Genomic DNA, 71060 nt, shown 5'->3' on the forward strand with positions numbered 1-71060 from the left:
TGTGCTGAACTAGCTTCCTGGAAGTGCAAAAGTAGCACAACTGAGCCAATAGGGAATGGAGATTTCCTATTTAGTGTTGTTGGACGAGACAGCAGCTGGTAGGTGATCTGGCATGGGGTACGGTTTTCTTAAAAAATGAAATGATAAGCTAGACTCTCAAACTCTGGATGACTCTATTTCTGAGCTTTGTTTCTGAGCTGTTGTATGAGATCTGAAACCCTGAGCCTATAATGAGCCCAAACTGAAGGTAGTCTTCACCTTTCGTTCTAATAGCTAGGCCTGCACAGTGGCACTTTTCAGTATAACGCCTGTGTATTGCTTTCCTTAGTCTTGTCTGAGTTTAGGTCAAATATATGGTTAAAATATATGGTTGATCTTATGTTCAACCAGTCAGGAATCTCTGTTAAAGGAAAACTGAGATAATTTTAAATTCCTACTGGATTATGCCCCCAACACACACACACACACACACACAGGATAGATGTTTGGGATAGATGACCTAAGATTCCTTTCAACCCTGTCTGATTCTAGGGACATATCCTCCTTCTCATACCCTTGCCTGCCTTCTCACAATGCCCTTCACCCCTAATTTCCTCTCTGTCCGCTTTAAGTTTTCAATTCCTCATAATGAAGCAAAAATACAGGAATCCTGCAACACATGAGGCAGCACATACTGGGTGGGGTGACAGCACTCGGCGTATGCTCAGGCTCACCGTTCCAGCTGCTAATAGGACTTGGCTTTGAGGCTGGGCAGGGAGTAACATTAAGCTTCGCATCCCTTGCAACACTATCAGCCTGCCGATTGACTTCAGGAACTGAGTTACCAGAGATGGCAGTCCACGCTTCATTCAGAGGGACTCATCAGAAAGTTTTTTTTTTTTTGGGGGGGGGGGGGAGCATGGTAAAATCATTTCCCCGTTAAAATGGCAAGTGAACTGGTTTGCTTAATAAGGGAGCAATCCTATGCATGTGTAGACAGGGAAAAGGGCCTGCATTTCCCTGCCTGCAGCACTCACACCGGCGAGGACAGGCAGAGAGTTGTAGGCAACTTCTCTGCCTAGACATGCGTAGAATCGTGTCTTAATCATGTTTTAAGGGGCAGATAAGGAATGCGAATTTTCACTGTAGCCGATTAAAAAATAACTGGCTGGACATTGTCTGAGCGTGAGTATTTAAGGGCTGTATTTGCTGCTCAAGCCTGCAAAGGCATGAAATGCTAAGACGACTGATCAGGTGCAGAAAGTTGTCTGCCAATACTGGATGACCAGCAGAAAGCGAGGAAAGAAAGAAGAAAGGGACACTTCTACCTTCTGTAAGAAAAAGGGGCTCCAATCCAGGAGTCTTTTGTCTAATTTTTGCAAGATTCCCTCCCCTCCTGCCCCACAGCAGGGTCCTCTGGCTCTCTGTGTAGCTTGGAAGCTTTAGGGGCATTTCAATCAGCATGGCTGATGCAGTGTACATCTAGGTGCAACCCTGAGTCAGAATCTGAACTAGAGGATGGTGTGGTTCCTTTATTTAAATTTTATATCCGCTTTATCCTGCTGCTCAAGGCTGATTATGAAAGAAAATATTTTGCAAATGAGCTGACTGAATTCCCCACCACGATCCACATGTTAGAAACTGCTCAGTGTACTGAGGGGGGCATCTAGTGTCCATTCGTTGCCATTGCTTTGCAACCATGGCAGAATAACACAGGCAGAAATGCAGGATGCACCATGGGTCTGTCCTTCTCTACATGTCTGAAGCCAGCCTGAAAACTAAAGAACAAATCAAAGCCAACCGTACACGACCATTTCTGTGACTTATTTTCATCCAGCGTGTACCTCTTGCTCCAGCTGTAAATTCCAGCCATAAGGGACCTGCAACTGATCTCACGCAAAGTTCATCTTGCCTTTGTGTATATTTAGAGAGAAACTAGAGCTACTACCCTCAGATACTGACTGGGCAAGGATATGTATAAAAGGTGCCACTTGACTGTCAGCGAGGGCTTTATGCCCAAGTCCCCATGACTAAACTATGCAGCTGCTCATTAGAGCAGCCATTTAAAAATCTGCTGTCTGAAGGTCTCAAGCAAAAGAGTGATGCAAGAAGTCAGCTGCAATCAGCACTGGAATAAGAACTGCTCTTCATAAGATGATTTAAAGTGTGTGGGGGGGTACGGGGGGAGGCAGAAGGTAGATTGGTATCTACTGGTAGATCCTTGGTTGCTTTGCCATATTTTTAAGACTTTCTGACTCCCAGTTACCAGACGATAAAAGATACCTGCTACCCTCAACCTGAATTAAGCCTTTGAAATTAACAACTACTACTACTTGGGGTTAGCCAGGAAGAGATCTTTGTTTTGGGCTGTGCATATGCTCAGAAGCAGCCTGGCCTCAGCTCTAAGTCCATGAAGGCATTTCGAACTGTGAAGGCATTTTGAACTGAACTCTACTTGATGGATCTCATGAGTTCCAGAGTTAAAAAGTAGATCCCACAAGCCTAACATCTGGCCACAATCTAAAGCCCTTGCTTCTAAGACTGAATGCCGCACTTGCTTTCAGCACTACTGCTTTTAGCTCAGGAATATGACATCTAGATTTTAAACTTCCTGGGAGCAGGGAACTATGTAGCCTGTCTGTCTCTTTATGGTGCTGTTTACACTGAGGACATAACATAAAAATTAATGTTAATACAAAAGTGTAGGAATCCTGCAATAGAGGAGGAAAGCAGAAAGCATTCCACATGCTGAATTCACTATTTTATAAATCCCTGGTAATCAGAATAAGCTGGAACAGGCTCCGAAAGGACAGACCCTGGCCAGTGCCCAGAACAGGCACCTTCCACAACAGGGTTGAAGAAGCCCAGAGCTGGGGCCAAGTCCGCCCATCCCACAGCCCCATTCCAGTCGCTGGTTTCCCAGACAGCCATGCCTCCTTCCCTGGCCTCCACGTCAGTTGTCTGGTAGCTTCCCAGCTGTTGTTCGATTCTTCCTCCATGCTAAAAAGTTGAACAGCCCTTCCTGGCAGCAAGCAATTGAAGCTGCAACACGTCCGTATTTTGGCCTCAGCCCTTTGCCTTGGCCCACCCTGGGATGTAGCCTTCAAGAGTCGCTCTGAAATGCAATTCAGTCTTTGGGATGAAAGAGATTCCCCACATCTGGTCTACGTTAACAGAGCAGCCTTTCTCACTCCAGTGCCCTTCAGATGTGTTGGACTGCAACTCCCATCATTCCCAGGCAGCATCCTGACAAGCAGTGATGGTAGCTGCCATGTGACACAGCTGGAGAACCCCAGGTTGAGGAAGGCTGTAATGGAGTATCTTGGGTCTCTGAACCTATACCTGGGGCAGCATCTGGCAATGCAAGATCCCAGGTTGCCTTGCTGATCCACTGCGGGGAGCTGGGACGTGACTAATACAGCAACACTACACAACCCATGCTTGCTTCCAGGCATCTCACAGCAACCTTTCCCTCACCCATCCATGCCATCCCGCTAATTTGTAGCCAGTTGGGTTCCATCAAACACTGGCCAACATTTGGAAGGGAACAAAATGACAAGCACCAGAAAAAACCCACACACGCGCGCGCATCAACAGACTTAGAAGTGTTTATTTCCTTTTTGTAAAATCCTCCCACCCAGACAAAACGATTTAGGAAAGTTACAGCAAAGCGGGAATACTTGCTGATGAGAGAAAGAATGCAGGGGGCACCCTGTTTTGAAAGCTTCTGGTTCCAGAACAGCTGTAACTTTTAAGGGTCAGTTCAGTTCCCACATGTCCCCACGGAAGGGTGTGAAAACCCCACTGTATCCATGCTGAGCACAGAGCTGGGCTTTTGAGGGGCTTACCTGAGCATACTGCCATGTTTCTTGCCAGCCTCTGCCTCAGCAGAAGTCAGCCCTGTACCTTAGTGCGTGCACAGAAATCCTACCAGAAGTTGCATTCAGACAAGTCTTTTCTCACAGGTGCCCTGACACAGCAGCCTCCCAGCACAGTCTGCCTTGAAATACCATCGGATGGTAACTACCGAAGTGGGACAAGGCAGCGTACAAGCCCGCGTGCACACAGACAATTGCATCCAGCTTGTGCACAGGCAGCAGGGAACCCAGCTGGGCCCTGGGGCAGGAGGCGCAACAGCAGGTGTGTGTCAAGCCCACCCCTGGCCATGCTGTGTGCTCCTAGCATAGGAGCCCACCCACCAGTGGAGAGCGTTCTGCCCCGCAAAATGCCAAACTTTACTAAGCCGAGGATGCTTAGTTCTTTTCAGCCGGGGGAAAAACCAGGAACTTCAGAAGAAAATGCTGTGCCTGCCCCAATGACCGAGCCATGGATATAATCTGGGCTCAGCGATCAGGAGACATGAGGCAAGCACGGTTTGGCAAATAGGTAAGAACTCCATGGCTACACAGAAGCAACGAGGATACGCAAGCTTAGACAGAAGCAAGGCCTCCAACTCCAGCAGGACCGTAACCGCATGCAGGCAGTTGTGGCTCTAGTTTCTGCCTAAGCTTAGACAGGATCCCAGCTTACGTTAGACTACTTTGCAAGAGAAGACTCCTCTCCTTACCTTAGCTCAATGATTCATGCCAGAGATGGAAAGAAATACCCTAAAGCCTATTTCACTGCTGCTTTATTCTCAGAGGGCTGTCATTACAGAGCTCTCTCAGCTGTATCAGCAAACTGTTCCTCTAAGCTTCCATACCCACTCCAGAGAGAACATTCTACCCACAGCTCACACCTACCTGGAAGAATATGAAATCACTTCACAAAGCATTAGGGGAAGCCAGCCCATGCATGAATACAACAGCGGAACCAGCTGCCTGGAGAGGTGGTGGGCTCTCCCACACTAGACAGTCAAAAAGAAACTGGACAGCCATCTGGGTGGGATGGTGTAACGGGGTGTCCTGCAAGAGCAGGGGGTTGGACTCGATGGCCTTCATGGCCCCTTCCAACTCAACTATTCTATGATTCTATGAACCATGGGGTTCATGACAGCTTCTTGGGAGAATTTTCAAAAGCCCAGGCTGGCTTGTTATAAAAGACTGCATGATCTATGCCCATCTCCACCATCTAGATACTTCTGAACGTAGAACAAGCAAGAATCAAAACATTTGGCTACCCAAGCAAGGGGTGGGGTTCAGTCCCAGAGCTTTGCAAAGTGGTAACATAACCAGCTTTGTCTGTCATGTAATGTTTAAGCTACTATATGACAAAAACCTAGAGTCTTCATCAATGCAAACAACTGCCTCGAGTATTAGCCTCTTGGGTGGCGAAGGCATAGAAGGGCGAATGTCCACCACAAAGAACATAGGTGTGATTCTGGATTTTGAAGAAACCTTCTAGTTCATTTAGCTGCCACTGGGAAGCAACAAAGCATTTTTAAGATAACCATAAAAACAAAAAATAAATTAAGTGATTCTTTCAAAAATCCCGAGTTCCTTCTCTGCTGTTCCCCTCTTCCCACTCCCCAAAAACCATGCTCCGAAGTCCTGCAGTTCCTCATCCATCAGTGGCCAAAATTATGGCAGCTCCAAAGATTCCAACATTCTGCCCAATCAGTTTCATCTGGTTCCAGAATTCGACTCGACGTGAATCATGCCAGTAACTCAAGTTGCCATCGATGAAGAGAACCACCAGAGGAAGAATGACTGACAGGATCTGGGCAGCTATGGTGATGTAGTAGCCAGACAGGAAGGAGAGGGCAAGGACACCATAGAGAACGAAGAGGAGCTGCAAAGCAATTTCCCCACCCGGAATGCCACTGAGGTGGGCCAGTCGGTCTTCCTTGCTGTGCTGAAGCGAATAGGCCTGAAAAAGAAGGGAGGTAAAGTAAAAGGTGAAAAAAGTTGAGCTTGTTGCTTACATGGCAACTACATTATTCCAGCCTCCCTTATCTCTGTCCCAGTCCTCCTCATCTCCCTCCAAACACCATGTTGGCCAGTTTTGGGAACTCTGAACAAAACCCACGTAAAAGGATTTTCCCTTTTATTTTTATTCCATGTGGATCTTTGGCCATTCATAATGAAATCCAAGTGGACAAAAATATCTCCTTCCATGGTTTGCATCCAATCATTCCCTGGGTCAGACCTGTTACATCAGTCTTCTGCAACCTGGTTCCCTGCAGTTATGCCGGACTGCAACTCCCAGCATGCCCCAGCTGGAAAAGGACCATACGGGATTCTTCTGTATACATACCACACAAATGAGGTAGATGCCAATGAAAACCTGCCCAGTGGACTGTAGTGACCTGTTCCGTGGTTTCTGGCGGTAGATCTCCCCAGCACCACTTGCCAAGATCAAGAGGCCACCAATGATGGCTATTGTCCGTGAATACATCCTAACCTGCATGGGTGCCACAAGATGGACAAACAGGCTGATGAAAAGGAAACAAAACATGCAAATGCAACTACCACCAGGAATGCTGGTTTACTGCCTCAAATGCACTGTAAACATTTGGCTTTCAGCACAGCATCTTGGACACCCAGGTTTTTAAATAGCTAAAGTTACATTAGCACAAAGACAGAGCATCGTATAATCTTTTGTTGGTGGTTTTCTCAAAAATGAACACTATCAGTTTGGCTCAACACACAAATCTTAGCTTAATAGGCAAAGATATGCATAAGTCTTGTTTAGTTCCACCTCTCCCCACAACTGAAATTAATCAAAGAAGCCTTCCATTGACCAGGGCTTCCCATTTCATTTAAACCACTAAACTATGGATACCAGGTTGGAACATATTGGGAAACTCTGGTTAATCTAAGTCTTGGTGCATGGAAGAACAAAGGGCATGTGTGAGGATGAAGCAGGTGGGTGCATGGTTTCTGCATAACGCCTAATTTATTAAAACAGATTAGGCCTGAGCTTGATCAATGTCAGAAAGGAGCCAAGGAAAAAGAAGCCAAACTAGAGAGGCAAACTAGTAGATTGATTGTTTGCTGTGATCCCTGATCAATAAACACAGAAGTGGAAGAAACTCTGTGAAGCAGGGATGGAGGACTTCAGGCCCTCCAGGTATTCTTGGACTACAAATCCCATCAACCCTCAATGCTGGCAGGGACTGATGGTAGTTGAAGTCCAGTGGCATTTGGAGAGTCCCAAATGCACCCCCTTAAGAGTAATGTCAGCAACAAATATTTTAATTCTACGGTTAGCAGCACTTCAGAAGGTAACTTGTTCCCACCCCTGGACTGTGTCCACAAGCAGAAGCCCTTCCTATTGCTCACCTGTGTAAGACCCCCCACATATGAGCAAACCTCGGGATGTGACCAGAGGAGCCAAATTCAGTACAGGCACATCTTTAGCCAGCACACAGTTGTCAGTTTGTGAACCACACTGAGCTCACAAATGAACTGTGCATCCGTCTGATGCTTTCAGCTATGTCCTTCCAAATGCTAAAAGGAGCCTTCCTGAAGGATTTCCTTTTCTGCTGAGAAAAAATAGCGCTCACAGGGCATTTTGTGTGCATCCATTCCTGGCATCAGAATGCCTGACAATAAAAGCAACTTTTTCCCATCTTCAGTTGATGACTGAGTGATCCAGTTTCTAACCACTGAGGTCAAAGAAGACTGGCGCATGCTCAGACTTTATGCCCACCTTCTCTTCCTTTTAACGTTTTATCGCAATGTTCTGTTGACCACTTCCCCCACATACCAGAAATAGGATCTTTTAGCTACTGTGGTACAAACTAAAGCCCATGCCATGTCCATAGCAGCTTTCCCCAACCTGGCACTGTACTGATGAATTAAGAGTGCAATTCTATTCCGGTTTAACTACTGCTGGCTGGAGAATGTTGGGAGTTATAGGGTCTTTTTTGTCCTGACATACATAGGATTGTACCCTAAACTATGACGTTAAACATTTTTAGCCAGCATAACCATTGCTAGCCATTGATGGTTGGGGGAAGAGGGGGCAGTGGGTTGGAGAAGGCTAGTCCATAGTACCAACCCATACATGTCCTAAGGAGATCATTTCCCACAGAAGGGCTTAGTTACACAGTGCAGGTTTGGGAGGTGGTGGCTGAGAGGGAGCTGGGATGGGACAGAAAGTCAAAGAGACTCATTACTGCTTGACACACCAGACCTGGAGAATTAAAGAAACGCCTGGGATGTGACTCAGGGCAGACAAAATAGAAAAACACACAAATAACCTATGCAATGCATTGCCAGAGGAGGCTAGACTAGCCACTAGCTTCAATACTTTGAAAATTACAGGTGCAGCAACTATGGTCCTCCAGATAGTGCTCATCTGCAACTCCTTACCATTGTCCATTAGGACTAAGGCTGATGGGAGCTGGAGTCCAACGACTTCTCAAGGGTCAAATGTTTCTCCCCCCTGGTATAAATGAATTATGCATCACACAGAGCAGCTCTATCAAAACTAGCTCTCCACCAGGAAAAGCTAGAAAGGGACTCTCCATATGCCTGTGCTCACTCAGTTTTGGAACAGACAAACAATGGGGTTCTGTGCTCCCTTTCTGCACTACAGCAATTATAGCAGAGCAATCCAGCCAGAAACAGACTTTTGATTTGATTCAGCAAGAGCATTTTTACAGTCAAGGGTAAAACAGAGAGAGATTTTGCTCCTCATCTAAGCTTAGTACTTTTGTACACAAGGCTGTTAATCCACTGCATCTGCTTTTGGTTTCATCGGAGAATTGTGATCCAAGCACTATGCTAGGATCACTTCCTTTACTGCTTTTCCACTGCATAACCTCTAGGTACCATTGTTGTACATTGAAATTCTGCAAAAACAAAAGAAAATATGCTCCCTTTTGCTTTTACAATTAAGTGCCACATACAGAAGCTGCAAACAAGCACTGGTAGAGCATAATGAGCAGACAAGAAAGATCCCATGTAGAAAAAACCCCAGAGGCAAGAAGAAATCAGAATAGGGTGGGAACAAAGGTTATACAGGACATAATGCTGAGACATGGCAAGAAGAAAGGTTTGGGGAATTGATTTTTGACTCTGAAAATGACTTTTGGCATTGAACATTAATGCAGACTTTTGGCACACTGACTTCTAGTGTACGTAAGAAAGTCCAGAGGAAGGTTAGGCATGTGGTCTAAGGGCATGGAAAGGTCAAACTATTTACCCATCTACCCCAGGGCTGTCTATCCTGACTAGCAGCTGCTCTCCCATTATACAAGCAGATGCCATTTCCATCATCTACAATCTGTTTCTCTTTAAATGAAGAGGCCGAGCATGGAAATGTAGGCCTTCAGCATACAAATGGGAAAAAAAGTGAGTCAGAAGGGGACTTCTGGGCCATCTAGTCTGACCCCCGGCTCTAGCCAGCTCGGCTCATGTAATCTCCAACATGTGGTTGTCCATTCTTTCCTTGAAACCCCTCACTGATGGGGCCTCCACCACCTCCCTTGGCAGTCCATTCCATATCCTAGGGATCCTAACCATCAGGAAGTACTTCCTGGCATCCAACCTGAAGCCTTGTTCCTTGAGCTTTGCCCCACTGGAACGCATCCTGCCCTCCACTGCCAGAAAGAACAGGTCATGGCCCTCCTCCCCTATAAGTCACCAGGTAGCAGGCTACAGTGTGGTAGAGCCAGTGTGGTGTAGTGGTTAAGAGCGTGGGACTGGGGCTCAGGCGACCTGGGTTCTAGTCCCCGCTCAGCCATGAAGCCAACTAGGTGACTCTGGGCCAGTCAGACTCTCAGCCCAACCTACCTCACAGGGTTGTTGTTAAGATGGAGGAGGAGATGTAAGCTGCCTTGAGCCCTTTGTAGGAAAAAGACAAGATATAAATCCCAAAAATAAATAAATTAAATAAATAAAAATACAGTGCCTTCCCTTCCTTGTACCAAAGCCCCTGAGAATCCGTAAGCCAAGGACGTGCTCACCTTCAGCCAGTCTCCATAGTGCACGTGGCCTCCAACATATGCTGCATATGTGCTGATCGCCAACTGCAGGGCTGCCCCTAGGGCAAACCACCGGCGCTTCACCCCAAAGGACATGAAACTGGCACACAGCACTGCTGCACCCATATCGAAGTAGAGATATGGGACGGGGATGTCAGGTTTTCTGGGCAAGGAAATAAATTCAGAAAATCAAACCAAAAGGTCCTTCAAAGAAATGAATGCAGTAGAGCAGGGAGGGGGCAGAGAGTGAGCACTGTGTCTTTTATTCACAATTATTCTCCCTCAATACTAAGCCAATCAAAGTTTCTCCTTAACGACAGATGAAAAGCTACATCATTTTGAGTCCTAAATACAACATTATAAATCCATTGGAAATTCGATATCAAGTTATAGATGCTGTAGAATTCACTGCCACAAGATGCTATCTTGAGCAGCTCTAAACTTAGAGACTTTAAGAAGAAATGACATCAGTAATGCTCAGTGTCCCTGGACCTCCACCCCAAATGTTGCTACGTATGATACCTCACCTGTTTTCCTAAGAGTTCTATCACCACCTCTCTCCTCAACATACTAATTAAATTCAGTGGTACACTGTAGGAATGACAAGAAATGCACAGATTGACCAATTCAGAAACCTATTTGATCCTTTGATTATACTTCATGCTGGCTGGCAGCTTAGAGAATAATCTTATGGCCCCTAGAAAGTATCAAGTGCAATAGGATACTCTGGACTCCTGAGTCGGAAAGTGGGGACAGAGCTCCAAACTCAGAGTTGGGAATCCATGCCGTGATCCCCTTCCCCTTGTGGCTAGCAGAAAGAACCGTGCTGGCTGCCTCTCTACGGTCAGGAACGTGACCATGGAGAGGAGCAAAGGGAGCATTTGGGGCAGCGGGGGGGGGGGGCAGTGCAGAGGCAAGCATGCAACGCACCCTACATTCCCTGCTACTTCTTCCCCATTCCCAAAGTGCTCCAGCGAGATGGCAAAAAAACAGCAGTGGAAACTCTCCACTGCTCCTAGTCCCTTTGAATTCAGAGGCTTGAGGGCATCACAACTTGACTCCATCCTTACAAACCTGCTTGTAAACTTGCCTGTGGCAACTAAAAACCATCTCTAGGCAACCTGGTGTGAAAGTTTTGGAAAATGGAATCGAGTCTGTTTTTCCTTCCAGTTAACCCATGAGAATTAGCTAACAAAAAAACAAGAGTATCATAAAACCAAACGGATACAATAAAAATAACAAAGGAAGCAGCAAGAAAGTTCCAGAAACAAAACAATCATAAAACAGTAGCTAATTCTCCAAAGCATTGGAAGGAGGGGCATTTATCCTAATAAAAGACCATATGACATTGCAAGTCTGGGAGAACAGGTTGGATGGATTTTACCTGACAGATAAAAGATATTAATGGCAAAGTCAGATAAACATGCTTAGGGAAAACATTTCACACTTTTGGGGCCACTACAGAAAAGGCTCACAAATTTAAATTTTGAAGATCTTGACTAAAAGGAAAGTCATATGGGGCAACAGGTTCCTTCAGACACACTAAACTAGGGATAGGGAGTGGTGGCCTCCAGATGTTGTTGGATTGTTAGTCCCATCATTTTTCATCATTATACTGGTCATAGCTGGCAACCTAATCACATCTGGAGAACTAAACATTCTCCTTCACTGCCCTAGACTAAAAGTGTTGGGGAAATCGGCAATGGCCTCAAATATGTTAGAATTTCTAAGAATCCAGTCCTCAGATTCCACAGCAAATTGTACAGACCATTTTCTTTTACTTTCCCTAGTCTTACACAAGTGTATTTGTTGAAAATAAGAAAATAATTAACTAATGAGCAAAATGCAATTGCCTACAGTTCCCCATAGGCTAAAGCAGGAAAAATCTGAATTTGGGGGTATTTGCATATTTGCATTTGCGCAAAATCTACTTCCTCCAGAACAAGATAAGGCCCAGCAATCTGCAAGATGCAGAAAGAATGGATTTATCAACATGGACAGTCCCCAACTCTACACTCAGCACTAGTCCTCTCCTACTTCTGCACTCCAACAGAACTACTGCTCTCCCAGTGCCATACAGCCCCCTACCGGGCATCCCCAACGTCCCCACTTCACTATCTTCTCTAGTCAAACCTCTTTCCTCGTGGCCTTCCAGTCTCCTTAATACCCCAGTTCCGCCATCTCTCACCTTCAGAAGCACCCAAGACATTTTGTCATCGCATGCCACACTATCTCTGTTCCTCCCAATTTGGGCTCCCCATCCATTACTTTCTCTTCCCATACAGACCATCGCTTCAAGCCGAGGCGCCACCTCACTCCTCCATGTTGCAACCCCAGGGACGCACTGCCACCTGGCACCCATCCCTTCCCCAAAACTCCGAGGTGCGGGGGCTGAGCAGCAAGGCAGCTCTCGGTGCACCATGAGAAGCGCCCTCCACCTCTCACCAGCGTGCCGGTTGCGAGACGCCCCCACTCACCGGCGGGCCTCGGCGCGCTCGGCGTTGAGCAGGAGTCCGCTGAGGCAGTGCCAGAAAGGGAAACGCGTGAGCAGCACGGAGCCGAGCCGCATCAGCAGCCGCAGCACCCCACGCCGCCGCCGCTCGGAACCCCAGCTGCCAACTACCATCTTGCTGCAGGGCGGAACTTCTGGCGTTCCCGCGGCCGACAGCAGGCCCGCCCTTGGTCCGTCAGAGCGTCACTCCCCGTGCGGCTCGCTCCGAAAGTTCTCCGGGCGGGAGCTGTTCCAGTAGCGCGAACAGTTCCTGCTTTCTCTGTATTCTTGACTGAAATCAGTATACTTCTGCATTCAAGGCGCTACCTTTTATTTCCCCCCAAAATGTGAGTTTGCTGCCGCCTCATATTTGATTTTTCATCCCTTCCAGATGAAAGGGACGCGATTTACAGTTGAGGGCAGGCAGGAATTCAATAGATGAAGCTTGCTCCTCGCCCCAGCCTTGCATGCCTGAGCAGAGATGGCACCAGTCCAATCTGAACCACTCACGCAACTGCGGAAAGCATAAGCCTTTTATTGGTTCTTATTATTATCAAGACGGCCTTCGAGGTGCTTAAATCGAAAATCTGACACGGGTAGTGTTTTTACCCCATCCTCGGCCTAGGGCAAAGCATTCAGTGAGAGCAGGTGTAGCATCAGGGTTAAACAAGGGCAGCCTTCCCCAACTTGGGCCCTCCAAATGTTTTGGATGTCAACTCCTCTTAACCCCTATGGTCAGAAATGCTGTAGTCCAGAACATTTGGAGAGCATCAGGTCATGGAAGAATATGAAAGGGTGGCTGCAACAGTTTGGATTTGGGAAACGGAGACAAGCCGAGAAGGAAATGACTGAAATCATCCCAAGGAAGCTAGAAGGAAATGACAGAAAGGTTTGAGAGAGCAAAGGACCCTTGGGTGCCAGAATGTGCAGGAGTGAATGCTATTAGCAGGACCAAATTAGGCTGTGACAGCGGAGAGATGGGGGGTTTCAGAGCCCTTCGTCCGTGTAGCCCAAATCACGGCAGAGAAATAATACTACCACTGCCTGTGCCAAAAAGGGGAAAACTCTTATGGACTGTTTGCATGTTGATGCTGTTTTTACTAAGATTCTCATTCATGTCAGTATGCATACATTTCCACTTAGAATTAAGAGCAAGCTTTCAGCATAAAAATCAGGTGTTTTAACTGCAGGCCAGTACTATGTTTTTATTTTAGTTTAGAACAGAGATAGAGGGAACAGGAAGAGAAAATCTGTGCCTTTCAGAAGTTGTTTAGTTCCAACCCCCATAGCCTGGCAAAATCCAGAGGGCACCAGTTTCCCTACCCTTGTTCAAGAGGCTATTTTAGGTATAGTTCTATGCATGTTGGCTGGGGAATGCTTGGTGTTGTGCGACTTTATGTATAAATATGCATATGATTGCATTCTTAAATGTCTTAATAAATCAAACTAAATTACTGAATATCTTGCCCTATGCCTAGGTTGCAGTGCACACTTAAAACTTGAATCCGTTGAAATCCAATCACTGGGAATAGACAGAATATAGATATAGATACAAAGTAGCACAGAATTAAAATGGCTTCTAAATGACAATAATCAAAATAACTGGAAGAAAGATACCATGGTTCCCCACATTTCTTCTAAAGGCCACATTTTAATTACCCCATTCCTCTCAGTTCTTAGCCTCTTATGCTTTCATTAATTTGGTTTCAGTAGTTCATCTAAATTTATTTGACATGGCATTGTCTCAGTGAGGGTAAAAGCTAGAATAGTCTTTGATCTTAAAATACAAATGAATAGTATGATGTTCATTTGGAGTATATGTGTGTGTGTATAACTATTACAATTGACATTTTATTAACCCATTTCCTGTCAGAACCCATTTTAAATGAATAAAAATCTTGACATATCCAAGGCATCTAAAAACACCCAAATGTTCATGCACAAGATAGGAGGACCAGATGCAAATGATGTGATGAGCTGTCAATGCTTCCAACAGTTCATTGTCTGAGCAGTAAATGTTTTAATGGAAAATCAGCCTGGAATGGCAGACCCAGAAGAACAAAATTAAGGCACCCCATAGCATCAGCTGGGAGTGATGCAGTAAACCATAACATCTGCAGAACACAGTCCTGAAAAGCATCCAATTCTGAGACATTCTACGCAATTAAAACATCCCACGAGATACACATAATGCAATGCTGAGTGCAGATTCTGAACATCCCAGCTTCCAGATAAGGCTTCTATTGTGCAGTTGTCCAGCCTCATTCACCGAATTGTACAGGGGAAAGGAAGTTCAGGCAAGGCATGAATCTTTCTTCCATGTGATACTGCAGCCACACGAAGGCTTTGTAGGTCTGGATCTGTTTAGTTCCTGCATGGAAGATTACCTGGGAGTCCTATTTGCACTGCTTTGAATTCCATTATAGAAGAAAGGGAGGATACAAAATGCAATGATCAAAACATACATAGGATCCTGATAGCAGAGGTCAAATCAGGAGGCAGGATTAAGCAGCAGGCCAGAGATCAAGCCTAATCAGGCTCACAGAATTCAAGTATTCCGGAAGTCATGACCAAAGAGCATGTCATGACTAAGAAACAGAGGCAGGGATAGAAGAATAGACCACAGCTCAGAAAGATACTGGTGCTCAAGCAAAGGAAAACCCCAACAGGAAGTCCTTTTACACTCTCTCCTGGCCAATGGCCAGCCTGGGGTGGTAAGATCAGGCCATGACCTTCGGGCATTTCACTGAGAAGCTGCCCCTACAGATCTGCATCTCACCTTCTGGAGGGCCCAGATCCCAACAGTGCCTGACACCTGGCTGGTTGTATGCTAAGAAATGCGCACAAGGAATTCTGGGGGATCTAGACTGGATTTCCTTTCTGGAAAAAGGACACGCCAGGTCTTGAACCGTGTGTAAACAGCACAGATGTAAGGAGTATTCTCTTGAATAGCTCTCTACAGAAATCTCCAGCACTGTACTTACTCAGATGAGTATAAATAATATGATTAAGTGAGGAGAATGTTTTTTCCAGGCATGGGGCAGGGGATAAAGGAGAGATGAACTGGGGAAAAAATCAGATTCTAACTAAAATTTATTTTTAGACTCTCCAACCTTTATTATAGATGCTATTTCACTGAAAACTGAATAGTGTAATATGTTTAGCATGTTAATGCCTGTTGAATATTAAGGTGTAGATTTTTTAGAAAGCCACTGAAGCCAAATTTTCAATGTTAAGTTTGAGCACTTTTAAAAATCCAAATTTCTGACATTTTGCTGCACAGTGAATTAGCAGAACAGGTTCATATCCATTCCACTGTAGAATCTTGGAGCGAGAACATTAAATATTGAGTTAAGGTAGGGATTAAGAACCTCAAACCCAGCATCCACACCTGCACTACCTGGGGTCCAACGCTAGCCCATGGGGTTTGCCACATGGCCGTGCCTCCTTCCCTGGCCCCCAGCTCCTTTTCCTTAACCAGTGATGATTCGGCTCATTTTCTGAATGGTTGAAATGCCTCTTCTGAGGCTCAGTTCTTGGTAATAAATGCTTTAACATATGTTAGCATTCTCTGTATATTGGACATGCCCCTTTGCCTTTGGCCCCACCCACTGTTGGGACCCGGCCCTTGAGAGTGGCTCAGTTTGAATTCAATGCCAAGGCTCCACACAGCTCAACACCCCTGCTGGGGAGCAGCCTTCCTTCTGCCTCAGACACACTGTTTCATTGCCTGACCCAAGGGGTTTGTCCGCACAAGGCCGCTTATCCTGCCCTCACTTTTCCTCATTCCTGGAAATTCACAAGGCTCCAGATCACATTCACTTCCATTTGTAATCTTCATCTGTCTTCTCTTCCTGCCATTATTTCCATATTCCCTCTTCCCTCCATTTTGTACCTGCAAAAGAACCATTAAGGAGGAGAAGATAGAATAGATGCCCAATGCTTTTGATTGGTAGTACTAGGAGCTCTCCATCTTCAAGGCACTGTAGATGAGGATACAGTGTATTGTGGAGGCCCATTCCCAGGTACCCCAAACAAGCACATTGGAGCACCTGATCAGGCGACATAGGAATAGTTCAGTAAGCCACTGACCTCCAGAGAATCCAGCCGTTAAGCAATTGGCAACCTCATGCCCCAGTGAGCAACTTGTAGCCCTCCAGATGGTTTTGCCTACAAGACCCTTCAGCTCCAGCTACCACAGCCAGAGGTGAGGGGATTCGTAGGGCAAAATACGTAGAGAAACTCAAGTAGCTCACCGCTGGTATATAGGACTGCAGCCTTATTCTTAAAAAACATGAAAGAGAGAAGCCCAGAACTCTTAGTTCCAAGATATCCTCTCCAAACCAGGATGCAAATAATGCATTGGAACATCAGACCCCCAAGAATCTGACTTCTTTTGCCTGTTCTGACAGTACATAATGTCGAGAACAAGGCCCAAAGAAATGTTTTTTAAAGAGCCATCTGTCTGGAAGGACCCACGGGGAATATGGGCTCTGTAACAGTGGAGATCCATAAATCTAACGGCATCTCAAGGCCTTGCCGCTGAGTGCTTCAACATGTCAACAGGTAAGTCTGCCCTGTTTTTAAAGCTTCCCCTCCTCCCTCCAAATGAGCCTGTAATCCAGGCGCAGACATCCACCCAGCTACAACGAAGCTGTTTTGAATTTCTGCAGTTCCCACAGCAGTAACCTGGCAGGAGAGCCTTCATAAAGAGATCTTGCTTCCCTCCCTGTTTCAAGCTTCGCACCATTCTTGTTGAATTGCCAAGGGAGCACTTTTTAAAAACAAATGTACAAAGCGCTTTGCAATCTTTATCTGATCCGTCCTCACAACAACCCTGTGAGGTAGGCTACTACTCATCGGGGAAGGGAAAGGACAAGCAACTTGCCCAAAAGTCCACCCAGCAGGTCCATGGCTAAGGTGAGACTGGAACCCAGATCAGAGCCCTGCTCTTCAGGTACCGGACCACATTGCTCCCTCTTCAAAAGGCAGTCCCACTGTACATTCTGCTTCAGCCCCAGGAGAAACAAGGCCATCCTCTGCTTGGGTGATTCCTGACAAACATCCTCATATATACAACTCTCACCCATTTCTGATCTGTCTCTTCTGTGGCCAGTTAGTAGGTGTAGCCTTTCCCATAAGGCTGCCCCCCCAGATCTTGCAAGTAGGCGACACCTTCATCCAGGTGGGAGAGAGGCACCGTGTCTTCCTCACTGACGTGCCACTCGAATTCGGCCTTCAGGGACGGGCGCTGATTGTCAGGGAAGGCAAGGGAGAAGAGTGCTTCAGGCTCACAGACAAATTTGTACACATAACGCTCGCCAGCCACCTATCGCGGGGAGTGGAAAGAGAGAAAAACACAAGCTCTGCAGCAGATTCTTCTCAGCAAACCCCAAACCAAAGACCCAAAGTTACATGCATTCTAGTTGCCACACTATGTGGGTATGAGAGCTGTGTGGAAAACAGGTTTCTGGCTCTGTGTGGGCATGATGTGTGCACTGAGCAGGATTACTAGTGGGATCAATCCAAGATATTTAGTTGCCTGGGCAGAACATGAAAGGTTTCCCATTCCAACAGGGCCAATGCATTTGTTGTTCCACTCAGACCCAAATCCCTGCCCTTATCGCACAAACACACCACTCCCACGTGGTGCTGTCCTGAAGCAGCTGACTTCACTGCATGGTAATTCCTGCAGTCAGGAGGCAAGGCTGCGGGATTCGGCACAGCTCTTGGCCCCTTCCTGCGTCTCAAAGCAGCAGAACGTATTATGCAGAAGACTGAGCCCAACACAGCTGCAGGTTGCAGCATCTGGCCTTTTGGAGCACTGAATTGCAGCCCTGCCAATCACGGGTCCCCGTTTCCGGCAGTTTGGAGCAATCCCCTTCCTAGGGTCTCCAAACTGATATGACAACAGAGGATGCTAGGGCCCGGACATGGTGTGCCAAGGGTTCGAATCTATCCTTTTGGGGTTTCCCAGAGGACCACACCCACTTTCCCTCCCCCTGATCATTTGCTGATTATGCCATGCATTTGCTGCTCGTTTGCTGGCTTTGGTGCAGATTTCCCCCATCACTCCTAAAGGTCAAAGTGAATGCATTATACTAATGCAGTGAGTTCATTAATATAGTGGGAGCATTCATCTAAGATGTGCTGACAATGTTAGCCTCTGCTCTTGGCCCCACCCATCACTGGAAAGCAGGCTGCTAGAAGTTCTCCAAATAAGAATTCGGCCCACAGAATGAAAAAGATTTCACACCCCTGATCTAGCTGCATGTAAAGTCTTGGTTCTGTCAGAGAGTTATGGGCATGCTGGTTGTTCCATAACACGTAAACCTTCACTGCCCCATCGCCCATTCTTGGCAAGCTTAAATGGTGCAGGGCTAGCAAGCCGGTTCTAAAACCCACTTCCAGGTGGCAAAACCAACCTTTTGCATGATGCCTTTTTCATAGTAGTAACGAAGAGAGCGGCTCAGCTTGTCATAGTTCATGGCTGGGCGATTCTTCTGGATGCCCCAGAGTCGTGCCACCTGCAGGACCAAGCCAGAGTAGAAAGAGGAGGAGGAAAGAAACAATTCAGTGTTTAAAATGCAAGGCAGCCCCATCAAGGCCTTGGAGCCTAACCGAAACCAAAAAGGAACGCTCAGACATCATGGACCTGAGCAGGGTGCCTTCTTCAGAGCTTGCAAGTTAGAGACAGCCTCCGAATAAGTGCATGGAGCCATTTCCCTTTTAGCAACGGATGGCTGCAAATGTTCACAGTTCTGGCATTGACCTGGGGAAGTCGATTCTATTTAATGACTGCTATTCAAAATCCATGAAAGGTCATATACAATATTACAGTTCAAGAAGGGGAAACCTCACCTCTTCTGGTTCGATGAGCTTGAACTCCATGCCTCGACCTGTCCAGGCAATAAAATGGGCATTGCTAGGGTCATCCAGTAAAGCCACCAGGAACTGCCAAAGCTGCAGAGACCCCCGCCGCTGGTAAGGGGGGCCTTCGCGGAACCCACCACCTTCTTGCTTGATGTCCCCTGTCAAGTACAGAGAGCACAATGCAAAGAGAACGACACCACTGTTTCTCATTTTACGCCTTTTAATCATTCTTCCCAGTGCTTAATTTGTGAGACGAGAGATGCTTGTCCTTGCATCACATCCAGGAAACCAAAACCTAATTGCTAGGCCTGGCTTCCACATTCATAATTGGAGGAAAGGCCCTCTAAACAGGCTTACATATGCATTAGTATCATTGCACCCTCTAATGGCATCATCGGGGTGAGTGCCGACAGCTGTGGAGCTGAAAGGGGGCCAGGGAGAAACACGAGGGAGATTTTGCAGTCCTCCGTATCGTTGCACCAGTGCAAGGTAAGCTTTGCACCAGAACGTCCACACCAGAGACCCACATCACTGTGGAAAACTCCATGCACACTTGCGGGAAATTGAGGTGCACTGACAGCCAAAGGAATGAGGCGTTGATGTCCTGCTTGCGCACTTGCTGAAAGTGGCTGCTCAGCTGCAGTGGGAAAAGGCACCCTGAACTGCAACAGGTGGAGAATATGTGGCTTTCCAAGAGCCGCTGGACTACAGCTGCCATCATCCATGCTGACTGGCCATGTTGGCTAGGGCTGATAAGAGTCAAATATCAGGCGGAGGAACCCAGGTTTCTTAGGTCTAGACTAAGTGCTCCCTTGATCTATGTCGGCCTTCCCCAAATTGGCACCTTCCAGAAGTGTTGGATGACAATTCCCAGAATCCTCAAGCCAGGTGAAAACCAGGCTGGGGAAACACACACACACACAATTACAAACCAAGCTATCACAATCTGGATGTTAGATGTAGCATCTAAATGTTGAGATGCTGGACAAGGAAGATTTCAGGCTCGGGTGAGATGGAGTCGACAGGCTTTGATGAGGAGACTTGATTTCCTTTCCAGCAAAAGCCATTATTCAGGCATTGTATTGCCCTCTACTCTTAAATACCATGTATTTCCTGGGGATACATTTGGGTAATATGTTGGACTGTTCTTCATAGGGTGGGAAGCAACTATGTTCTGTGATTGCTATTTAGACCTCCTGGTTCACATTCAGTTTGGGGCTTCTTTTTAACAGAACTGAATTTATGCAAAATGCATTCTTAGCTCAAACATTCAACTTGTGGACAAGCCAGGATGGTCACAGAAGCAGCTTAAAGCCCAGCACGATTTCGTCTCTGACCTTCAAACTTCTCAGGGACAACACAAACGTCGTCAGTGAATGGCCGCATCTGCTTCTCATAGCTGTACCCTGCACACAGGAGAAACAGTCAGACATCGGTCCTGCAGTGGGACCGCACAACAGCTTCTCCTCCCTATAAATCCTCTGCTGTTGGATTCGTTTCCTTGGTGCAAGCAACTGGGGAGAGTTCTGCTTCTGAGGACTGCACTGTGCCAGGCATGAGCACAGCCCATAACAACACCACAAAGCTCAGGGGGAAACCATTTTTATTATTAGTTCATGTGTCCTCTGGCTGAACCCCGGCCACTGAGAACAAGCACTGGGCAGAGACTTCCCTGAACATATAAACCGGTCTGTTCTTAGTCACTGCACAGGTCTGCCATGGCCAGTCCTGAGTGGCAGCAGGTAACAGACCTCCCGCAAGCTCCTTGAAGCTGGAGAGAGAGGGGCTGAGCCAGGGGCCTTCAAACATGCAAGGCAGGCGCTCCACCATGGAGCTATGCTCCCCTTCCCTAGAATCCCATCTTTTTGCAAAGGGGAATCCAGACATGTCCCTCCCTGCAAAGCCCAAGAAAGAGTTCAATATCCAAGACCCAAAAAGAGTTCAAGCCCAACAACCCACAACCACCAAAACATACGCACAGCACTAAATAACTTAGGATGAGGATATCTGGCTGGCCACCTTCTCCTGTGTAGGTCAGGCCCTAAGATCTCCACAGGGGAGCGGGGGGTTGGCCCTTTTGCAACCAACAGAATGTTGCCGTGTTGCAGCATCTAAGAAGTCCTTTGCAGTTGTGGCATCCACTCTCTGGAAGACACCTGCATGTTGTTGGAGAGGCAGAAACTGTGACAAGCTTCAAATGCCTCTTCAAAACATATTTGTTCACATGGGCCTCCCCTGAGCTGTAAGAGACTGTAACCCAGCCCTGTTATTCTTGTCTTTGCAGTCATGTTTTAATTACTATATACTGTTTTATAATATATTATATATGCATTGTAAATTAACAGCACTTGAGGTGACATTGTATTAAACAGAACCAAACCATAGAAGCAAGCAAGCTAGTTATTCTGGATTGGATTCAGATTTAGGTATGTGTGACTGGGCTGGTGGAAACAGAATTCCTTGCCTCCCCCCCCCCCCCATGGTGGCCCCTCCAGGCCCCTAAAAAAGCTACACAGAGGGTTGGGGGGCACTGAATAGGGTAGGTTGTGGGGTGACCTTAATGGAAAATGCTTAAAAGTAGGTGGAGCTCCATTTATGGAAGGCTCCTCAACTCAGGTTTGGGAGATCTCCACTTTCCTCCACATCAGAACCTGCTCAGCAAGTTCCCCTTTCCCTCTGAAGTCTATTGGAGATGCTGCAAGGAGGGACAATTCCCTTTGGTCAGTTCCACTTCCCATGGTTAAATACTCTGACCGTCAGGAGGGCTTTGTTCATCTGGAAATGGCCATGAGAGAATCTTGGACCTTCTCTGCACAGAGCATATTTTTGTGCTTAGAGATGTGAAGCTCTGGATGGAGAACATGGGGGAAGGCCCACCCATTCTTCCCAAGGGATGTTTGGAAACATGGTGGGAGGAAGCAGGTTTTTCCCTAATTTTCCAGACAGGGTTTATGTTCCTCAGGGTTTCACACCTCTTCTCATGGCTTGTAATCTGTTTTCTCAAAGCAAAGTTCGACACCAACTCACATGGACCTTTCAGCACATATTGGTGGGGGACAAACAATCTACCCCCTGGTTTTCTGGCATGTCTAGATTGCTGTCCCAACCATCCCAAGTTGGATAGAACAGTGTAGTTGACATTAAAGGGCTTTGTCATGGAACCAGCCCCAGGAAAACACACACACTTCACCCTGGCTGAATGGCTGAAATGGGCCTAGAAGACCCAAGACATGATGTGCCGGACAAAGAAAACCAACCCTCCAGGAACTTCTTACCTAATGTGCCATCAGGGTTGGAATGACCTGGGAATCGTTCCATGTTCACATACATAGAATGGCAGCTCGGGACATCTATGAGACAGACCCAAAGAGCAGAAACAAGTTAGCAGGGCTGGTGGAGCTCCATCTGTGAAACACTATTCCTATGTTCACACACTGTATGAATACTTCGACACTCCATAACACTTGTGAGCAATTTTACCATTTTGTCCTTTGCTGACTCTAGATTTAGGAGGGTTAGCAGAAGAGAGTTGCAATCTCTTTCCCTACAGATAGATGGATATTGGTGTAAAAGATAACTGCTATTGGATTATTCCTCCCATACAATGAGCTGGTCTAACCAGATGATTATCTACAGGGTTTCTTTTCCCACAGTCATATAAGCTTATGCCCTGCTAACCAGGAACTGTGCATTCTGGATTTATTCTGAAAAGATCTGCCTAAATCCTTAAAAGTTCAACTGCAGAGTTAAAACATGTTTGGCACTCATTTGTCTTCATCTGCATGCCCATGATATTCACAATAAAGGCACAGATTTATTTAGCACTCAGCTCTGAAAAATTGGAGTTGGGGGACAGGTATTTATTTCGTATTTATAAGTTAAATGTTTATGAAGTTGGTGGAGACATCACAGATTAACTGCCATACTTCTTTTCCAAGCGGTTTATGGAGTTTACTGGACAGGTTGGAACAAGTCTGGAAAGACCTTTAAAAAGCTGTTCATGGGGGTTGCGGGAGAAGCAGGAGCTGGTTTTCTGCTTGGGCATCTCAGTTTCAGCCAGTCGCTTAGAAGTCATCACTATCTTCACATGCCCTGACTTTGTCTGGGCAGGAAGCCAAAGCCTCGCTTGTATTAGCAGCCAGTGCGCTGATCTCAGCTGTCCCATAAGGAGAGCATGAGCCGTGGTAATCCTACACCCGGAGCCTGGTTCCCGAGCCTCCATTTTGTGAATGGAATTCCTTTCCATTGCATTCAGGAACAGGCGGGTGGAGTGCCAAAACAACAGAGCGGGCGGGGCTTGGGGGGGGCGATGCCAAGTCAAGCTCTGGGGAGCAAAACATCAGTCTTGCCTGCTCCCTCGGCTAGAGTCTGAAGGTCACCAAATGTGCAAGCATTTCCCCCCTTCCCCGCAATAGCTGAATCCCCCAAACGACCTGAGGATGGAGGGCAGCAAAGAGAATGTTCAACTCGAGCATGGGGTGGATTTGAAGGAAATGGAAAAACCCACATGCTCAAGTCTCTAACTAGCTGTAGGAGTGTTAAATTCCTCTCTGCCCCCACCCCCTTCCGGCCATGCTTTCTGCAAACCTTGTAGAAAACAACTAAGCAAATGTTGCTCAGACTCCTGGGCAGTTGAACAGCAAACTAAGTATGAAAGCACAACTCAGTTTGATCCCACATCCAGTTTCTGGTGTTTAGGAGGCTGGCAGGAGCTCAGGAGTAACTACTGTGGAACTGAAAGAGAGGAGAATGCCCCCTGGAAGGCAGGTGAGCAACTTCTTTCTTTTTGGCCCTGGGCAGGGAGAGAGCAAGAGGTTTGGAGGAAGTTACAGCAGACTTCATCTGGGCCCTCACAAATGTCTGGAGCTGGCCCTGAATTGGATCTGAGTGAATCTGCAAGACTTCACACAAGCTAACAGTCCACAGTGACTTGTGCAAAAGCAGGGCAGGCTCATCTAAACATGCTTCAACAGAGCCCTTCTTCAGATACATAGACTGGTTTGCATGCCATGGTCAGCCACCACAGGTTAACTCCTACTTTGGCTGTAAAATGGGTGCTAGCCACTATTTTGAATACACAAGCTGAAACAGAGGAATGCTTTAGCAGGCTGGGTCATGCAAATTTAGGACTTGTTCTAGGGTTATCCAGGGGTTATTTCCACCATGAAAAAATCCACTATGCCCAGGTTCACACAACCAGTGCCAGTGCAGCCCCTCCATATTCAGAACGGCAGCTGGAGGGCATCTCAGAGTCCCACAGGTGAATTCACCGTGACGGCTCATTGGGATGTGCAAACCTTGCTCACTTGCCTATGCAGCTGAGCACAGAATCCTCCCCAGTTTTGATGCCTCCAGGCTGAGAAACAGAGCAAAACAGGGACTGCATCTCTGTCAAAACTTACATAGGTGTCTTTTTAAAAGTATTAAGCAATGCATAAATCTCCTAGTTGTTTACTTTTGCTTACTTAGAAAATTATTTTTGAATTGCTTATTGGCCTCTAAAGGGCTCCCAAGGCAACATCTGGTTTAAACTTTTGTATGGCTATCCTGAAGGAAAAAGATTCAAAGAATGTGTCTTTGGGGGAAGCAGCCTAAGCGGAAGAGTCTGCAAATGTTACCAAAGAAAGAATTCTGTCAGCACCAAAAGCGTGTATACTTGTGCATGAAGTTTGAGCCGTGTGTGTGTGTGTGTGTGTGTGTGTGTGTGTGTGTGTGTCTCCCCTAACTTGAGTGAGCAAAAAGCTGCTGCTTTAAATCTAAAAACAAATGTACTGTGTATTCTCAAAGGTAAGATTACAAAATAACTTTACTCTGACTAGAATTGCACACACACACCCCCCATTTAAAATTGCAAGGATTTTGACCAATGTGGCTTGGTGGCTTGTGCTCAAGATATTATGTTAAGAATCACATTCAGTGGTAATATTTTTTAAATGGGAGGCACAAGGACCAAATAATTTACAAACCATTCTTCCTTGTAGATAACTATTTAAGCCAGTTAGGGCACAGCTGGGAGTTGTAGGCCTTCTTTCTGTCTAAACATGCACAGGATCGCACCTTTAACAACCACAGCTTCTCTCCTCCCACTTCCACCAACCCCTTCCAGCATCCACAAAATGAAAGCTGAGAATTCTGTAAGAAAACCCCTTTCTTGCCACACCTTGCAATACTGCTGGCATTTCAGTTCCAGCCAAAGCCTGATTTCCTTTTGATTAGTGACGCAGTGGTACATTTCTGAAGGACGGAGGCTCATAGCTATGTCTCCAGGAAAGCCAAATCACTGAGAGAATAAGGGCTCCAGCAGTTTCCTTCTGCACCAGGAGCAGGTCTTTCAGAAAGCTGATGGGTCTTGTTTGTCTATTCAAGACGAAGGCTTGCAAAATACTTCCCATTGTAACATGGAACAATATATTGCTGTAAGAAAACCTCGTCCTCATCTAGCCAGCTGCTCTGAGGATTGCCATGAAACTCGGATGGAGCAGGGAAGTTTATGGGATAGCAGGGCAGATTGCTAACGCATTCCTGTTCAGCTCTGGTACTGCCTTTGATGCATCATGCACCTCTCAAAAGACTGCCGCATTTATGTGTAGGTACAGAGACAGATACATGTATAGTGAATTTCACCAAGGCAAGGCAAAAAACCTTAAATGAAAAAACACACAACATTCTTATACAAATTAATCACTTACAATGGATGTATATAAAATATATGTACATTATACATGTGTAAAATGGACATATAAATGTCCATTTTACTATGCTCTTGTGGAAAGAGCATAGTAAAATGGAAGGCGCAGAAAGCCATTGCAGTGTTAATTTAAATTTTATTATAACAAAGGTGGGCAGCTGATTGAACCTACCCTGGAAGTTTATTATAGTGAAGTGATTCTGCAAATGCTTTACGGGGCTGAAATTTGGGGGACTCACAGCACTACCAAAAATGTTGTGGAAATACTGCAGAACAACTTCTTTCTCAAATGTTGTCTCCCTCCCACGACCCGTTGTGCACAGAATTACTATAGCCATCAATCAGGACAAGAATAGACTATGCTAATTTACAGTATCTTAAATGAATTGCTCTTCTCTCTAATGAACATTTCCAGCTTTGTGCCATTTGGAAATGAATGAAAACCATATCTGGAAGGCAATGCTTCATAATTTGGTATCTAGCTATTATATTACTGATTTGAATAACATCTTTACTCTGGATAAGAGACAATTAGGGGACTGGTTTCTTTGGATAGACTCCTGAAAATACCTGCAATTAATGAAAAACTCTAAATCCTCTCAGTGATTTCCTCTTTTGAAAACAGAACATTATAGAGCTATCTGTCCAGATTGAGACCGTCCTCTTCAAGAAATGCCTTTATTGCATGACAATTTCAAGTTAGGCCAACTGCAGTTTTGGGTGGGTGATAGAACAAGGTGCCTTTTGAATGCATTTTATGTATCTGTGGAAGACACAGTACATCTTAATCTGTCCTTAATATACTGACCCGAGAGAGAGAGAGTCTTATCATATAGATGCAGGAATACCTTGGCAGAAACAATTCTTTTTCCTTTAAGTGATATTAGTAGTTATATGACACATAAAGTTTTGCTTTGCTTGCTTTTGCAGCAAAAAAGATCAGGAAGAGAGAATTAGACAAACTTGCTATAAACCGCACTTAAGATTCAGAGTTAAGTCAAAGATGAATTTCTGTTTGTAGCATATTTTAATCTATTTATACTGTTTGAAATTCTTCATTTTGTTGTCTATGTGCATTCATTCGATGTATTTGTCATAGCCTTTGATTAGTACGATAAACTTCAAACTACTACTAAAATATATGCATGTATAATAATACAGATCTCAGTATAAACAATATAAACATTTTAGGAAAGGGGGACCAAATATCTCTATATTTATCCATCTGCAAGTAGTGTCTAAATACTACCCATGTGAATATTGAAAGCCCTGTCAGATCCTCAGGCCGCTGTGTTACAGGAGGTGGGAATTTTTCTCACTCCAGGCTTGTAGTATCAATCTTTTAGCTTGATTTAGCAGACCGGTTGCACTGTCATATTTGATGGAACAGATAAGCCCTCATCAGGAGGAGACAGGAGGAAAAAATGGAGTCAGGCCTGCAGTGAGTGGCAGCCACCAACCGGCAGCAAATGTTCCCAGGACAATGGGAAAGGAAGGGACCCCCAGTGGGCTGGCTGGAAGAGTACTCAGTTTCTCAGGGTTGCCAACTTGCCAGTGACTTTCTTTGCAAACAATCTATTCCACCCAGGCTACATGCTTTTGAACATGTGCAGAGTTCTGTTCTGACTTCTAAACAAGTTAAGAGACGCGATAGTGAAGGATGACATACAAATGTTTTAAATAAATAAATAATCTAAGGGCAGAGAGCTTCTAAGCCTGTTTAGAGAGACCAAGTCAGAAGTCTGTGTATATGTTCCCTGTGTTCAAGGTAACCTTAGGTATACCTTGGGAGTCTTTTGACTGAGAAGTGGGGAGGAAGCATACATCAAATAATAAATAAAATCAATCCAGCAAACTTCTGTCCATGTCTATGCCAGAGGACACTTTAGCCAAAGCATCTTCAAACTCTGAGCTGGCCCTGGAAGTGCCATATCTGAAACAAGGACCCTGGTGCACCTGATCACCTGATCACACATACACGTGTTCCGGTCGGCCACTCTCCCATGTCCTACCTGTGTCAAAAGCATAGTCCATCTGCTCTTGCTTGATCGCCACTCCCGCGGTGTACCGGGAGCTGCCGGAGGCCCCCAGAGTGCTCGCCTGCTCGTACATGGGGTCCGGGAACTCCTGCTTGAAGCCCTGTGGCAGGTACGGCAGGCACGGGGCCGAGAGCGGGCGCTGGAATGCATGCGAGGCATCGGATCCCAAGGTTTGAGAGGCGGAGAAGGGCTGGCCCGTCTCGGTGTGTGGCTGGTACAATGAGCTAGGAGTGTAGAAAGACAGTAGAATCACGATGGAATTGCTGAACACCAAAGAACCGCCCAGCATCCTGGTAATCCCCCACTGGAAGAGGTGGCGGTGGGGTTATATCGGTGGAAACAAAGCAGAATTAATGGACAGCTGAAATGGGATGGCAAATAGGTCAGTTGTGCCCCTACCCCAAGTTTTATAATATTAAACCACTTTAGAAGGGATCCAACTTGCAGAAAAACAAGAGACTCTGGCGATACCTCAAAGGCTAGCAAATTTATTGTGGTGCGCGCCCCAAAGCTGGTGCAGGCCAGGTAGACCGGAGAGCAAGTCAATTTCAACTGGCAACAGCCATGCTACACGTTATTTTATTTTATTGTGTTGTTTTAATGATTGCAAGTCGTCCCAAGATGCTATGCATAAGGAATGGCATACAAAAGTTTTAAATAAATTTTCTATACCACCCAACAGCCAAAGTCCTCAGAGCCAGGGTGTCACGCTCTGACACATCTGGATTGAACTAGCTTGGGAAAGGTAGATTTTTTTTTTTTTTTAAAGTAAAGGATCTTACAGGCCACCATAATGCATCAAGAAAGAGAGAAAAGCTCTGAACCCACCAACCTTGCCCCATTCTGGGGCATCACTCCACCAAAACAAAACAATAAAATTCAGGGACATTCCAAGAGGCAAGGAGATCTCATTGCTAGAGCTGTGATGGGAAATTGTGGCCCTGTGTATCCCATGTGTCACTGCACAGGCACAAGAGATGTCGCAGTAGTGCAAACTACGGTCTGAACAACGAGCGAGAGGAGAATCCACTTATAGTGGAGCTTCTGCAACCACCTGCACTGAATTCTCCTGCACCCCACTGGGCGGCGGGTTGCGCAGTCCGCTTGCGCCAAGATGTGCATGCATGAAGGACAACCCTTTGTGCCACCTGAAAGTTTCAGGAGGACTCTGCTAGCCTATTTGACTCTGAGGAATGACACCACAGCATGCTGCCCACTGTTCGACTGCAGTTCCCATTAGCCCCAGTCAGCACACCAATGGGGATGATGGGGGTTGTAGTCCAAAACTTCGGGAGGACTGCATGTTTCCCATCCCCATGTGAGTGATGCCGAACATGATTGGCTCAGGAGCTGGTTACAGCGACGGGGCCAAACTTGTGGCCAACTCTCCCCCAGTGGCCACCAGAGCCCTCGTTGAAGCATATTCCGGGAGCCCCATGGGAGCCTTTTAGGCTCAGCAGCTGGCAGTCATGCTTGAGGGCAGTGGTGGCATGGTAGATGCTGCAGTGCAAGCACTCATCTTGACAGCCCCCATGGCCACACCACCAAAAATTCAGGAGCGTTCACACATCCAGGCACTGCAATCATCTATCACAACACCTTTCCTCCAGCTGTTCTCCTCTCCACCAGCAGCAGAGCTTTGGTAATCTTATATATCGCTTGTTCATCCGCAAGCCATCCCAGCATGTCTTTCCCCATACAGCGAGAAGAAACACTGTTGCTGGAGAAATTCAGGTGTGCGGATTGTGGAGAGGACAGGGAATTCTACAGGTGGGTGCGGGGCAGGGGGTGGGTGCAGGTGAGAGCTGCATCCCTGTGAGCCCAGGACCCAGACATGAGGAGGGGGCACAATCTTCCTGTGCTTCATTGATGCCTTGTATTGGTTTGCACCAAGTCTTCAGAATGGTGTGGGATACACTGCAAAATTATTCCTGCGCACTGCAATGGCTCACCTGTGTTCCATAAGGTATGCCCGGCCAGATGGAGCCTGGGGTGGGCCGTGGGGGCTCACAAAGGTGGACTCGTGCCTAGAAGAATGTGCAAGCATCAACTGTGGAAGGATATGCAGTTCTCTCACTCCCACCCATATCCTACCCCTTACCCAGGATCAAAGATAGATTCTGTTTATTTATCGTTATTCATACAAAGCAGCAAAGTCATTCTGCGGGTGGATCTTTATGTAGCCAGAATGGTACCATCCACACACGAGAGAGAGGAATCAAGAGGCTGGCAGGGTTTGCAGAAAGGCAAAACATCTTCGAGGCACACATCCAAAAACAGTTCTGTGGGGACCAAGCACAGCATCCAGGCCAACTACTGGTGTGAAGCACTGACAATAAGACCAAGGGATGAATGGAAAGGAGCATCTTTCAAATGGGTGTGGCTGGCCAGCAGGCATCCCAACCAGGTCCATATGTGGAGGGACAAAGAAACCATGGAGAGCTCTGAAGGCAAACACGAGGACGAGAGTAAGAAGCCTGACTGAGAATGCAAAGCAATCCCAGCTGAGATGCAGGATTGGATTGTAACCCCAAGGGAGGAGAAAAGAAGGCTTTGAACAATCCGTGTGAACACAGCGTTTCAGCAGAGTGGAAGGGCCAGATTTCTGCAGTGCCAGGTAAGGAATAGCAACATGGACAAGATTGTTCCAGGGATCCATTAGGAGATGGAGGAATCCAAGGCAAAGCCAAAACTGCTGGTAAAAGGGGAGGGCTGTGAGGTCAATGGATATGAAGGGGACAAAAGTTTGGGAGACTAACACAAGAAGTCTGATCAGCTGCCTGTACACTCTCAAGACAAACTTCTGGGATCATCCACTGAAACTGACACCAACCTGTTTGAAAAAAGCAAAGAGGAAGTTCTTTGCAGAGCCTGTAAGCAGCCTGCAGAACTCACTGCTGCAGGATGTTAAGATGAGTCTTTGCCATCAAGCCCTGAAGCTGTACTTCTGCAGTGACAGATCCAGAGATGGATCAAGGGGGTTTTTGTTGCATTGTTGGCACAAAAGGGTGCCCCCTAGCTAGCCACCCACTGGCACAGCACCTGAACATGGAGGATGAGCAAAGTTGGGATCTGCTCACCTCTGCTAAATGATGGCTTCCATGCATCTTCTATATCTGGAGCTTCCCTGTCCTCTGACCATATTCATAAAATCTAGGAGTTGGAACAGATCTTGGAGGTCATCTAAACCAACCCCCCACCCCACGCACACACACACTCCATGCAGGGGTCTTGCCCATACCTGAAAGCTGCCCATCCAGCTTCTGCTTAGATGCCTCCAGTGAAGGAGCGCCACCATCTCCTGCGGGAGTCTGTTCCACTGCTGAACAACCCCTACAGTTAGGAAGTTTCTTCCTACAGTTTCACTGAAAATGGCTTCCTTACAATTTCTGCCCTTGGTTCTTGTCTTTCCCTCTGAAGAACCAGAGAATGCCAGATCTATTTTCTATGCAGGAGCCATTCAAGTAAAACAGACTCTCTCCCCTTAATCGTCTCTTCGCCATACTCAGCTCTTTCGACAGTTCTTCATTAGACTCGGTTTCCACACTTTCTCACCATCCTGGTTGCTCTTCTCGGTGTGTTCCCCTACTTGTCAATGCCCTCCTTAAAGCATAACAGCCAGAACCATGCACAGCATTCCCAGTGTGGCCAGACCAGGACAGAATATTCTGGAATTGTGGCCTTTTGCAGGCATGTGAGGACTAAGAGGGACACAGAACATCTTTCAACCTGAAGGCGAAGTTCCCTTTCCAAGAAGGTCTTGGGAGCCTCTTTCATTGGTGGGCAGAGCAAAAAGGGTTTGGCCAAACTTGCCAGCATCATTTCCTTAAAGCTCTTGCTGATAGTGACTGAGGCTTAGGAGAGGGATTTCAACCTTTAGGGTGGGGAATAAATGCTGCAAAGGCCAGGAAGCACCAAATGATGGGCAATCAAGAGAAAAAGAAAGGGTGTGTGGCCAACTGGAGGACCTGCAAGCACCAGATGTGGCCCCCAAGCCTGAGGTTTTGCACCCCTGACGGAAAGGAGAGTGAGGAAGGAGGCATGGCATGCCAGATACACACAGAGATCCCCACATCTGCTGACACCAACCAGCTTGTTCCACCTTCACTGCACTGAGCAGTTGTTTACAGTCTTCAGCCCCAACCTGGCACCCCCCCCCCCAGATATTTAGGAGTTCATCTTGCTTCAGCCCTAGCCAGCACAGCCCTAGGAGTTTGGGGCCAAAACATCAGGAAGGTCCCAGGATGGAGAAACCTGGTCTAGAAGGTTCTACCTGAGTACAAGCACCTTTGGAACAAGAAGGTTTGGGGGCTCAAGAACCAGAAGCCAGTGGGAACAGGCCCCAAGGGTGTACCCTGACCCCCTTTATACACACCCTCTTAGCCCTATCATGCGAAGGCTGAACATCTGCATACAAGACATTGCTTCTTGGGATCTACAGAAGGTGGAGAAGGAAAAGAGGTATTTTTGATGATTTACCCAGTTTGCATCTCCTGGGGAAAATGGAACAGCTTAGCTCAGGCTAAATGTGCACACATGCATGGGGGTGGGGAAGAGCACACACACCAGCAACATAGCAATACAAAGTACTGAGTGTGGGGGGGGGGGACGTACTTTTTAAAACATGCACAAACAGAGAAACATTAGGAGCAACTCACACCAAAAAATGTAGGCTGTTCCGTACAGAGGAAAAGCAAAAATGCCAGCTCGCGTGGAAACGAAATAGATCGTGCTTAACCTTCAGTTCCCAACAAGCTTGGTCAGACCAAGCCTGACTGATCGGTCAACAGATGTGAAGGCTTGGAGGGGGGGCAGACAAGGGGGAATATTTCTATCCTCCAATTTGTTTTTCCAAAAAATCCCAATTTAGAAAAAAAAGTGGGGTTTGAATTTTTCCAGTTCCCAACCCCAATGGGGGTTTATCTGGGCAGGTTTTTTGCCCAGGTCTCCATTTCTCTATAGGAGTCCATTCCTAAGCAGAGGACCAAAGGAAGATGGTTTCTACTGAAACAGACCAATGGTCTCTCTAGTCTAGTAAGGTCATGGACCAGCAGGCTTCCAGGCAGGCTGCTTTCATAGCCCTACCTGCAAACATCAGGGCCTTCCGTGTTCAAAGCAAGTTCTCTGCCAGTGAGCCATGGTCCCCGGGCCCTGTGCTTCAGGCTAAACTATAGGGGATGTCCATAGAAACACTGGGCATCTCAGCTGGTTACTGACTGAAGACTGCCAAGGAGATGGTAGCCTCCCGTTCTGGACATCATGGCAATTCTGGCACCAGGTTATGAACACTGGGAAAGCTGCCAGGTGTGCCTCAAGTGACATCAGGTGAAACAAGCAGGACCGGACCTGCTGGATCGGACAGCCTTACCTGGCATAGAGACATTGCTCTCCGTTACGGTACTGAAAAGGTTGCCTGTGTCTGCAGGAGCCGGGAGCTTCCGAACATGGGCTCTGGGGTTCCTTTTTGATCTTAGCGGGGGGACTATGGAGGGCCACTGGAAAGAAGGGGGGAGATTAGGAGATCGAGGCACTCCACCTGCCGCTACAGACTGCCATAGGCAGGATTTGGCCACAGGGAAGGGGCAGAAAAGGTGGGGGAAGCCGCCCTCTCCCTCCCTCCCACCCAGCCGCCAAGGGGATGTGGGAGGCAACCTGTGCACTGCACGCTGCGTTGATAAGGAAAAGGAAGCAGGAGGGTGCCAGGGCTGCCTCGGACTGGGACACGGATCGAGCCTCCTCAGGGCAAGTCAGGCCCAGTTCTGCGTGACCCATATCTGGGGGTCCCGGCATCTTGGGTGGGGGCATGCACACACAGCAGGGGTGGCAAGTTTTCTTTCTTTCTTTCTTTCTTTTCCTTCCCTCCCCCCTTTCATTTTTCCTGTGAAGGACTGCATTCCCGCCAGGTGAATTTTGGAGGTGGGCGGGGCCAAAGCACGCAGTGGGTGGGGCTACCCCTTTCCTCTTTCCGCTGTTCCCATTGCTCTGACGCAAGAGAAGCGTCGATCAGCCCTGCCGGAGCTCCGCACTGATCTCATGCAGGAGGACTTCTGAATTAGCTCAGAGGCCAGAAGTTACCCATTCCTAGCGCAGAGAAGGTGTGCTCTTTGCATGCATGTGTCCCAGTGGTGCCTGTACCAGACCAGGGGTCAGAACCAGGCATAGTCACACCTAGCCCATAACTTTACTTTTAGAATGCGTGCTGTTGCATTTTTAAATCATCTGCTCTAATGATAGCTGTTGAGTTACCACTTTGAGGTACAATCCTATGCATGTTCGGACTGAAAAAGTCCTACACCTTACTAGCTGGGGAATGCTGGGAACTATAGGGCTTTTTTTCTTCTGCCTGAACATGCATATGATTTTGCCTTTACATGATGCATTTGTGTTGCTGCTTTTAAAGGAATGCCTTTTTGGTGTGCTTTATTACAGGGTTTTATTCTTGGTTGTATTGGTTTTCCTTTGATTGTGCGTCTCACGTTGAGACTTTCAGCTACAGGGCAACCCAACGACTGCAGAAACAGCAACAATAATAGACCCACTGAAATCAATGGGATAGATGTTACTCGTGACTAAACTAACTCCCTTTGATTGCAGAGAATCTGTTCTAAATACAACTACACTGAGATCTAACCCCATCTGTGCACACAGGCAAGCAAAATTAGGGTTCATGGCACCAGAAGAGAGGCCCAGCTGCTAGCAAAGGCTTGACTGCATACAGGGAAGAGCTATGAGCGAGCTATGCTTGGCCTGGAATGGGTCAGGGGGTATGCGGCCTGGGTGGGTAAATGCATAGCACAGCAGCAGCAAGGCCAGTGGGGTACGGGGGATCACGGCAGTACAGCCAGAAACCACAGGGGAGCCTTCCCCAGGCTCCTTCCGACGTGTTGGAAAGCAACGCCCTCATCCCCAGTCAGCAAGGCTGCTGCAGAGGCAACTGAACGTGTTTAAAACGTTTCTTAAGGTGCACTGAATGGCAATCATAAGGACCCACCACTTGTCCGCTATAACAGCGCCCTTGCTGTCAGCCAGAAAAACAGAATTTGGAAACGAGCTTCCTCCATAGAGAGCAATTGAGCAGAACAGCAGTGATTGGACCTTTTGCTGCCACAAGCAGAAAAAGTCATTCCAAAAGAGAGTTAGCTCATGTCCAGGCAAAGGGCCTGGAATATCCCATACAGTGCAACCCTACACATGTCTCCCGACATTAAACCACCATTGAAAAAGTGAGTCTAGGATTGCAGCTTGAAGAGCTCAAAGCTCCACAACCCCTGTGCCTTGAGCTCTGGGAGAAAGGCTTTAATAAAAAGTAAAACATAACTTGTTGAAATGATGAAGGCATATTTAAGGAAGTTTTCGAGCAAATTATTAGCCGGCCAGCAAAGCAAGCCCATGTGATGGGGCAGGGTTTAAATGTGGCAGAGGCACTAACACTTTCGAAGTTCTGGAGCCTCACACCACCCACGGTTCAAGATTGGGGCCGGAGCATTTGATCTTCCCCTTTCTCTTCTGCAAACTGGCATTTGTCTTCTCTTTCTTCCCATGGACAACACTGGAAGAAAAATAAACTACACCAGCTTAGGGCAAGCATAATTCCCAGCCCTTGTTTTGAGAGTCTAAAGGGACCAGGGGAGAATAAGTAGCTGCAGAGCTGTGCCCTCCCCAACTCACTGCTGGAGCACCTTGTTTTCCTGGCTCAGCTGATGGAGCAAAAGAAGGGGAGACCTCTGTAGAGGAAGGTCTCAGGCATCCTATGCCTCCTCCAGCTCCCCTTTCAGGGATAGGTCTGCACCTTAAGCGGCAACTATTTTAATAGATACTATATGTTGAGGTGGGGTAGGCAGAAATATGCATCTTTCTAACTATAGACCTGCCACAAAAACCTTCACTTTCTCAAATATTTGAGAGTCAATCTCTTTTCACAATCCAACATCAGCGTCCAAAAGGATAGAACCATTTTGGAGAACAGAACCATTGGCCAATGCTGGCTGGGAATTCTGGGAGTTGCTGTCCAACACATCTTGGCGGGGGGGGGGGGGTGCCCCATCGGGAAGCTGGTCCACAGGAAGGAACCAACATTCCGAATGAATAGCACCAGCAGCAGCAAAACAGTCACTAGTTAGCCATATTAGATAGATAACTACGAGAAAGGCAGCTGAGGACCGACTGTATTCTCACAGCTGCAACCTATGCAGAGACAGACAAGCCCATTGATTCAGTGCAAAGGATCAGGCGGTTACGGTATCTATCCTACGCCGGTCTATCCTCTCCACCTGATCTTTCCCGCCCTGCCTTCCCTTCCTGTCTGTCTCCCCAGTCACAGTACTTACAGTTCTCTGAATGGAAGTCAGGCACAAATTGTTCATCACTGTCCGGAACCTGAGCTGCAAAGTGAGAGAAATAAGGACCAGTGACATTTGGCATTCTGCTTTATTGAAGTCAGGAGAAGGTGAAAGCGGCTATACAAGAAATGAGGATGCATCACTGCCAGGAGACAAAAGCTGTTTTCCCCTTGGGACTCAATCACTTCTAACGTAATCTCTTCCCCAGGAGATTCGCCCATTAGCAGGGCTGGCTCTTTCCTTCTTTTTTTAGAAAGTGAGGAACTCGGCATTTAGTTTCCTTTTCCCTAATGTCCTACTGATAGCTAAATATTTCAGATCAAGTTAGAACAGAAGCACAGGGCCATCTGATACAAATGCCAACTTCAAAGCCACACGGACTAAGCCACTAGTCCTCACTGACCGAGCTAGGCATGAGCACAGAGAAAGGCAAACCAGACCAAGGGGTTAAAGAGCTCCAGATAACACGAGCAAGTGAGCTGAGCAACAACTTTCAGATTTTAGCACCTCATGCTGTGCATTCTAGATCTTTTATCACTCTCAAAGCTCCTGTCTAAATCATAGAATAGTAGGGTGGAAGGGGCCAAAAGGTCTTTGGGTCCAACCCCCGGCTGTTGCAGGTCACTGAGTTATACCATCCCACTCAGATGGCTGTCCAGTTTCTTTTTGAAAGTCTCTAGTGTGGGAGAGCCCACTACTTCTCTAGGCAACTGGTTGCTCTGTTTTACTGCTCTGACAGTGAGGAAACTCTTCCTGATATCTAGCCTGACTCTGGGTTGTCGCAACTGACTTGATTAGTCCATGCCCTACACTCTGGTACCAGTGAGAAGAGATCTGACCTTCCTCTTTGTGGCAGCCTTTGAGGTACTTATAGAGGGGTATCATACCCCCCTCAGTCTTCTCTTCTCAAGGCTGAACATGCCCAGTTCTCTCTGTCTCTCCTCATACTCCACTGTCTGAGTCCCTCTCAGAGTGCCAGCAGTTTGCATGTCTTATTTCTGCTGGCAAAGCATTTACTGTGGGGATTTCATCTTCACCAACTGCCTTCTGCCACTATAGATCAGGAATCTGCAACCTTAACAGAAAAATGTAATGATCAATGGAAATTTTACTATTTCATGTTCAGTATGACTAATGGGATTTGAGTTTTAAAAAAAGCAGTAGAGGGTTTGAGATGATTGGGATACAGATTAAAATTTTTTTTGATAAACTATCACAGAGTGTGGAAAAATAGAAAGATGGATTAATTTGGGGATTTGAATGTATAGGCTGTATTTGTCTAGAATTCCCTTTGCAACTTTGTTCATTTTAGTTTGCTGTGTCTATTTTAGTTTGCTTTGTCTATTTCATAATTCTTCTTATGCACTTGTTTATGTTAAGAAAATAAAACTTAAAAAAGGAATCTGCAACCTTTTTGGTCTGGAGGCCACATTTGGAATACTGAAAGCGTGTTGTGGGGTGCTCCCTCACAAAATGGCTTCCTTGACAGGGCTTGTTTGCCACTGGGGGCAGTGATGGCCACAAAACACCCGTTTCCCAGGTGGCAAACTGTGGAGTCTAAATGGAAAAGTCCAAGATACTAAGCCCAAGTCAGAGGTGAGGGCAGAGTTCCAAAGGGCTCTCCAGAATGCTCTCATATATGATATATATATGTGAACGTCCATATATGCCCTCCAGCCCCTTGACATCGGCGGCAGAAGCCCTTCTCCAGGAACCCTCCGTGAAGGATATTAGGAGGGTGAGTACCCCAAGGAGGGCCTTCTCTGCAGTGGCACCCCACCTATGGAATGCACTCCCCAGAGAGGTCCACCTGGCGCCATTGTTATTTGTTTTTCGGTGCCAGGCCAAGACCTTTTTATTTAAAAGTTATTTTAATTGTAAATTGTAAATTGCATTTATTTATTGGTTTTTATATTTATGCCGAGATGTCTCCGGATTTTTATGATTATTTGTATGATTGTTTATTTATTTGTTTTGTAAGCCGCCCCGAGGCTTTTTGCGAATGCGATGGCTTAGAAATGTCCTAAATAAATAAATAAACTTCTCCAACACCCATTCCACAGAAGGCAAACCCATCCTTTTTATCTGACTATCTCTGTGTCAGCTCCGGTTATTCTATTAGCAAATTCATTAAATCTGTGAACTAGCAAAGAAAATCTTAAGCGGATATATTGTGCATGCTTAATCAGAAGAAAGCAGTACTGCATTCAATGGGCCTCACGCCCAAGAAGGAGTAGATAGAATAGTTCAATTCCATGCAACGCTTTCTTGGGAGTCACCTGCATTGGACACAAACTCTTAATAAATATGCACAGGATTTTGTTGAGTTGTTAAGCGATCAATTAAAATAGGCATCAAAATAAAAACATAGTTCTGAAAGGGGAAAAGTATTTTTAGATGTATCAAAACCACATGCTTTAGTAGTCATTAACTTTCCTTCTGGTGTGAAAGAGAAGGGAGGATGAAAAGAATGATTGTGATCATGGCCAGCATAAATACAACTCAAATCCCAGTTTTAAATCATTTACTTATATAATTTAAATAAATTATGCCACCTAATAGGACAAGTCTTTGGATCATTCACAAAATAAAGTTTTAAGCACACACACTTGAAATATCATACAACGTAATGTTCAAACCTAAGAAAGGCTTAATGCAGCAACAGAATAAATCAAAAATAAAATTAATCTGAAGGCCTAAAAAAGTCCAGCATTCTGTTTGAGGAGTAGCCAACAAAAGTACAACTGAGAGTTGTAGCTTTGCATGTGTAAACATACATGGGATCCTGCCCTATGTCAGCATTTCTGCAACCTTATTCTCATTGCATTTACCCTCCTCTCCTTCTTGGCCAAACCTCAGTCTTATTAAGGGTGACCACACCTTCATGAAACTCACACCCTCTCACTGCAAGCCTTGAGAGACCTTAAGAGACCCAGCTAATTACTATGGTTCTCTCTTAATAAAGTTGTTGTATATGTGATGTGGTTTGACCTGTAATTGTTTATTTGATCTCGTTTGTGCTGGCCTGTATTCCACTTGTTATTAGGAGTTTTTAAATACATTTAGAAAAATAAAACAGCCAACTCAAAGATTTCCCTAAATCTGATGGTGATTTTAAAATGATTTCTGGTAAATGAAGGATAATATAATAAAGCGTGTGCAGCAAATTGAACCACTCAAACCCTGAACTATGTGCAGTGAAAGGAATGCCTCAAATGTATCTTATTGTGTTGTAAGCCACCCCGAGGCTTCGGCAAGGGGCGGCATAGAAATGTAATAATAATAATAATAATAATAATAATAATAATAATAATAATATCCTCCTTGTAGCAGCGCATGAGGTAAAACATGGCACTTTGCAAATGTTAGAGCACTACAATATTTCCAAAGACTTAACATTTGCTGTTTTGTAAGTCTTTGTATTAAAATATTTTAAAAATTAGTTTCCATCTGATTACTGTACATATCTTTCCAGTTAATGAGATCAGCCTCAGCCTCTGGATTTAACCCAAACCTTTCTAAGCTAGCAGTTTCCTGATATTACAGACTACAATTCCCACCATCCTTAGAAAGCTTGGCCAAATTTATTTTAAAGAACAATGTTATGCCTTGCACCTGTACGTTCAAGCAAATGACCAAGCTGGCTGGGAATGATGGGAGTTGTTTTCTACCACATCTGGAGGGTGTCCAATCAGGGAAGGTGGTGATCCAGCATTTACTAACTCCTTGTTATCTAATTTGGCCTTTTGGTTCTGTTCCTTCTTGGCATTCAGGAGCCTCCACAGACAGGAGCAGTGAATGACCCAGAAAAAACCTTCCCCAAAGAGGTTACAACCTAAATTTAGAAACAATGGCACAAAACAGCTGAAAATTAAGCCCCGCTCCCCAAAAAGTGACCAGCCTGCCAAAAAAAAAAAAAAGTATTCACCCCTTTTTTGAAGAAAACGGAGGTGAGTAAATGCAGTCTAAAAGCACAATAGAATTTGCTTTTAGCGATGAGTTTAATTTCTTCTTAGTTAACCTGGTTTTGTACTGTCTTCATTTCTTCTGGTGCTGGTATAGAAACTGAGCATGGGGCCGAGGGAGGGAGAGATCGCTGTGGCCCCTGTGCCAACTTGTTCACTCAGCTAGAAGGAAAATGCCAGCCTGGAATTCCTGGTCATCTGGTGAGTGGCTGGAATAAATGCAAGACTAGAATAAAAGGCTGCGGCTGAAGAGATGGGGCCAGTGAGTGAGGCGCTACTTTGGAAGGCCCCCTTCACCAGTCTAATGAAAGTCACTCACAGTTTTGCTTTGTTTTTAGCATGCATGTTCGGTTTCCTGCTTCTGTCGCATAAATGGAATCTATTCGCTACTAAAAGCAGCTGATGCTTTTTAATGCCTTCCACATGGTCTTGAGTGAAAGGGATAGCTGGCCTTCCTTTGATCTGGCTAAGAGTAGCAAGAAGTCTGAGAATGTATCTTGCAGGGAACCAAATAAATAAACAGCAACACTCTTTTCCTGGAATGGAAGACAGCAGAGGACTACCAGGCAGCAGCAGACGCGGAGCAAAGGATCCATGACTAGATCTCCCACAAACAGGGGGAAAGGTGATGGGTCCTGAGGAATGCCGGAGGGCCGGACTGAGAAACCAGGAGGGCCAGATTTGGTCCCAGGGGGCCTTTGGTTCCTCTGCCCATTTACGATGCAGTCTACAAAGGGCAGGGTATTTTAAAACCCTGTGCAGAAAAATAGCCAAGCCCTTCGGTACTCTTTACGGAGTATTATATTATTATTGTCAGTGTCAGGGAAGGGAGAGAAGGTGGCCATTTGGGTTGTAAAAATGTAAGATTCCTCTTCAGGGATTGCCTTTATTAAGCCAGGCAAAATATTGCAACTTAACGCGCAAGCTTTCAAGTTCTCCGAGACACTTTCGTCACACAGAAAACAAAGAGGCCGGTGGGGGAATGCAGAGGAGGGAAAAATGCAAAACAGAAACTGGCTGGTGAAGCCATTGTGCCTTTGCTTAGTTACAGTTTTTAAATGCGGTGTGGAGGAGGTTACAAACATTCAGATTAGGCTCTGGGACAGCCTTTCCCAGCCTAGTGCCAGCTCGGGGAGGGTGCGCCACAGTGGCTCCATGCTGCCTCTTGGACTCTTGGGATGAACAAACATTGGCCGAGCTTCCGTTGTGGAAACCATGAAATCCAGCTGTTAGCTAAACCTGTCACAATCCATACACCAACCCACACAGGTTCCTTGGTAGGTGAACAGCATCCTGGATCATAAGAATAAATCTTCAGCAACAAAAACGCACTTTCAAGAGGAGAAGCTAGGACGATTTGATCTCTGGATGTCCTCTTTTTCTCAGTGGGACCTGCTTTTGGAAGAAGAGTGTAGCAGGAATAAATAATAGAAAAGATCTGAACTGAAAATCCATCTCGATTTTGCAGGATCAGTAGGAGAACAGCGGCTCTTACATCTCATTTGCATGAATGTGAATGGGCTTTTTTGTTTGTTCAGTCATTTTCATGCATATTTCATCATAAGAATGCTTTCAAATGGAGAAGACATGGAGGAAATGTTTGCCCTAAATTGTATAATCTTTACAGATGTCTTTAAAAATCATCAAGTTAGAGTTTTTCAGTGAATTCTTAGCTCAGCAAATTTACTCAAGTCCCACTCAGTTCGGGGGCTTGTTTCAAAGAAGTGATGCGCTTAATGATTCTGCTGAAAAAATTCAGTTCTGTAAATTCATTAGTGATGATTAATAAATATCAATGGCAAATATAATATTAGGGAAAGTTGTCAGCATATCATTCAGTTCTTTTGACTCTGAAAATCCATCATGTGAACAATTTTCAGGATCTGGCTTTTTTTTCCTAAATCTTAAAAAATGCAAGGGAAGTACCCGCTTTTTGATTTTGTACAAGCTTTCCGATAAAAATTTCTACATAATTCATTATTTAAGTCTCATTAAGTGCATTTTAGACTTTTTCTTATAGATTTCAGGTCAAATACTTGTGCACTAAGATGAAAAATTAACATGGAGTAACCATTTTAAAAACCTTTGTTCATTACTAAATGGAAGTAAAATAAGGAGACTACATTTGATCAACGCAAGCAAACATTTTCAGCTGCAAATTAACCCAGTTCAGCATTTCCCCGAAATCCTGCATCACGCCTTCTAAGAATGCATGCACAGCAATTCTGCTGTATAGTCCGCAATTGCAACACCAAGCTGGTTCCCCTTTTGACTTCATTCAAGAACTCACCATCTCTGGGCATCCTTAAACCAAACCTGGAGCGAGAACTGCACGCCATGTTTTAAACAAGCCTGGATGAAATATCTGAATGAGGCAGACAACAAGAGCTCCACAGCTCCTCCTAAAGATGGTGGATGTCCTCAAGGAGTAACCATTTCACACACTCTGGGTCGGTTGTCAGGCAACCAGCCAAGAATCTCAGGAACACCCTTTAGGTCCATGCAGGCTAGGGAGCAGAGAAGTACACAGATTTGGTGGGGGTTGTGGCACAGCTGTTGCATACCAGGCTGCTATCCACCAGGTGAAAATTTCCACCGATCTAGCCTAGGAGTGGGCAACTTTGGTGGGTCTGGGGAGCCAACTTCCCCTCCCAGAACTGTCGGGAGCCCACCTTGCACCACTGATTCTGGCACCAAAATGCAGCAGCGTGGCATCAAACTTGGGAGTCATGGGGCCAATGAAAATGGCCGGAGGGCACACGTAGCCTACCCCTGATCTTGCCCAGTGCCACCCACCCTGACAGGCAGCAGTTCTCCAGGATGTCCATCAGGAAGTGGTCTCTCCTACCGCCTGATCCTTTAATGGCTGATTCAGGAGCATTCAGTGGGCAAAACACACACAGTGGGCAAAATGCACACTCCGCCACAGAGCTGTGGTTCCTCGCCCGCATTTCACTGCATCACCCGTTTCTTTATTTCTCTTACTATTGCAATACGAAGGATTTAGAAAAGTCCCTAACCAATTTTATGTAAATATTAACATAGCAATTCAAATTACCTTGAAAATATGATTTTAAAAACACAATTATAATCATACATAAGACAGAACAGTGCATGAGCATTAAAATGGAACAGAGCAGTTAATTTCTTTACAGTCCAGGGAAAACCTGGCTAAATGGGCACATTTTCAGAAATCAAGCATATTTTTTTCTGCTTCCCAAACTGTACAGGGAATTATTATTTTTATTTTTGGATAGAGTAGATACTTGCTGCCAAGATATCCCACTGCCAAGGTTTTCCACTGCAACATTCAGATAATTTTAGAATGACCAACAAGGCCTTCTCCCAGAGCCTTAATGGCTGATTGGGTATGTATAAGAGAAGGAGTTTTGCTCGGTTATCTGGTCCTAAATTATTGCTGCAGCCCATCTCCCACAAATCCCTCCAAGATACAAAATGCCAAATCTGGGGAACATGGAGGAGAATCCACACTCCCCTCTAGCATTGGTGCCCTTGAGAAGCTCAATAAAATTAATGATGTGGGACCCAATGGCAAAGAAGCTATGCTGCAAGGTTTCTCTGCCCGGGGCTCAAGGTGAAGAAAAGGAGCCAGCTTCTTTCAGATATGTGAGCCAGAAGCTCAGGCAAAGCAGGTACAAACCATCCCCCATGGATTCAATTTGGATTAAAAATGAATGAGTTTCAGAAGCAAACACTCATTTCACCATCAGCTCTATTTTGCCTTCTGTGTGGTCCCACCTAGTCTGGCACCAGACTCCTTTTCCAAGTCTAAGAATAGTACAAATCACTGTTTTCACACAAGCTCATCAGAAGATACGATCTTATGCATGTTTAGACAGAAAAAAGCATTTTCTGCACACATGCATGTGTACACACACACACACGCATGCACACACATGCGGAAGAGATCAGTGGATTTCCGAGTCAGATTTCCACCTAGCTTTGCTAGGTGAGGACCCACATGTCTCTCCAGCTCCAAGCATGTATTCCCCAGAGCCCTGAGCATCCATTGATGCCAATGGAAGGAGGGCTTTTCAGTTGCCTTGCAGGAAGCAATATTTCAGGGGATTGCAACAGAAGAGCACTGAGTTTAACAAAGTGGGTCTTTCACCAAGTCATTACATCAGCTTTCTGGCCTCTTCAGGGCTTCTGTTAACCCAATCCCAACCTTCTTCTATTTTTTTAATGTGATTGCTTCCCCCCCCCCAAACCGCCAAATGTAGAGCCGCTTTTAAAAAGCAATTACAATTGTTTTTAAACACACACAATTGCAGTTGGATTACATGCATGTGGCACATGCATGGTTTTCAACATGCTTTAAAATATTGTTTGAATCTACTGGAGCCACATACTCCAGAATATCTTAAAACTAGATCAATGACCCACTGCAGAGCATGTTTATTTTTCTGTACAATGCCTAGAAAATTCTACACAATATAATGCTTTTCTATATAATAAAACAAATCAGGAGCAAAATTAGGTGATACAAGTATGTTAGTCCTAACTAAAGTCCTGCTCATTTCAATTCAAAACAAGTGTGCAATCCTACCCATATTTAGATAGCAAAATTAAAAACAAAAATCTTATTTTTCCTAGCATCCCTGGTTTGCTGGGAAATTCTGGGAATTGTACAACTTTTCCCTGCCTGCACCTGCATAGGTTTGCCCTTTGACATAGTCTGGATACAACACAATTTTGTTCTGCACAACATCTGGGAAAATTCATTATGATCTATGCATGTCCACTCGGAAGGAAACCCCACTGAATTCAAGGGGGCCAACTCCCAGCCTTCTCTGAAATGATGCCATCCACATGTTGGACTGGGGATGATGGGAATTGCAGGCCAGAACATCTGGAGTGGGCTGCATTGGGGAAGACTGGATTATAGAACAACTTCCATCTTTGGGAGAGTTTACTGTGCTTAAGGGTGTAACAGCCTAACAAAAATCACTCATTTTGCAATTGTTCCCTAAAAAGATTAAGATTCCATAGTGCTAAAGCAACATGAAGCGGAGGACTACGGTTTTGGAATTATTCTCCTGGATAGCATACAAAGGCTCTGTTCAGAGGCAAACAAAAATCATTGCATTGTTGTAGCCATCTGTCAGCACAGGCTTGAAAAATAATCCCTGAAAAATTACTAACCAAGCACCGATGTTTTACAGGATTCGAAGAAAGCAGTAGCCCACTTCGAGATACTGGGTTACACCAGCGCCTGCGCAGCCTCTGTGAAGCACAAACAGATGTTGCAGAAGAGGGACCGATCACGCCATCCTCCTCCTGCTGACCCACTGCAATTTTGCCCCAGTTGCAGAAAAGGCTGTCCTTTCTCAAAAACCTGGAGGAAACCGAGCAGGCTGATGCAACACAGACAGAGTCGTCCGTTTCTCCCCTGCCAGCCCGGCCGCTTGCCTGCTGTGAATTTCCAGCCATCTGTGGTGACCAGGCCAATGATCAAGTGCGCGTCTGAACTAGACTACATATCAGTTCAGGAAACTACGTTGATTTGAAATCAGTTTCTTCCTTGATTATTTAAGCCAACTATTAAAGAACACCCCAAAGCCTATCTCAGAGGTGAGCAGAAACAGAATGCTGGGAACTTTCCACAGACGATGCTATAGAAATGCCAGCAGCCTGGACTCCAATCGGGGGGGGGGGGGGGCCTCCAGCTGCTGTTTCCTATGCTTTTCCTGCCCCACCAACACTGCCACGATTTAGTCCGATTTGGTTTTCTCCTTGAAAAGCATCCAGACCAGCCTTTCCCAACCCGGTACCTTCCAGATTACAATTTCCATTATCCCCCAGCCCGACATGAATGAAAAACCATGTTGGAAGATAAGCAGCAGTTAAGCTTGCAATCTGATACACATTTAATTTGGGAAAAGCGGAACTCGCTTCTCAGTATACACACAACCAATTTTACTGCCAGTTTGGTCCTTTGTGATTCAGGGGCAAGCTGACTGGCCCTGCATTCACAGGCAACAAATCCCAGATCGGTCATTTTTCTTTTGCACTGTTGAGTCTTCGGATTTGGTGCAGGAGAGATTTGATCAGAGAATGGGAGGGAGGGCAATTTATTTTACTAATTTATATCGTGTCATCCATATTCCGTGCTTCTTTATGCAGGTGTAGGAACTCTGTAGCCCTCCAGGTTTTATGGGACTCCCAGCATCCCCGCTGGAGTGTGGAAGGAGAGAACCTCTCCCACCTTGGTCTTATGCAAGAGACGACAGGCCTCCGTCCTTAGGGACTTACAGTCTAAAATTCAAGACATGGCTGAAACAGGAGGATCACCTGAAGGCAGGCTTAACAAGGGAAGAAGGCACATTCATTCCACTTAAATGCACTGCGGCTTGGTTACAAGAATGCAGTCTTCCTACATCTGGGACTACAACTTCCATCATCCCTGCCCATTGATTAAGTTGGGGGAAGGCTGCAGTAGGGGATGAGGGATGCAGAGCTGAACCAAGCGCATCACTGACCAGGTGGATCTTTGAGGGATTGTAAAGAAATGAAAGGAAGACTAATCCTTCCCATTAGTATGCTTCTGACTCCCAGCTCCCCCTCACTCCCACCACAATCTTTCATGTCCTTATTTCAAGGCAAGAGATCCCAGAACACTGGCAAGGATGAAGCAGAGGCAGAGGTGGCGAGAGAAACTGCTGGGAGAAGGGTTCAGCTCTTGCTTCCCCTCCCACCCCTTCTCCAGTGCAAAATCAACTCCTCTCAAGGGCATTGTGCCAGGAAGAAAGGGCTGTCAGGTTTTCCTTATGTGAAAACTCATGTCTAGTTTGTCCCACAAGTGCAATTCTTCATGGATCAAGATGAGTTGAAGGGTGGGTTTTATTTTTCATGGGGGGAGACTATAAACTTGAGTCTTTGCATTTGGAGGAGCAGAGCCTTTCCTTATTGTATTATCAATTGTTGGAGAAGGCAAAACTAGACTCCTGTTAAGCGCACTCAACATCAGAATTGAGAGCAAAACCAACTGCAATTCAAGAGGTTTCCCTTCACACATAGCATATATTTCCCATGGAGTCATATGTGGCAATCCTCTGCATGCTCAGTCCAAAATGTCCTATAATTCCCAGCATCCCCCCATCAGCTAGCTGGAACACGCTGGAAATTGCAGGACCTTTTCTGTTCATGCACTAGAAACATTAATGAAGAATAGGTCCAGGGGGCTGTAACCTTTGCTAGTCAGTGGACACATATGCACCATGGGTGCTCTCACAAAATGGCTGCCGTGGGCGAGGTTTGCCCATTCAAAAAATGGCAAGCGAGGTGGCGCAACCAGTCACGAGCTGCGTTTCTTAGAAGGCAACCTGGCAAGAACCTAAAGTTAAGGCAGAGCTGGCAAAAGAGGGGAACACTTGGCTTTTCAACATGCTAGACCCACCATTTTAAAAAATGCTTAACATACAACATTAAAATCAGGACAGCAAAGTGTCACAAGGGCAAAGAAAAGTGTCTGCAAATACATTTACACCTGTAAAACCACACAGAAGTCCCCAAGTGGCTACAAGCCCTATAACTAAAGTGGATAGCCCTGTTTAGAGGCATCGTGCCAAAGGCTGGGAGCAGAAAATCCAGGCTGCACAGGTCTCGGTTCCCATCCCAAAGGTGCTGCTGTGCTTGTTACAGGCAGCCATCCCCTGGCTTTCAGGGATTATCTGAAGAGTCTCTCACACACCCTCGATATTCAAAGAATGCAGCACCTGCTCTCTGATGTCCCTTATGATAAGATGCAATCGGTAATCTCAGATCACGGTTCCCATAGGTTTCTACCACCCAGCCTGGCGGTAAAGCTCAATTCACCTCCTCAGCTCAGCTTGGAAGGGAAGCAGGTCGCCTTTGAAGAGGAACTAAACAGCAGCCGGCGTTTGAGTCACTGCATTCCCCAAACCAGCTTCCCGCATTCCTTCTGTTTGGCATTGTCAAGGCACGATGGAAGAGAGTGACAGGCAGACAGAGCTGCCTGTTTCTGAGAGACAGAATGCACGCCCACAAAGCCAGTGATCACAGAGCTGAGTCATAACTTTTGCGGGCCGTGGACTGGGGCCGTGTTTTGCAACTCCCACCCACCTCTTCTGTTAGTGACCCTCCTCCAGCTCACCAGTGTTAAGCAGGCTTCCAGACTCACGGCAGTTCAGCACTATTTCAGGCCTATGACTAGCAGCTTCCTAGAGGGACAGTATGAATCTAGACTAGCCTTGTATTGAACAACTTGCCTGGAAGCCACCAGTGACTAAGGATTCCATGCAGGCAAGTGTATGGAATTACTCCTGCTGCTAGTGCAAGGACAGACCCCCCAACCTCTCCTTTGCTGGGCCACGAGGTTTTTCATACTAGCCACAGCGGAAACCCAGTGGACTGGCGCGGGGGAGACAACTCCCTTCTCCACCAGGGCATTCGATACAAGACCATTTTCTTCTCACTAGCCTGCACAGAGGAGAGAGTTCCGTGTTTCCACACTGAGTGCAGAGGAGGAGGTTTGCTTCCTCTGCAGTCAGCACCGAACCACAGGCTAGGATATAATAGCAGGAGCAGGGAGAATGATGTGCAGGCTTGCAGTTCTACTCCAGGCCAGCGTCTTGCCTGCTGGGAGATTCTGGTCCTGAAAATGCCTTTGAAAAGTTTGGCTATGATGATCTATGAAGAGTTGCAACCCTTCAGACATTTTGACTGCCTCCTTCAGAGCTCTGGACATTTGATCTCCAAGTGATTAGAGGGCAGGCACAGAATTGGGGAAAAATGTATCTAACCAAGGACTTTGAGTCCAAATCATAACACAGATACACAGACATATTCTTAAATTAACTTGCATGCCATTCCAGGTCACCCAAATCAGTCCTCTTGCTCTGTTATGACAGAAGACTCTGAAATACTGTTCTGAAATCCATTCCTATTCAATAAATGGCTTCCATTCAATTCAGTTCATTTCCAATTTCCTACCACCACCACCACCCCCGCCATACGCAGAGCTTGAATCAGACTAGATTTGTGATCAATGATGCCCACATTATAATTCCTTTCTACTGGCAGCAGAGGGATTTTGCTACGGGTGGTGAGTGGCTTATCTATTTTCCTCTGCTTTTTTAAACCAGACATTTCCGCAAGCAGTTCCAGCAGGAATGTAAAAAAGACAACACTGTGTTTGGGCAGCACTGAAGGTCAGGGATGGAAACCCTCCGGTGCCTTACAAGCATGTTGCTATTTGGGTCTGTGGATTTCTCAAGGGTCTAATTACTTGGGAACAGAAAAAGAGCCCTGCAGGAGGAGACCACAGACCTACCTGGTACAGCAACCTGTTTCTTAGACTGACCAACCAGGTGCTTCCAGGAAGCCCAGGAGGAGGACCCGCTCCCCTACAACCAGCATGCGGAGGACCCGCTTCCTGCCTCCAACACTGGAGGTGAGATACAGTCATGGTGACTAGGAGACACTGATTGCCTTATCCTCCATGAATCAGCCTAACCTCCTTTTTAAAAGCTTCGTCACACCCTTTGGTAGTGGATTGCTTAGGACTTGGCCTCACTGATTTCCACAGAGGCAATTTTAAAGTTCAGGATCCTAGTCTGAGGGACCATTCCCCACTCCTACTTATTTATCCATTTAATCCAGTAATACCCCATTTTCCCCCCGTTTGCTCAGTGATGAAATAATGTGCTTCCCACCTCCACTCACTTATGCAGCCCTTACCTGTAGCTCACACAGTGCAATCCTTTACACATTTACTCACAAATAACACGCACCCTGTGGGGTGTCACTTGTGGATAGGATCACAGCCTTAATTAGGTACTGCTCACATGATTTTGTATTTTTTGTATTTTTGTATTTAATGGTAATTTATTATGTACTATTGTATTTCAATGTATTTTATCATGTTGTAAGCCGCCCCGAGGTTTCGGCAAGGGGCGGCATAGAAATGTTATAATAATAATAATAATAATAATAATAATAATAATAATAATAATAATGATAAGGAAGGAAGGAAGGGAAAGAAGTGCGGTGGCTTCTTTTCCCTGCCCCACACATGTTGGTTCTTCACCACCTCATTTCCATCTTTATCCTGCCTGTGCACAGGTTGCTGGAGGGGGGGCCGGGGGGCGGGATAAGTTTCTAAACCAATCTGGAGCCTCGAACAAGCCACGGATTGAAATGGGGGTGGAAGCCATCCCTGCTGCCCACCTCGGACAATGCAGCAACCTGCGCGTGGCACAGGGAATTGTGGAGAGGAGACCGTGAGTGACTCGCATACAGAAAACAGGGGGAAGAAGCCCGTTGTGCCAAATTAGTCATTCTCTCCATGGGTGTACTAGAGGCCAGTTTGCCCCTGAACCCGGTTCTTGAGCAGATGAATCCACTATGAATCCTTTTTGCTGGCCAGGTTTTAAACCCACTCAGTTTGGCTGCTGAGTTGCGCTAGTGTAAGGTAGGTCCAGGAGGCAAAATACCAAGTTTAGAATCAAAATTCTAAACCAAGATGGCATGCTTACAGCCCAAATCTTACAAGAAAATTGTAACATGCTGTAATGTTATTGTACACTTACAAGAAAATTCATACTATGAATGTTTCCAAGATCCATTTCCCCCACTCCCTTTCTTTCTCCCCTTCCTTTGTAAGATTTGTTACCTAAAAAGCCCACAAGCTGCAAAATATGCTTACTATGTACCCTCTCTCCTGAGGTAAAAGCTCCCCACTTCCTCAAACCACAAAGGAAAAATGCAAGTTTATTTTCCAATCTCCCCAAATATTTGCCAGTGCAATCCGCAAATCTTAGAGCTCAGAATTCTAAGTCCAATCCAGCAATGGCAGTTTTCTTTAAACACACACAAAACCTGGATATTGGCATATGCAATAGCATATAAACTGTAATCCCAGGTCCATATTCCCAGCACCCATGCTACCAGCAGGACTGGTGTGCTTCTAAGAGCAAACAGAAAAAATAAAATAAAATTATAAAATCAGAATGCATTCTGCATATTCAGTATAGTTGCATGTACTGACTTATTTCTGTTCTGTTTCTAATTGAAAACCTTTTGAAAACCGTTTCCAAATTAATTCAGCTTTAAAGGAAAACAAACGGCCGATGGTGATGCAGAAGTTTCCAAGCTGGTTCCTTAAAAAGAGAAATGGAAGCCTTGCCTCAAGACACTCAATTCTAGCAGGAAATTCCTTTCATTGCAATTTTTAAGCCCCTGAACAGCAAGAAGGGAGGCAACCAACCGCTTGATTGGAGATGAACTGAAAACCGCACTGTAGCTCCCAGTTGAGCTGACAAATTTCAGTTCAATGACAAATGCCTACTCTGGCAAGAATGGATTTCAACCTGGTGGAATTCCCCCTCCAGCTTATGATGTGCTTTCTTTTTTCCCCTTTATTTAAGTGGTCATCAACACCAATAGAATGCCCCCTTACTGATTTTTGCCTGTGCTTCCAGAGTACTGCACCCATTTCCAACTAAACACAAAGAAGAATTAATACAAGTTAAGCAAACAATACAGATAGCCGTTTCCTCCTTTTCCAAATGCCAGGTCCCCAGATCCAGGTCTGCTAGAACAAAATACAAGACCCACTACAAACCTGCAATTAACTACTACTTGCCTTAATTGGGCTCTCAGGGAACAAGCAGGTTTCCCTACCCAGGTTGGCTTCGGGAGGGAGAGAAATGGAGAAACCACCAAGAGAGACATCAAAAACCAATCAAGTCACCAGGAAAAGAAACTTGGCACTATTTTTCAAAGGCTTCAGTGGAGGTTGTGGATCCTCAGATTTGCAAAGAGATCAACACCCTCTGGAAAGCTCCGGGAGTCACCACCCTATCCTGATAGGGGGAATGGTTTTCAAGGCCCCATGCCAAGCTGCTTTCATAAGCAAATACCAGCACAATGATGCAATCCATACTCCTGAGCTTCCCCATGCCCGGAGATTCAGCTACCTATGCAAAAGGTCTAGAGGCAGCGGCAGGAGGCACGGTGCCGGCAGAGGCAGAGGAGGAGAGTCCTAAAGGAAGAAGAGTGCAGGCAGTAAAAGCAACTGGAAGCCTAACAAGAGAAATCCAAGAGCAACTTTACCTTCAGTCAGCCAAGTTTCCTGAAACAGGTTCAAATCATGAAAGAGATCTGCAAAGGAAATGGACAAGAGAGGCTGTTCAGAGAGGCGGGTGCAGCAGAGAGAACCAGACGCAAGGGCTGAAAGGGGAGAGGTTGAACAGAACCAACAGAGAGGGGCCTTGGGCCCCATCCTGGCAGCAGCCCCCTCAATTCCATGAGCATCTTCCTGTCCCTGTGAAAGACAGTGTGCAGGGAAGATGGAGGAACTTGGGTTTCTCCAGATGTAATTGACTACAGAGCCCATCGTCCTGACCTCTGGCCAATCAGGTTGGAAGGGAGCTGGAGTCCAACCAAACTGGAAGGCTGGGGGCTCACTGAAAGGCAGTATCATTTTGATTTCAAACCCCCAAGCCTGCAGCATCCCTGCCCACCAGTCTCCTGCATATCAAGAAGCTCTGGGGATCCCAGTGAGAAGCACAATACTCCAGCGGAGCAGAGGAAAAGTGCACTTGTGTTCATCTCTCATGGAGCAGAAGAGGTTTGAATTGAGCAACCCAGATTATGAAGGAAGGGCACTCCTGAGAGCAAACCCAGGGGGAGCCTACGCTCCCTTTTCCTTCTGGAAAGCCAGTGCGATGTTGCAGCTACAGCACTGAACCCAGGTCCAGATCCCATTCAGCCACAAAACGCATTGCATGGTCTCCAGCTGGCCACTCCCCCCATCTCTCACAGCCTGGCCTACCTCACAGAACTGTCGTGAGGATAAAATGGGGGTGGAAAGCATGTATGGCTTTGTTAGCTACCCGGATCAGGACAAAGGGTGGGATAAAAATTGCTTAACTAAATACCGAGCTCCTGCTCCCGAGGGCCCCCACGCACACGAAGGCTGAGCCATCTCTGGAAACCGTGTGGCTACCGGCATGAACAACTTGACTGGACAGGCTGCGAGATGCAGCAACTAACCACAGATGCACATTGACCCGCATAACAACTTGCCGTATTTAAAGACAAGGGATACAGATGCCGTCTAAAGTCATTCCAACTGGCTGGTCAGGGAATCACAGGCAAAGTGTGGCATCAGAAACAGAATGCAGACATTTTCTTTTAAACATGCGATTAGGAATGGTGGAAGTATAAAGGGCAGCATCCTCTTATCTGTTGCCCTCCAGATGAGCTGGGACTACAACTCCCACCATCCCCAGCCATCCATGCAGACTGGGGTTACTGGCAGCTATAGTCCCCCTCATATGGGAAGGCAACAGTTTGGGGTAGCCTGTTATACAGGTTAGAGAGGTTTTGATGTGTGGACCTTATGGGGTACAGCATGTGGGCAACTTCAGATCAGACCCAGCCCTATTGAGATCCAAGCCATCCCTTCCCCAGGCCACAGCCCCTTTCCCAGCACACACACAGAATTTCCTCTGTTCACCAACCATGTAGTGGTTTTCCAGCTTTTGCTCACTTTCCTCCCGTTCTAAGGAGCCTGACCTGGGGCTCAGTTACTGTGGCAAGAGCTTTAAGCTACAAGATGCTGGAATTTTTGGTATTTTGGTCCAACAGTTTTCGGCCTTTAGCCCCACCCAAACCTGCAATGCGGCCCCTGTCAAAAACTGAATCTGGCCTTCCAATGGAAAGAGAGATCCAGTTCAGGGTGTGAGATTCATTTCCTCCGTCTATCATCCTTCCCAGACAAAGAAGGGATAGCAAAATACTGTTTCACCTGTTAGTTGAATCAACACTGCAGCTACCTAGAGAAACCCCCTTAGGCAGTGCAGTGCAAGGAAGGCTTAAGAAACACAAACTTGAGAGGTGTCAAAAAGAAGAGAGCCACCCATTCTAGCAGAGCCTTCCCTAGCCTGGTGCCTTCCAGGTGTGTAATACTACATTGGTCACGTGGATCGGGATGATAGGAGTCGTAGCCCAAGATTCCCTAAACAGCTTGGGATCAGGGTGCCTAAGGGGGTTCCTCTCTCCATATATCCCTACCCGTCCACTCAGATCCTCCTCAGGACTCCTTCCCTGAATACCCTCCCCTAGTGAGATCAAGGGGGAAAGGGCAAGAAGGAGGGCATTTATAGCAGTAGTGCCTAAATTTTGGAACTCACTCCCCAGGAATGTATATCTGGTGCAAACTCTTCTTTCTTTTAGGCACCAGGTGAAAATGTTTTTATTCGAACAAGCTTTCGGTTAATTCAATTTATACTTGTATGTTTTGTTATGGATAACTTATTTAATTTTTGGTTGTTATATATTGGTTATATTTATCATGTTGTGTGTGCTTATATTTTATCATGAAGTGGTGTATCTTTTTATTGTTCTATTTTATCTGTTTTATTTACTGTTTTACTACTGTAATGTATGTATTTGTAAGCCGCCCAGAGAATCCTTGGGTTATGGGGCAGCATAGAAGTGGAATGAAATAAATAAACACATACATACATACGTATGTACGTACGTGCATACCTAATGGTGAGCAGATTGGGGAAAGCTGGTCTAGTGGATGAAGTATTGATTGCTGAAGTCAGGGAATCTTGTTTATTTATTTATGTGGGACATTTCTATCCCGTCCTATACAAAAGTCTCAAGCTTAACCCGTAAAAGCTGATGTGACCATGATGCTTTCCCAGCCTCAATTCCTCAGTTTGTGAAATGGAAACAGCTGCATTTAAATGCTCTTATGCTCAAGTTTCCAGGAAATGTACCATATTAGGATCCTACCATTTGAGCACAAGAAACTTCATGGTTGATCTGGCTAAGGGATCCCTGTATCTTAGCCATCCCATCTCTTTCAACCCCCGCCCCCCAAACACACACAAGCACACAAACCTTCTGCATCTGGGACATGGGGCACACCCATGTCCATGGATTTGCTCCGCACAGCCATCACAACTCTGCCCTCCAGAGATCCATTTCCTGATGGTTTCTATCGGAAAACACAAAAATATCATAAGACAAGAGCTTATATGCAATCACAGACAGCCAGACTAGCCAGTGAAATGAAAGGCAAGGCTGACCAACAGCAGAAACACCAAGGTGGGCTGGCCCAACTTCCATCACTCACCTGTGCAGACGTGTAAGGCACTTGCTGGTCCAAATATCCTTTCATCCTCCCATCAGTCATGGGTGTGAATTCCGCAAAGGCATGGAGGGCAAACAGCAAGGCCTGCAAGGAGAACCACCAAAACGGAGGAGATCAGTACATGAATACACGCTCCAAGACCCGGGACACAGGGACACAGCACTGAACGAAGGATTATATGCAGGACTAGAGTTGCAGGTGGATGGTCTATGGAAGGAGGCAGTTTAAATAGTCCTTCTTACCGACTGTCCCTTTGCTGCTACAAGCAGGAAAATTAAAAGGAGGTGTTCTCTCTCTCCCTCACCCCAAAAGAAAGACCTACATAAGAAGGCATCTTGGTAGAACCTCGGGATCCTCCCCATAACGCATCCTGCCCTGCTCCACATTCCCTTTTAGTTGAGGGTTTGTTGCAAGTTCACTGTCCTCTCACTGCTGGGTTCTCCTCTCCTCCACTGCTGCCTTGGTGCCCTCCCCTGGCCTCACCTTCCCTTGCCCCTGCAGTTCCTCCCCACCCTTCCTCAGCCTCCTCTCTCTGAGCACGCCAGGGCACAATCCTATCCCTATTTAGACCAAAAAAGGATTGGTTAGGGAAACTGGGAATTGTAGGATTTCCCCTCTGTCTAAATATGCACAGGATTGCACCCAGAGTTGTTCTGAAACCCTGGAGGAAATTTAGCACACGTTCCCTAAAAAGCTGGCCATGAGCATATCTCTCCTAGTTTTGCCTGCTCCGACGGGCAGCAGCTCTCTGGGGGTTCAGGCAGCAATGGTTCCCGCATGGAAATGCTGGAGACACCAGGGGTCACAGCGGGAATCTTTTGCATGCACTGCTCCACGGCAGAGCAATACTGCCTGACACACACCCCCCTCCACGCGTCTGACTTCCCTCCTACGCACGATCTGCCCTCCAGACTCCCCTTGCCTTAACCCCACCACAGACACGCACCCTCACCTCCTCTTTAAGGCTGCGGTCCTGGACACTTACCTGGGGATAAGGACCGTTGAAGGGAAGCCTCAGTAAGGGAGGAATTGTTCAGTAAACGTCCCCGAGCCCTGAGAAGGCTCCCTTCCCCCTTCAGGTCGGCTCTTCGCCCACCCCCGCGCCCCGATAATCCTCCCAACTTCGCCCTTCGCCCTCTCCTCACCTCCCTTCGATCGCTTGTCTTTTTTGCACCCTGACCCAGCTTCTGCGCTCACCAGACCACCAGAGGCAGTGTGAAAGGGCGGCCAGCTTCGGCTGGAGCCCCGAATCTCTGGGAGGTCCTCTCCCCCACTTCCCCGCAGTCTTTGGGCACTTGCAGAAATAAAGGCACCGGGGCCCTGCGGATCTTGGGTGCAGCATCTGATCCCCGAAGTTAGCGGGCATTTGTGCTCACATGTGCTTCCCCTCCTGCAGCCCGCCTTGAATTTTCAGCCTGAGATTCCCCACCCCGAGAAATAAAATGCCGTCCTCTCCACAGTCTGTGCATCCCTTTTTTTTTTTTTTTTTTTTTACAATTAGGGGTGTCCTTAGAAGACAGTCTCCTTTAAAGACAGATGGACGCGCGCGCGCACACCTACAAACGCAGTGAGTCTTTAGAACATGCATACGATTTGTGTTAAATATATATATATATATATATTTATATATATATATATATATATCAATTAATTTCGGGTTTTGTCCTACGAGCCAAAGCCCCGGATTTTTTCAGTACCTAGCACCGCCCTTGGAGACGACATATGTCTTTTCCATGTCCTTTTCCCTCCCTCGTATATTCGTTCAAACTTTTCCAAGGAGACATGAACGTTTATCCTCCCTACTCACCTGAAAGTGGGGTGGGGGGAAAGGCCGGTCAATTCAAGTCTTCCCCTTCGGCCCCCACCGCAAGGCAACTGAACTCGGATTAAGAAGCAGACGCTACTTCTTGTGGGATACAGCCAAGGAAAGTCGCTCCCGCCTCCAAGCCTGGACTCGTTTCCTCTTTCACAGAAACAGACTCTTTTTCTGTTTCTCTTTGTTTCATTGACTTTGTGAATGGAGGCACAGGAGGGGAGGAGGAATTCCCTTGGCTCGGCTGGGGCACGCCCAACCAATCAAGGCCCGGCGTGGCTTGCTACCAGTCGGGATAAGGCGTGGCTTGGAGGCTCGGAGCCAATCGGCGCAAGGTGCACTAAGATTCATTCACTCTTGGTACTCCCATTCATTAAAAAACACACGCACACACATACGCGCTCCCAAAGTTCATTCATAAAAGGCTTCCGAGGGAGGGATCATGTCACGAGTTGTAGACACGACGGCTCGGCTTCTGCTCCCTGCCTTCCTTCGGGCCTCAAACTGGTTATGCTGCTGCGTTTACATATCGTTTCCTTTCCCTTCTGCGCCCTCCATCAGCATCGACAGAGGGGTCGGGAATGGACAAAGCCAGTCTTCAAAGGGTTGTGCTTAGGAATTGGTGTTTATTTATTCGAAATGTATCTATAACTGGAATCTTTTTTAAAAAGTGGATTTTATTTAAAGGCTCTATTTCAGAATTCCAGAGGTGGGGGAAAGGATTTTGGTAGGAAAAATGCAAGATCTGTAACAAAATTTAAGGCATGTATCTATGTTTGATGCAAATATAAAAGATTTCTTAGAAAATTGTTATTTATTATTGTTTATCTTGTTTTCCAGTTAGGATGAATGTATCATAATAAAACACTGTTATCCATGGAGATCATTTTTTAAAACAATAAAGTAAAGCTCTTAAAGTGAAACCTTTCCAGGCCACAATCCTATTCTTGTTTAGACAAAGAAAAAGCCCTACATTACTGGTTAAGGAATACTGGGGATTGCGGGTCTTTTTTTCATCTAAAAATGTATAGGATTCTTCCCTCCACTTCTCTCTCTCTCTCTAACATGCAAGCCTGATGCATAATGCTCATATTTAAATGTTCTGAATGATACAGTCTGTGCACCCATCAATAAGGCAGCCAGAAATGTCCATGTTGCTCTTGAAACACAGGAAAGAAAGATGCATCCCCACTTGTGCTTCCTAAATGCTGCACTGATTTAATCCGAATTTTATCAGATTCAGAAACAAAACAAGCAACCTGGAATGTGGCTTTAAATTAGGAAAATCCAGGATTCAAGATGATGGATGTGCACTTTCAAGTCACATGGGGCTTCTCCACAGCCTGGATGGTCACAGGAAGGAAAAGGAGACCGTCCAGATGGAGATGGTACATGAAAGCCTGGACACGAGAATTGTAATGCTCACAACAGCCTTCCCCCATCTGCTGGCCTGCATAATCCCCAGCCAGATGGACTGCCCTTACTCCATAGGAATGCACAAACTTTGTAAAATGTGTTCCACCTGCATCTTGTAGGAACCTTTTGTTTTATCATCCACTCATTGATGGAATCGGATTTTGCACAAATGTGTTTATATGTCTTTATGCAAATTCACACTTCTGCAAATGTATAAATTCCCAATATGTATTTTCACCCTTTAGCCTATGGGGGAAATACACATTTTCAACCAGTTTTTCAATTATCAGTTTTCTACAACTAAATTTGTGCAAAATTACAGAAAATAAACCATCCCATTCTACAATTCTGCAGAATCTGTGCAACACTGGAAAAGCTGGTTTGCTGCAGAATCTACAGGTCAGATTTGTAGAAATGCAAGCTCATTTTTGTCCATAGCAGATTTCTCCAGCATCCCTGCCACTCAACCAGAAAGCTCACTAGGCATAGAAATGTAATAATAATAATAATAATAATAATAATAATAATAATAATAATAATAATAGATGACTTTGGGCCAGCAGCTAATTCTCTGTGACCCAGCCAACTCCACAGAGTTGTTGTGAGGTTAAAATCAAGAGGAAGAACACGCATGCCACTTTCAGCTTCTTGGGGAGTAAGCAAACGATGAGATCAATACATGATGAAATGAAGTCGCTATGTTGGCAAAACAGGAATTTCCCCTGAAGCCAGATTGGCTAATGCCTTGATGATTTATGCTTGCTGGTTTTTCCCTGTCAAGTGTGGCAGGAAGGTCCCCATCCTTGAGTCCTGCTTGCTTTTGCGCTGAGGGAAACTTCCAGTTGTGCATGCAGCTGACGTCTGTTTGTGAGACACATGAGGCTGTGGATCTTACGCACTGATCTGGTGAGCTGACCAAGAAATAATGGGGTGGACCAAATGCCCTTTACTTTCTTTTCCTCAGGTTTATACTTATTTTATCACACCAGTGGTGTTTTCTGCAGGTGTTCCATGCCATTCTGTATCCTCTCGGATGAATTGGGGAACAGCTGTGTTTCCAAGTCACAAGTTAATCTAGAACCCCTTCCAAACCAATGCTTTTATGACCACATGTATAATTTGAAGTAACACAAGATAATGAGACTCAGATAACATGAAATAACAAAGGCAAGGCTGCTTCTGAGCATGTGAGGAGTACCTGTCTCTTGATACAGGAGCCACTGCACGTAAACTTGGAATCAGGAGGCAGAGGGACTGACTTGCTAATTGCTTTGTGCTCTGGCCAGCTCCAGGCTTTCCGAGGCCCCTTGGAAAGACTCTCCCAACGAGTCCACCTTCACACCGTCCTCGCCACCAGCAGCTGCTCCTGCTCCTGGCCCTCTTTCCCACCCTGGCTACTCCTTGCCTGCCTGATGGGCAGAGGGGCCGGGAGTGACTGGACCCGAGCATCTGCTGCTCCTCCCATCCGTGTCCAGTCAAGGCAGGGGGCAGGTGAGCAAGCGGGCTGCAAGGGTGACGGAGAGGAGAAGCCAGCGCAGGTGCCCTGCCGTGCTCCAGCGTGCCTGCCCTTGGTCCCAGCCCTGCACGGGCCGCCCAGCCCTTCTCTTTCTCGCCACCTGCGGTAGGAGCAGATCACTGCACAAATACGAAGCGGTTTTGGATCACCCCCCAAAAGGGGGCCAAACCAGAGCCCGGCTTATGGTCTGAAAAGGACAACTGAAAGACACCCCATTCGGTGGTGAAGTAGAGGCAGCAGCTACATTCTTGTTTGGTGGGAGCACTGCCATTGTTGGGAACATTGAGATAAATCCTGGCAGAGAAACGTTGCTTATATGTGCCTCTGTGTTATAAAATCAAACCTGCACTCTTTCTCAAAAGCACCAGCTTTCCAAGCCAGGCCACTGTTGTTGCCTTAAGAAGATGGCATTATTAGCTAGACTGGGAAACTGTTGGAGGCTGGTAGTTGTGCAGAGCTGAACCAGTAGCACCCATTTGCTTCTTAGGGGCCCCATCTAAGTTCCATGGAGGCAAGCCTGAGAGTAATTCTCAAACCAGATTTCCTAAATGCTTCATCCATCCGACGCATTTGCATGTGTAAACAGACTGACCTGGCTGACCTGAACTGTCAAGAATTTGATAGACTAACCTATCAATACAGCAATCAGTAATGTTTTCCATATTGTTGTAACTAGTATTTCTGATCGGTTTAGAACATTATGCCATGCCTAAAGTCATCAGGACGCTATTGTACTAAGATTATCTGGAAATTTAACACTCTGTATTGGTGTACGTGACTAGCAGGTTATAAAGGTGTCTGTATATGGGCTGAGAACTTGCAGTTGAATTTACCTCTGCCTGCTAATGCATTATCATTCATTACTGCAGGTACCTGGGGCACCGGACAATAAAGCAGCAGAGGTTCAAACATTTGATCTTTCCCACAAAGCTGAGTTTTTATTTCCTCCTCACAAATTGAAAACCGAGATTCTGTCACCATCCACCACCACCACCCCTAACCCTTGACCCAGCCAAGGGTTTGCTCTGGGATTAGTTGCAATCTTCACAGTGGCTGTGAGCAGAAATGGATTCTCCCAGCAACAAGGAGTTTGGTCGGGGTAGAGTAAGTAGTTTGGTCGGGGTAGAAGAAGACCCACTGCTGTGCAAAAGCCCTGCGCCCAGGTGGCGGTGGCGGTGGAGGTGGGCATGGCTAGAACTGGTGTGTTCGTGTGGATTCGTTCGTAAGGCTGCCTGAATGTTCAGACTCTCCTTGGGGATGCAGCTATGGAGACGGTCATGACGAGTTCCCACACTTCCCAGTCTGTCGCTCCCACTGCCCCCTTTGCACGGTGAAGCGTGGAAGTCACGTGTCTGGGTTTAACGTGGAGCAAGTCTCAGCAGGACTTAGTGCTTCGGAAGCTGTTTCCAGTGCCAGAACTCAGCCCCGCATGGGGAGAAGTAAATGAGTGCTTCGAAGCATGTCCGGAGTGCGTTTCCTTCACCACCAGCAGCGGGTCTCTCACACATTGCTTGTCAGCGCTGAAAATGTCTCTCGGTTAAAGAAAGCTCGATCGCTTAGCCGGTCACATTAATTTCACATGGATCTGCATCCTGGTAGAACAACAGATCTGGAAGCCCGCAAAACCCACATTCTCTCTTTCTTTGTAGTTAATGCTGCATCTTAGGAAAGGCCTTCCCAGTTATGGCTGAGTGAAAAGGACATTCCTTTTTTAAGACAGTGCTTATCATCTGCAGTTTTTATAGCCACTTGTCCTAGGATAAATACAGCAATAATGTAAAAACTAAATTCTGATGCTTGAATAATTAGCACACTTTTTCAATGGCTACTCTTTAATCAATTAAACTTTGCAGCCCCAGCAGACACATGGACCAAAGATGACCTATTCATAAATTCCCATGTCTCTCGCCAGCAAGTCAATAGCAATGAAGGAGAAAATGCTGATGGACGCTTCTGAATTATTGCTGAATGTCCCATGCCGGGGCTTTGTGTACGAGTGCTGTGAGAGAACAATCTGACATGCGACTGCAGCATTAAAAGTGCGTCGCAAAACGGCGCAGGCAGGCAGGCCGGCATGAGGAAGAGCTGTGTCGTCATGCCCAAAAGATCTCCAGCAGGCGCCTGTTTGACTTGGGCAGGCACATTCCATGCGGCAATGGCCATTACAACAGACACACCACCTGGGAGCAGAACGGCACATTCTTAGGCACAGAGTGTCGCTGGGGGTGGGGCCGGGGGGCTCTGAAAACATAGCATTCCCCTGCCTCCGTCACAGAAGTGCAGCCACAAGGGAGAGTAGATCGAGACATTTTTTGTATGGCTGTATTTCTCTTCCTGCTTACTTAATTTTAAAAATCACTGAGTGACGCTGGAAATAATGGGAAGTACAGGCCAACGTATCTGGATGGCATCATACTGGGAAAAGCTGAAGTGCACTAACTGTCTGGAGATGATGGGCATTATAGTCCAAAATATCTGGAGGGAACCACATTGGGAGAAGTTGAAATGCACATGCCTGCAAATTACTATGTTGTAGGATGTGCAGCCGTCACTTCAGATGCCGCTGGAGCTCAGTCTGGACCTTTAATAAGATGCTGCAGCAGCACTCAGATTCCACCATCCTCTTTAATATCCCGTTGCAGAATGACATGAATGCAGCCTGCAGTGGACGGAGCTGCAGCCTTCCCCCACCTGGCACCCTCCGGAAGTGCTGGATGGCAGGCCCCATCGCCCCCAGCCATTATCTGCCGCACCAGCCGCAGCTGGTGGGAGTCAGCATCTGGCCCATCTGCAGGGCACCAGGTTGCTTTCAGCAACGTGTGATGGGTAGCGGGAGCTCGGCTCAGGCAGGTATCCTTCAGGTGGGATCAGAGTCTGTTGCAAGGAGGTTCCTGCTGGCATCCCTCAAATGCTGGAAGCTGTCCGGGGAAATGCCGGAGACCGTATGTGACCATTGGCCTGTGTAGCCCAGTGCCGCCTGCTCGGTGCTGGTGGCTGCTCTCCTGGGCGGCAGGTGGGGTCTTTCCCATTGCCTGCTTGGGCTGGCATGGCTCTACCTAACGCAAAGTGCTCTGCAACAGAGGGGGGAACCTGCAGCTCCAGGGCCTCTGGCAGGAGCATTTTGCCCCTCTTCTGGGAACCTGATAGACAGGAAGGAAGAGGAAGAGAGGGAAAGAGAGAAGGGGAGTGACAGAAAAAGAGGGAAAGAGGAAGGGGTGGAAGAAAGAGAGAAAAAGGGGGCTGTCTGCACCCACTCTTGGCAGACTGACTTCAGCCTGCCCCCACAACCCTCTTGCATTCCCCCATGGATTACTCGTGAGGGAGTGGGGCCCCGGACAGCAAAGGCTTGCCCTCTCCTGGTCTAGGGATGTGCCGTGCCTCCCCAGCTGCTCTCCAGGTGATGGCCTTTGCCGACCACTCTTGGGGCTGCCAAGGCGGAGTCCTGGGACCGTCTACGCCCAAGGCCTGCTTTCCACCCATGAGTGACACCCCTCTCTGCCTCTGCCTGAGTAAAGGCCACTGGCAGCTCTTCAGCATGTCTGTTGTGGCAATCCGAAGTTTGCTATCCCAGGAGAGAGAAACCCAGCATCAGGGATATCTCCTCGCCAATGCCTCCCCCACCCTGCTTCCTCCACTGCAGGGAATCATCTTTTGGTATTCCTTGCAAGTCCTTCTTTATAATCTTCTGAGTGGAAGGCAGGAGTCGCAGCGCACTTTGTATGCAGGAAGGAAGCCATTAAATTCTTAGCACTTTGAGAGATTAAATGCCATAACTTACGGCTGCTGAAGTTTCTGCAAAATGTTATAATATAGGAAAACAATTAAAAAGAGTTATCTAAAGGGTGGGCAATGGTTTTATTGTGATCGAGTGCGCAGTTAATTGATTGCTATCTTGTAAGATTGGACCGGGGCAGCAGGAGTGGAGAAGTAAATGCCAGGAGCTCAGGAAGTGGTTAAGGCAGGGAAGCGCAACATCTCGGCAGCTGGCAGCGGGAGGGGGAGGGCAGGAAGGAGGGTCAAAAAGCAATGTACACACGGGGGGACGGGACCTTTTTGTCGAAAGAAAAAGAAATACAGGCATGTTGCCACGGCCAGCAAAGAGGCCATCCAATGAACAAGTCATGCTCACTCTACTAGAAGATGACATCCAGGACTTGATTCCAGAAACTTCTTTCATTCCCGGAGTGAACATGTGCAGAAGGCATCAATCGTGGCACAAATAAGTACCCCTTCCTCTTAACTCCTTTCTCCTTCTCAATGCATTTAGGGTTGAGTTGAAAGCACATTTCATTTAAGAAGGGCTTTTCTGATTAGTTTTAACCTGGATGTGCTGGCATGATTTTATACACACACACACACACAAACATGCATACCAGCACTATGCTGTTATGCTGCGATTTTATTGCTTGTACAGATTTTAAAAATTGCTTTTGCTTGTTACAAATCACCCTGTAAGACATTGTGTGTGGTCCTCCAGGTGTTGTTGGACTACAACTCCCATCATCCCTGAGCATTGACTGGTTGGCTCTGATGAGAGTTGGAGTATGAGAACATTTGGGAGGGTCACAGGTTTCCCTTCTACCCCTTCTTGAAGTGCTATTGCAGCAAGATACTCCTGGAAAAGCAGTTCCCACCTTCCTTCTGTAAGGCAAGAGGCGCTTCCAGAAGAGAGGCACCTTTGAGAGTTGATATGATATAGAGCTTTCCTATGCAAGCCTGTTCACTGCTGCTATAGTGCTGTCTCTTGATTTCATTGGCAAAATCCAAAATATCTGTCTCTTGATTTCATTGGGGTCCAGGTATTACATGAAGAGCATTTCCTTTCCTGCTATTCTCCTACATAACCTCTAGGTGGCAATATGACACAGCAGAATAGCACAAATACATGAGTGAAATTTTCTTTCATTTTTACAATTGAATAACACATCTTCCCATCTCTAAAAAAAACCTTCCTTAGACACAAAAGCAAAACTGTGAATAACCATAAACGGGAAATGGCAAGTGCTTCATACATCTCTTTAGGCAAGCCCACAGTAGTCTAGAGTGTCGGAGCCAGAGTGGCAGGGCTCAAGTTCAAGCCTTCCCCTACAAAGCTCAGAGAGGGCACAATCCTATGGCCTTCCAACATTGTCAAAGGAGGGGGGGCATCGCACTATTTGGAGCACCAGGTCCAAGATCGTGCAGCTTCAGGGCAGGGACTCCAAAGGCCAAGTCCTCACCCCACCTTCCCTCCTTGCCCCGTCATGGAAAAAATACACTCGCTGCCTCCGAGGATCCCACTGCATGTCAGAGAGGCAGAAAAGGGGTGCGCCGAGGGATGGGGAAGGGAGCAGGATGATGCCAACACTTACGCAGTTCCCTAACAGCTGCCCTGCCTCCTTCCCACCCTCTCCTTGGTGCTTCATCTTGCTGGCCAAAAGCAGCCGTCTTGATTAAATACGGGGTGCAAGCGACTGCAAGGACAGAGAGTACCATTGCCCTCCTTATTCCCTACTTCAGAGGCATGGAAGCATCTGAGCTCAGAGGCTTAAATCCATCTGCACCAAAGGACACTGTTTGCACCCCAAGTGACCTTAGGGCCCCCCAAGCTGCCTCAGCGGGTTGTACCAGCAGTTCAGAGAATGGTTTAGAATTCTCCAGGGTGCAGAATGGCATGTTTTGCAAGCTGCTGTACGTATGTCTGAGTGCCCAGGAGCATTTGTACAAAAGAGCAGCAGCATCTACCCCACCCACTCAGAGGTTTGAATCCCGGAGGCATGGCGATGGAGCTCAAGCTCCGAGCAAATCACAGTAATACACATTTTAAGAGGCATCACCCAAATGCAAAAATAATCAGATAGAGTCTACTTTGTTTGTCTGGAAAAGCGAAACCTAAAACCTCACTTTCAATCAATGAAAAAGATACCCTCAATCAATCAGGCAGTTGATTTCAAAACAACTAATATCATGCAAAGAAAAGAAAGAAAGACTCTCCTTCCAGTGAACATCGTCTTGGAAAAGGTTCTCTTCGGTCTCCATCCGGGAGCAAAATATTCCTTCCAAGATGGCCTCTGCCGGGCCATGTGTGGGGCCTGCCCTACCGTTAGACAGGGCTAGGCAACTGCCTTGGGGGACAGCAGTGAGGGAGGACAGAATGGTGTGTGCCAAGTGGTCCTCCCCGTGTCTCCAAAGCTAGTCTGCTCTGCTCAGGGGTCATGAAAGATGCTGCCCCATTGCTAGCACTGAAGTAAAATTCAACTTCTACTCCGACTCCTTTCGGTACATAGGATGGAGTTGGGGAAGTACCTTGTCCTTCAATTCAGGCAGTAAAATGTCTTGAGCCAGGCTGGGCAAGATGCCTTCCTTTTCTAAAAACCAAGAGTGGGTGCTTGCCTGGAATCGCAAATGCAAATATACAAAATTGTTCAGATTCAGGACACACTTCTATCCATTTTTAGTTAGAAAGAGGTCTTACAGCTCCTAGCATGCCACAGCTAGCTGTGCCTTCAATCAAATGATGATGGTGGTGATGGCGGCAGCAATAGTAACAAGAATAAACTCAAACAATCCAGTGTGTATGTGGAAGGGGGTCGTCTTAGAAGTAAATTCTGTGGAGTTCAAATGGACTTACTCCCAGGAAAGTGCATACAGAATTGTAACCTCATCGTACTATTAAACAGCCCTTTGTTTCTTAATGATCTTGACTTATTATGATGCATGCTCTTTTTTTTTTTTTTTTTGGCTTTGCTTTTTAAACTTTGTTTTGAAATAAAATAAAAAATTCTATGGTAAAACAGCTCGACACAGAAGTAGTCCTGCTGCCTTGTCAGGTTGGAGAGGAAAGAAAAGATCAGATCCAACCAAGGCCAAAAGTACAGCTTATGATAAGTTCCTTAGTACTGAAATTAATTTAAGTTAAATTAAGTTGTTTTTGGACCTGAGCCTTGGCTCAAATTAAGCGTTGTCCAGATTCTCCCTGCCTAATGAGACAGGAGGAAATTGAGCTAGGCACAGTGATTTTTAAAGAAATCAGACGAAAGTTTCTCAGATCATTACCCAGCTGTTGGAGGTGGGGCAGGAGCAGGAGATGGAAAATGAGATCCTTTTCCCCCCACATCAACTTTTCTTTACAAGGTTCACATTTCTAATCTTAGGTCCTTATCGATTTTGCCTGAAGCAGGACAGCCAAAAAATGCAGCGCGAGATGGGTGCCTGCTAAACTACTTGTAAGAATTCAGTGGGACCCTGACAGTCCCAAGGGGCAGAAAGGCTTCATCCAAACTTCCCCAGCCTGATGCCCTCCAGATGAGTTAGGCTACAATGCCCATCAGCCCCAGCCACCATGAGCACTGCAGCATGCTGGGAAGGCTGGCTTATTCTGTTCATTGCTGTAAGTCCAGGCAAACTGCTTGTCTGTCTAGCTGTTTTCCATTCATTGGTGAGTCCACATACCTGGAATCTACTCAGCCTAATGCCCATGTTTGCAGTTGCAGCCTTGAGAGGGTTCTTCCCTTAAAGGCAGCCTATAAATAATTATGGATTAGGTTAGGTCAGGGCAAAGTAGATTAGAAATCTAATGTAACTTATATATTTCTGCAGCTCCAGGACTGTGGGAGGTTTGCCCCTTAGGTCAGGGGATGGGTAACCTGTGTACCTTCAGGCATTGCTGACTACTGTGCCCACCAGCCCCAGCCAGAATGACCAATGGCTATGGGTGATGGGAGCTGTAGTGCAAATCAGGGGGCAGAATCCATGTGGGGGCTTTGGCATATTAAGAATGGGATGGAGCAGGAGGGAAACTTCCAGAATGGCAGCTCATGAATAGGTCATAAGAAAGTATGACAGATTTCTTTGGATCGGACAAATCAGCCCCAAATTCATTTGCATGTAAGAATATAGTTTATTTCCCCTCAAAGTCTATTCTGTATTATGCAAGTGTTTAAGAAGTTACAAATGTTGAACAAACAAAAATGTTTTTGCTTTTTAAAGAAAGGATGCTTATTTTAAGATCACATTTTCTTAGCATCCACAATTCTCCTGGAGATGAAGGAGAAATCTGCAGCACCCAACGAGCTGAGTTTGGGGGCCAACTTGTCTGCTTTGAATACATGCGCCCTGGTGCTTTACAGCACAGCCTGGTGAAATTAGGCATGTTCAAACCTGGTCATTAGGGAGGGGAAGCACGTAAACACTCTGGCCCAAGACACACGGTTCCCAATTCTACAAAACACAACACCAGTCTTCCCAAACTTGGGATCTTCCAGGAGTTTGGAATTTCCCCTCCCTCCTCCCCCATCCAGCATGGGTGATGGTCGAGCTTGCTAGGAGCTGTAGCTTTAAGAGGACCCGTTCAAGGACAGCTGCATTAGGTCAAACCTGTGGCCTGCTAAAAGCTGCCTCCCACCTGATCAGGCCATTTGTCTATCCAGCCCAGGACAGCCTGCGCCGGGTCTTCCAGGCATTACTGGAATTAATGTTCCCATCAGTCCCAGCCAGCACAGCCAATGGTCATGGATTAGGAGACCTGTAGTCCTGATTAGGACACCTGTACTCTGGAGATGCAGGTGGTGCAGTGGTTTAAACTGCTGTGCTGGTTGATCGAAAGGTTGCCAGTTTGAGTCTGCACAACGGGGTGAGTTCCCGTTGCTTCGTCCCAGCTCCTGTCAACCTTGCAGTTTGAAAGCATGCAAGTGCAAGTAGATAAATAGGCACCACTTCGGTGGGCAGGTAACAGCGTTCTGTGCACTTCGGTGTTTAGTCATGCCGGCCACATGACCATGGAGACTGTCTACAGACAAACACTGGCTCCCTCGGCCAGGAAACAGAGACGAGCACCGCCCCCTAGAGTCAGGCATGACTGGACTTAACGTCAAGGGGAAACCTTTACTTTACCTTTTACTCTGGAGAGCACCATGTTTCATAGAATCATAGAATAGTAGAGTTGGAAGGGGCCATGAAGGCCATCGGGTCCAACTCCCTGCTGTTGCAGGACACCCCGTTACACCATCCCACTCAGATGGCTGTCCAGGTTCTTTTTGCATGTGTGGGAGAGCCCACCACCTCTCTAGGTAGCTGGTTCCACTGTTGTTTTGCTCTGACAGTGAGGAAGCTTTTCCTAATGTCCAGCCTGAATCTGGGTTGTCGCAACCTGAATTGATTATTCCGTGTCCTACACTCTGGCATCAGCAAGAAGAGATCTTGACCTTCCCCTTTGTGGCAGCCTTTGAGGTACTTTGGGATGGATATCAGGTCCCCCCTCAGTCTTCTCTTCTCAAGGCTGATCACACCCAGTTCTCTCAGTCTCTCCTCATGGGGCAGTGTTTCCAAACCCTGGGTCACTTTTGTTGCCCTCCGCTGGACCCTTTCTAATTTACCTGCATCTTTCTTAAATCTTGGTGCCCAGAACTGGACACCAACAGTATTCCAGGTGAATACAGTATTTCCCTCAGCTGCTCTAACTGGCAGGAACTCTCCTGGGTCCCATCAACCTGCTGCCGGATTCTTTGAGTTAGGTATGCCAGCAGCTGAACTCAGCATCCACTGGGCACTTGCCCATGGTCACATCCTAGCAGGGGCCAACCCACAAGAGCTCCTAGGAGGTGCTCTTCCTCTTCATTGTTGCAACCTGCTTGTTCTCCTGCCTCTCGCTGTAGTCCAGGCAACAGAAGGAGTGAACTGGAGGGGCAGGAGATGCCCTGAGGTCCCTGTCCCTTCCAAGCAAGGCCATGGAACGCTTGCGTCCATATATGCCCTCCCGCCCCCTGAGATCAACAACGGATGCCCTTCTCCGGGAACTCTCCGTGAAAGATATTAGGAGGGTGAGTACCCGGAGGAGGGCTTTCTCTGCGGTGGCGCCCCATCTATGGAATGCGCTCCCCAGAGAGGTCCGCCTGGTGCCGTCGTTATTTGTTTTTTGGCGCTAGGCTAAGACCTTTTTATTTAAAACTTATTTTAATTGCTAAATTATTGTATTTATTAGGATTTTAAAATTAGCCGAGAATGCAACGGGGGGGGGGGTTAAATGTTTTTTTTAATTGTTATATTGTTATTGTTTATGTATGTTTTTGTGTTTTTTTTTTGATATGCCGCCACCATCGCAACAAAGCCTCGGGGCGGCATAGAAATGTTTCAAATAAATAAATAAATAAATAATGGTGGCGATGATAAGAAAGAAGAGGAGAAGGAGCAGGAGCACCTGCTGGTGAGAGGGATGAGCGAGCCGACTCGGTGAAGCAGGGGCCATGAAGGGAGGCAGCGGCTGCCCTAGCTTCCAGGAGAGCAGGCCAGGATGAGCCATCATCTGCCAGGTGGGCTGCCAGCACCCCTTCTGTCCACTCAGTCTGGCCAGCAACCCCGCTGGGTGCTGTGGAGGCTTGGAGCAGGGCTCCACTTGACCTCACCGTAATCACAAGCCTCAAGACTGAAACGTTAAAACGGGAGGACGTCACCCGGCAGAAGACTTTGGACTTAGCACCAGGGAAGTATAGCTTCAAGTCCTGAGGAGCAGGGTGGTTTTATTCATAAGGAGAAAAGGAATGAAAAGGGGCACAAAGACCAGAGCAAATTATTCCATGTGCCTCTGGGACTATTGTTTCCAAGTAATCTTTAGGTACAATACTTTGGGCAGGAAATAATGATGAAAGTTAGTGATCTCCACGAATACCTCTGACCTTAGTGTGGGTCTTCAGATCACACACGGCCCCGAAAGGTCAGGGAGTCATAAGCCAAAGGAAAGACCCAGGATGAAAACAAACGGCTGGCTCCAAGACCCCTCTTTTTATCCACAAACAAGGAAGATCTTGTTCAGTCAATCACAGGCTGACTGGAACAACCTTCCACCCATCTTGTTGGGGAAGATCAGGATTCCTGCAGGAACAAGAGTGCGATCATTTAGCCCAGTTAACTCACCCTGCTCTCAAAAGCTGGAACCA

General features: G+C 46.5%; 2 protein-coding genes across 6 annotated transcripts; both read right to left on the minus strand.

Annotated features, from left to right (window-relative positions):
• Window positions 1–4926: 4926 nt before the first annotated feature.
• TMEM101 (transmembrane protein 101) lies at window positions 4927–12479 on the minus strand. 2 transcript variants are annotated; one of them, XM_044444632.1, is made up of 4 exons: window positions 12331–12479; window positions 9836–10016; window positions 6175–6321; window positions 4927–5787 (listed from the first exon to the last, which is right to left on the minus strand). In XM_044444632.1, exons 1-4 carry the CDS (start codon window positions 12477–12479, stop codon window positions 5479–5481), a joined length of 786 nt encoding a protein of 261 aa, XP_044300567.1. In that variant the 3' UTR covers window positions 4927–5478. The 2 variants fall into 2 exon arrangements, with proteins under 2 accessions (XP_044300567.1, XP_044300568.1); XM_044444633.1 differs by lacking the exon at window positions 12331–12479 and adding an exon at window positions 10381–10445.
• A 4656-nt stretch (window positions 12480–17135) lies between these two features.
• Window positions 17136–57440, minus strand: ETV4 (ETS variant transcription factor 4). Of its 4 annotated transcripts, XM_044444628.1 has the most exons (13): window positions 57213–57440; window positions 55388–55489; window positions 55153–55249; window positions 52348–52395; window positions 36272–36325; window positions 33313–33439; window positions 29897–29971; window positions 27918–28168; window positions 22493–22567; window positions 20555–20623; window positions 19206–19375; window positions 18770–18871; window positions 17136–17673 (listed from the first exon to the last, which is right to left on the minus strand). In XM_044444628.1, the coding sequence occupies exons 2-13, from the start codon at window positions 55445–55447 to the stop codon at window positions 17461–17463; spliced, it is 1341 nt and encodes a 446-aa protein (XP_044300563.1). In that variant the 5' UTR covers window positions 55448–55489; window positions 57213–57440; the 3' UTR covers window positions 17136–17460. The 4 variants fall into 4 exon arrangements, with proteins under 4 accessions (XP_044300563.1, XP_044300564.1, XP_044300566.1 ...); XM_044444629.1 differs by lacking the exons at window positions 55388–55489; window positions 57213–57440 and having other exon boundaries at window positions 35374–36325; window positions 55153–55188; XM_044444631.1 differs by lacking the exons at window positions 33313–33439; window positions 55153–55249; window positions 55388–55489; window positions 57213–57440 and having other exon boundaries at window positions 52348–52386.
• Window positions 57441–71060: the final 13620 nt, after the last annotated feature.

Source organism: Varanus komodoensis, unplaced genomic scaffold (assembly GCF_004798865.1).
Source record: "Varanus komodoensis strain SLA01 unplaced genomic scaffold, ASM479886v1 scaffold45, whole genome shotgun sequence".
Classification (NCBI taxonomy): Eukaryota; Metazoa; Chordata; class Lepidosauria; order Squamata; family Varanidae; genus Varanus; species Varanus komodoensis.

What these genes read in the sequence shown, in the direction of transcription:
- ETV4 (XM_044444628.1), bottom strand. Translation starts at nt 55,447, where the DNA reads ATGACTGATGGGAGGATGAAAGGATATTTGGACCAGCAAGTGCCTTAC. An exon ending in GGACTATGCTTTTGACACAG is followed by an intron (nt 22,568 to 27,917) that starts GTAGGACATGGG and finishes TCTGTCTCATAG; the next exon opens with ATGTCCCGAGCTGCCATTCT. An exon ending in AGCTCATCGAACCAGAAGAG is followed by an intron (nt 18,872 to 19,205) that starts GTGAGGTTTCCC and finishes TTGGTCCTGCAG; the next exon opens with GTGGCACGACTCTGGGGCAT.
- TMEM101 (XM_044444632.1), bottom strand. Translation starts at nt 12,479, where the DNA reads ATGGTAGTTGGCAGCTGGGGTTCCGAGCGGCGGCGGCGTGGGGTGCTG. An exon ending in ACTATGGAGACTGGCTGAAG is followed by an intron (nt 6,322 to 9,835) that starts GTGAGCACGTCC and finishes GCACCCATGCAG; the next exon opens with GTTAGGATGTATTCACGGAC. An exon ending in GCATCTACCTCATTTGTGTG is followed by an intron (nt 5,788 to 6,174) that starts GTATGTATACAG and finishes CTTCTTTTTCAG; the next exon opens with GCCTATTCGCTTCAGCACAG.